Source organism: Dromaius novaehollandiae, chromosome 14 (assembly GCF_036370855.1).
Source record: "Dromaius novaehollandiae isolate bDroNov1 chromosome 14, bDroNov1.hap1, whole genome shotgun sequence".
Classification (NCBI taxonomy): domain Eukaryota; kingdom Metazoa; phylum Chordata; class Aves; order Casuariiformes; family Dromaiidae; genus Dromaius; species Dromaius novaehollandiae.
In genome coordinates, this window is record NC_088111.1 from 8,384,133 (window position 1) to 8,437,432 (window position 53,300).

The 53,300-nt window shown below is 39.4% G+C and overlaps 2 protein-coding genes across 3 annotated transcripts; both read right to left on the minus strand.

Moving 5' to 3' along the window:
• Positions 1-575: 575 nt before the first annotated feature.
• On the minus strand, positions 576-5,398 carry BHLHA15 (basic helix-loop-helix family member a15). 2 transcript variants are annotated; one of them, XM_026116169.2, is made up of 3 exons: positions 5,165-5,398; positions 4,280-4,468; positions 576-2,280 (listed from the first exon to the last, which is right to left on the minus strand). In XM_026116169.2, the coding sequence occupies exon 3, from the start codon at positions 2,063-2,065 to the stop codon at positions 1,532-1,534; it is 534 nt and encodes a 177-aa protein (XP_025971954.1). In that variant the 5' UTR covers positions 2,066-2,280; positions 4,280-4,468; positions 5,165-5,398; the 3' UTR covers positions 576-1,531. The 2 variants fall into 2 exon arrangements, with proteins under 2 accessions (XP_025971954.1, XP_064376311.1); XM_064520241.1 differs by lacking the exons at positions 4,280-4,468; positions 5,165-5,398 and adding an exon at positions 3,992-4,273.
• A 2,255-nt stretch (positions 5,399-7,653) lies between these two features.
• Positions 7,654-52,966, minus strand: LMTK2 (lemur tyrosine kinase 2). Its single transcript, XM_026116115.2, has 14 exons — positions 52,594-52,966; positions 38,309-38,433; positions 37,153-37,297; positions 35,282-35,355; positions 34,647-34,765; positions 33,134-33,221; positions 25,649-25,782; positions 22,001-22,085; positions 21,221-21,342; positions 19,562-19,711; positions 16,386-19,299; positions 14,911-15,046; positions 12,938-13,186; positions 7,654-11,805 (listed from the first exon to the last, which is right to left on the minus strand). The coding sequence occupies exons 1-14, from the start codon at positions 52,733-52,735 to the stop codon at positions 11,777-11,779; spliced, it is 4,512 nt and encodes a 1,503-aa protein (XP_025971900.2). The 5' UTR covers positions 52,736-52,966; the 3' UTR covers positions 7,654-11,776.
• Between the last annotated feature and the right edge of the window lie 334 nt (positions 52,967-53,300).

Consider the following 53,300-nt stretch of genomic DNA (forward strand, 5'->3'; position numbering starts at 1 on the left):
AAGTCAAGGAGGCAGGATCCAAATCCTTTCTCTCCGGTAAGAGAGCCACACATCTGAAACACACTACACTGTTGTACATCATACCTGCAGGTAGCTACGGTGGAGAAGAATTCTCGTCCCTTGTGGGCCTGCCTGTGAAACCTTACACTGTGGTCCAAATGAAATCGCCACACTATCAGCCCTGCCGGAGCAAAATAAATAGCATGTTACAAACTATTAAGGGCAGCAGTTCTCTTCAGTCCCCTTCACTGACAGATCTGCTAAACCCTTCCTCAGCCACCTTCTCTCCTTGAATAGCTCTAGTTAACAGGGGGAAGGACTACTTAAGATGCTGTATCAATCCCACAGGTGCATGAGATCCCAAATTCTACCTTCACTATCCACACCACAGAGCAGCAGTTGTCCTGCCACCGTAGGATATGAAGAGCTGTAACACAAGGGCTTCACATGCAACACAGTTCCAAAAAAGGGCAGGTATAAATATTCTTCAGGTATAAAAACAAGATAGGAAATGAGAGTTTCTCAGTCACATAAAATTTTTTAGAAAGAGATGGGAAATGGGAAAAAAAAGCTCCTTGTCCTGTTTGAAGAGCTCCTCCTTCATTTATTGTATTTCATAATATCAGAATCTAGCACTAGCCCAGAAAAAATCCAGAGTATGCTGCAAGCTTTATTAGCACATAATTTGTAATTGATAGATCATTGTCTAACTTGTGACTGTACTAAAGTCTTTTTATCACCATTTTTGTGAAGATCATAAGTAACTTGCCCATTATTTAATATGTGTATTACCACAGCACCCAACGACCCACTAAAGACGAACTCCATGAGGCTGGATGCTTTAGATACAGACAGAAAAATGTCCTTACTCTAGAGAGCTTACAGTCTAAGACAGTTTTGTAAATGCTTACATTAACAAGTACTTTCAAGTGTTTATCATGCTCTGCAACATTCAAAATTATACTGCACGTTTTAAGTTCAGTAATACACCCCTGTGTTTGGGACCCCGTGAAAGTAAAAGGGAGTCTTCCACTGATTTCAGTGAGCTTTGGAATAGATCCAAAAACTCAAGATAAACATTCAGATTTAGTGGCTGGTTCACACGTATACCACTTCACTCAACAGGTTCGTCATGATTTTTAATCCTCCTCAGTAGCAAGATAGTTAAGGAAGAATCAATTCATTAAATGGCTGGCAAACAACATTACAGCCAAGTACAAGTGAACTCCGGTGACACAGGGCTTAAACACAACTCACAATGCTTCTAGGGAGGGTAATTTACAGAAGTTACTAAATCTTTACTTTCTGCAATTCAACTATAGTATCACAGGATAAATTCCCAAACCCTGAGGCGCCACAGAAAAATATCCCTACATAATTTTTATGTGCAATATGAGCTATAACCACAAGTACCACCCGTTTGTCTTTTTAAGGAAAAAAGAACAATATGGAGAGGCAAAAACAATCTCTTAAAAACTCTAGGTACTGACATGTGCCATCAGGCAGGAAGGAAAGAGACTGAAGGCAGCAGCTAACTATAGCTGCTTTGCCTGAAGCTATGAATCTGCGTGGAATGTTTTTTCAGATGTTCCTCATGTTCACCATCCCCATGCTCCTGTTGGTAATGCTGCTGCAGTTTGGATCCACTGGTCCCCCCCATCCCTTCTGCAGCTGGAAAATGTCCATTGGACATATTGAGTATAATGGAGGTCAAAGATTTAATGTAATTTTTGGCCAATGTTAGAGTCTCTATTTTGGAAAGCTTATTCTCAGCTCTCACATGGGGGATCACCTCCCGCAAGGCCTGGAAAGCGTTGTTGAGCTTGTGCATTCTCTGCCTCTCACGTTCATTGCTTTCCAGTCTCCTCAACTGCCTGTCTTTATTGCTCCAAGCATGCCTGGCTCTGGCTGCAGTACTCTTGCTGCTCTCCTTGCTCCCCCCGCTCCGCCTTTCTTTGTGTCGCAAGCGTTTCACCAGTTCTTTTTTTCTCACTGTTGACTCCTCAGAAAACGCTTCTTTATCAACAGTAAGCCTTTGCTTCTTTCCTTTGGTTTTATTCTTCATGTTTCCACTGACATTCCAGCTTGATCACCCTTAAATGAATCTTCTGGTACTAAGACACCAGAATCTTTAAAGGTTGCACAGTTCCATGCTAAACAAATGCTTGGATACAAGTTTGAGATGTTTGTTTACTTGCTCAGTACTGGAAAAGCATCATCAGCTGTTTTAATTCAGCAGTGTTCATTTCAGGAGCTGCGAATGCTGTTAGTCAAGGTGACCTGTGCAGATGAACAGAGGAGAAAATCCATTTTTTAGAGAACAACAAATACTCCTTCCATTGGAAGGAAGGAAGGGGTTACAGATGGTGCAGAGGCCAAACTAATCGAACCACTGAAACAAAGGTGCAGTGAACATCACCTACTGCTGTCCTTGGGTATGGAAAGCCAAATGAAAAACAGACATCTCCCTTTACTTTCTCATAAGTATGCCACAAACTGGAAAGGTCTCTCTTCTCTAAGAAAACAGTCTCCAAGCTCATCCAGCAATGACCATCTGTTTGTATGTCTACTAGTATGTTTTAAACTGAAGCCAAATTGTTTTTTGCAGTGTGCAATTGGATTTAAAACCAGTATCTCCATTTCATGTATCAAATTGATGGCATATGCAAATAGTGCTGAAGTCACTGGGTAATCGCTGTGCTGGAATCATCGCTGGAATCATCCTCAGATGGTAGATGGTAGAAATACTGGCCAAATTCTCCTCTCAGCTACATTGCTCTCATTAGTCTACATGCAAAGAGGATTTAGGCAGCCGTGACACATGAAAAAAACCACTGATAACAACTACATAAGTATGCGATACTAAAGCAAGATCTGCCCTCAGAGAAAATGGGACAGATATTTAAAAAACACAATGAGATGCTGCTTGTCCAATTTAAAGACCTCAATGAGCAGGGAAAAAAAAGAGAAAAAAAAAGACTGTGGGAAGAGTGAACCACAAACCACCATGAGCAAAACAGTCAATTAGGTTGGATAACACACTGCCTCTGTTTTTTTGATCTCAGCTGTTTCTCTTTTCTCCCAGCTCTAATTACCACAAATTATAATAAAACCACACACTGCATCATCATACACACACAGATATACATAGAAGTATTAGACAAAAGCCTCAAACTCTGACTAAAAAAGTAACTTCTCCTTGAGCTCCTGGTAATCCGCTTTTTGTGGGAATAGCTTCCCACCATGTATATGTATGAGCAGTCCACTAGAGGGAAACATGACACACACACACTCACATAGCAGCTCAGGCGCTTCTCTTAAACATATTCTCCCCCACATTACCTTGGAAATCTGGTCTAGCCGCCACCACACACATGAGCAGAGATCCGCACACTTCACTGTGTGTGTTTCTGCACACACAAGCTAAGCGAAGGAGAAAGGAAAACAAGGAGGCCAGCTACTGTCACGAGATTAGCAGCCCTCAGCTAACGACTTTTTTCTTCTCCACCCAAGCCCCTTCATTCCACAGGTCAGTGTCTTTGCTTTATCATTTACTTTCACGTCTCGTCCCTGAGGCGCCAGCTGCACCTGTTACGGATAGCTCCAGCAGCTCTTCCTTGTTGATGGTCTTCCCAGCTCTCTTAGTTCTGCCCTTTAAGGCTGATATACAGCTGGGAGAAAGTCTAAGTATCAATTACACCCAGAAGAAAGCAGTCAATTTTAAAGGTGTCACCTTAGGTACAGCAAGAGATAGAGCGGAAGCAGACCAAGCATTTGGATGCAGCATTAATGGGGGTTTCATTATACACTCAAAAGTAGAATCTCGCCTTTCTGATACGATGGAAAGCTGCTGGGAGAAAGTACTTCCCTCTTTCACCAACAGTCAAATAATGGTGGGGTATAACTGCAGTTTCTGCCCCCGTACGATAACAGCAGTGCAGTATTTACTCTCCAGTTTAATCAGAAAGACACAGCAACGCCCCTTCCTCACATGTTAGCATGGCAGATGATGGGCAGTGAAGTTTTACCATCCCACCAAGCCCAGATGCTCTGCCAGCACCAGGTTTGAAGACAGCAGCCTCACAGCAATCTTTCCTCTAGCATCAGTGGTCAGTATTGCCACGACTCCACGTATTTCCAAAACGCTTCTGCTTTCTTCCAGTCCACCTACACGTAGAAGCTTAAGACCGAAGTCATAAGAAAACATGTATATTTATTCTGATGCTTCTAGGTAAGAGCGGTTAGGGAGTTGGTGAGCCAACAGAAAATACAAACCAACCCCGGCCACAGGTGCTCAGCAGTCCCAGCACCGGACGTCATCCGTCAGCTGCAGGCGGTGAGCAGGTCTCGGGGAATCACCGCTTCTGCTCTCGTTTCTTCAGGGCATCTTCAGCCACTCTGCTCTCACGACGACTCAGCTCACTGCCCGTGCAGGCCGTCCTCGCCGTTCCTAACTACCCGGATTCAGCTTTGCCAGGAAAGGGTGGGAATTCACAGAGAAGTTTGGTTAGGGAACGAGCCAGGCCAAGAGAAAGAGAGAGAGACAGCTCCAAATAGTCCGTTGTGGGCACCAAGAAACCCTAGGGACACACGGGTATCTTGAGCAAGAAAACAGGACCAAAGCCAAGCGTTAGGATTTACCCTGGACTTCCCGTCCGTCCAGCTTGCCGGGCAGAAAAGGCACAACCAAAGGACAGAGAGGCAAAGGCAGGCACAAAGACCGGCCGATTTCTGTTCTCCTGTGCGAAAAGTGCTGTTTGGAGATAAGCAGACGCGCAGCTGCTCTTTGACAGGGAAACGGCCGGCGGGACTTGGTGAGGAGGGTCGCAGAGCGGCCGGCGAACAGGCCGAGAGAGGGGAAGCCTCGGCGAACCGAAGGAGCTAGAAACGGCAGGTCGAGAGGAGCAGGCGGGGTGGACAGGTGTAAGAGGATACTTAGGAGGCTGAGGTTTGCTGTCAGATCACCATAACCCCCGAGAAACCGCCTCAGGGACGCAGAACCAGGCTCCCCGCGACGCCGCGGGGACAGCACGGCTATGCAGGGAGGAAATACAGGAGCGAGAGACCAGCGCGGCCGAGAGAAACCGCAGGGAGAAGCCAGGAGCCGCGAAGCGCTTCCAGCCCGGCGCCCAGGGGCCGGGGCCGCGCGCCTCCCGCGACTTACCGCTGAGGAGAAGGTGCCCGGAGCCCGGGCAGGGGCTGCGGGGGCGGCCCGTGGGGCGGCCTGGAGCCGCAGGGGGAAGCCGCCAGGGCGCCCCCACCCCGCCCTGAGGGGAGAGACCGGGCACGAGACCGGCCGGCGCGGGCAGGTCGCCGCCGCGCGTCCCGCGCTGCCTGAGGCGGCGGCGGCCCCGAGGCGGGAAGGCGGCGGCGGCCCTGAGGCGGCGCCGCCGGCAGGTGGCTGCGCGGCCGCCGCGACACGTCGCTTTAGCGGCGGCGGGGGCGGGCCCGGGCCGGGCCGGCGAGGTGAAGGTCCTCAGCGGCCTTCCTCGCCTCCACGGAAGCCGTAGGCACTTTTTTTTTTTTTTTCTCTCCTCCTTTAAAGGCCCCTGGTGGAGACGGGGCTGCAAGAGCTGACAGATCTTCGCTGCAGCTGCCGTACAGATCAGCAACGGCCAGGTGATGGCTAGAACCACAGCACCTCATCCCAAACCCGCCTTTCTAAAACGCAATAGGGGAGAAAACTTACGCTCCGCTCTGCACGGTTAACGCCTCTCCGAAAACATGATCCACGTTTTAAAGTGCTTCCACATCAAACAGCCTGTGCGAAGCTGGGAGCCCCCCAAGGCTCACGCACCCTCTCCATGCCGCCCTGCTCCAGCAGCAGCAGGTCTGCCAGTCCTGCGGTTCCCAGCCCCACGCGTGTGGGGAAGGAGCAGGCCCACACCGCCGGCGTGCTCCCATAGCCACACGCTGAAGAGCACAGCATCGCAAGCGGCTTCATACAGGCAATAGATTTTCCACATGCCACCCAGAAATAAAAGCAAAAAAACAAAGCACCACCTGACTTCAGTCATTTTACAATAATGAAAGAGCCTAAAAGCTCTGCAGAAGTATTCCAGCCTTCCTCTCCTGCCCCAAATTATTTATATATATAAACTGGGGCGGGGGGGGGAGCATATGGTAAAGACCTCCCTATTCCCTTTTCAGTGAAAAATTGCAGTCTTAAATCCTAATAGTATCTTAACACAAGCACCGAAGGCACTTGGGAGCTGTGCTGCAGCCTGCCCTTCGGGAGGGGCTGCTCTACAAAACTGCAAAGCAGCCGCATCTGAAGCAGCACACAGTCATGTTTGTGGGAGCCAGCCACGGGCTCCAGGGTTTCCTCAAACAGCTCATCCATGCCCAGATAAATCATCACAGCTCCCCTTTGCAAATCTGAGGTGCTGGTTTCACCTGAGGCAGTGTTTGCTTGCCTTCAACGTTGAAAGGGTGAGGTGTAACTAAAATCCAGCCTGGCTTCGCAGCACTGATCTGCCAGGTTTTGGGGTCTTCAATTAAGACAAAGGTGCAGTCAGGGAGAGCACCCCAGCAGCAGACTGAGGGGTGGTGCTGGCACCAGGCTGGTGGAGGCTAAGCCACACAAAGTATAAATGAGTATTTTCACTGTAGGAGGGGTAAGTTTAGTACTAACTTCAGTAGGTGAAGTGTCCAGGGGTGGAGGAGGAAAAATCTGGCTCAGTTCTCCGTTCTGCCCTGGACTATGCAAGTTATCATATTGCCTGTGTGACAAAGACCCAGAGACAAAGCACTTCCATCCTGTACAAGATGGTTGGTGATGATGGAGATTGTGAATATTCATATTCTTTGGTAGTAGGTTCTGTATGAGATGACCAGTAAGTGCCATGGGATCTTTGACATCTGTTCTTGGTAGTGATCAGTGTCAGTCCTGTAGTTATATTTTACCTCATTAGGTCACCTTGATATCAGTTTCTTGTTCCAAGGTTTCACCAGTTGCCAGGACTCAGAACAGCTGTGATAGGACAGAGGGCTTGTACAACAGTCTCCATTAACTACTTACAGTATGTTTCATCATAATCTTAGCAGTTTAACAGGTTAAGAAGAAAACACCAGTCTCTCCCTCCTGCCTCAGGTAGTGCCAGGAGTTAAGTAATCTGAATCTCATGTGAAAGAAGTTACCAATATGCAGAAGTACTTAATTTACCTGGAGATCTTCAGTTAGTTCAGCACATGATTTAGATTTAAAAGAAAAAGGAAAAAAATCTTACTCCTCTTCTAGAAATAAACTCAATAAATTGTGAGAACATACACCATTAATCTGTTCTCTGAAGGGTACTTACAAACTGTGAAATCTTCACACCCCTCCTAGAAAGGCTGAGTTATAGCAATAAAAGCAATAATCAATTTTAAAAGTTATGTTCCGTTTGTATTTTGAGTATTGCTTCTCTACTGACAGCATATACATGTCACCTGCTGGTCAATCAAGGGTGACACCAGAAGAAATTAGAGGGTGACTACACTATTTAATGAAGACTCATTTGCAGAGACTGGGGCTTTGAGCATTTAAGGTACAAAAGTACTTTCTAAACCTCCGGACACTAACTAATATATGTTATGATAGCCAACTATACTATAGTGTAGACCTAATCCATTGTTGGTATCTGTGTAAGAATGAACAAACAGACAAAGAGATTATAAATATATAACTGTATTTTATTTTAATATTAAATATTTTTAAATTACAAGCAATTTATTGAATCACACTATGCATGATAATCAATATACAGTAGAAATTACAATTTAAAAATGTACACAATTTAAAGACATTTTGACCTGAAATTTCATTAACTATGATATATTGCCATAAACCTCATACCTGTATTAAATTACAATAGGAAAACCTCATACCTATGATTTTGTTACATAGTTTCTCATTTACAAATAGAATTAAACATTATATATACACACATCAGTACCATTTAAGTTACACCTACAACTGTGCAAGTTCAAACAATTTCATAAACAAAACTAACTGTAAGTCATATTCAAGTTTCTGAAAAACAGGCTGCTGGTATTACAAATACTTATTTTCAATAAGTTTATATGATGTTTGACTCTCCTCTAGATTTCTTCCAGTCTTGTACCAAAACCCATTAACATACACGGATATTTCTGTATGACTTAAAGCTGAAGTAATTTTGTACACTCCATTCTTATTTTAAGGCTATTTCTTATAAGGCTAATATACTTTGATTCCACCTTTTACCAACTTCAACAAAATAGCCATGTCACTAACACCTGACAATGCTGACATTTTAGCATAGTGCTTAATCATGAAAAAAAAAGTCCTCCTACCAACCAGCCTCCTCATGAAAAAAAGATTTAGTACTACATAAAAATCTGCTAAAAATACTGATAAAAAGAATGAGGCTTAAATGGCTTTCATTAGTGCATCGACGAGGATATGGAAAAAAATGTTTAATCAGTTTGTTTCCATGGAAATGGCAGTTTCCATAAATGCAGTTATACACGCAACTTATCTGCAGCTTTGGGATGTGGGAGCGTACAGGTGCTTCCATTAAAATCGAACACTTCTCACTTCATTAGCTTCTCACTACAGATCCTCATTTTTAACAAACCTCCTTAGGTAGGAAATCAGATCATTTAAGTAACTTCACTAGCCAAATTGAGACAATGCCTTCAGTATTTGAATAATCTAGGTTTTCTACTAGAGAAGGAATTGAAATGGAACCAGTCCTCATAATAAACCATTGAAAATAGATACATGTACTTCTAAAACAGAAACCATGCTTAGGTAGCTAGTGCAAGAAATTACATATAGTTTAATGTACGACTCATGACAAACTCCCTTATTAAAATGTAAAGTGTTGGAATTACTAATTTATCTTCATTGTGCAACTGACTGCTCAGTGGATTTATTTAAATATTGCTAGTAGTTGATCTAATTTTAACCATGTATTTTTTCCAAAAAAGGCCTTTTAGATTATTGTAATCCAGCCTACTGGATTACTGACATTAAAATCCATAGTTTAAGTGTGGTGAGTCAACTTTAAATATTTCTTTTTCTTCCTTGTATAGCTAAAAAGGATGTTAGCTTGCTTAGTACCATATGCATCCCAACCCACTCTGGAAAATATGCTCCTTTGGCAATTCATTACGAATGAGTCCATTTGGACAAAGGAGTAAACTTCCACTTCTATATCAGATTTTCTTTAAACCTTGGTAACTGGAGAACAAAAATCATAGATTTTCATTAAGCTAAGGAAATTCCTGATGTGCAGGATGAAATACTGCACATTTGTATGAGATTAATTCAAATATTTGACTTTCCAGAATTACAAGAAAGAAAAAGCACAGCCAAATTTGTAACATTCAGCAGAATAAGCTTTTATTTAACCTTGAACTGTGTTCTAAATCAAGCCATTCAAAATTAAGGTTGAACTCCAGGTCTGATACTTTAGATTTTTCGCTACATGTAAGGCAGATAAGCCCACACATTCTTTGCAGACCATTTAGAGTTTAGTTCTTAGGTTTGAATTTTCCTGCTTAATTTCTGATAACATGAGAATTATAGAACACAGATGAGATATCTTAATCTAGCTGTATCAAGGAATTTAGTGTTGGTATTATGGAATTAGTAAGCTATAATACTTTGTACACCAAGTCTATTACCTATATTTCAGCAGATATTAAGAGTAGCACACAGCTTCTTTAAGCCCTCTAAAGTACATACTGTAAGCATGTATTAAGAACTACTTGGCTTTCCCTCGTAAATCATGTGTTGGGAAGAGTCCATGAAAAATTCTGTTCCTCACTTTATACTGAAGTACAATTCTGACCAAGTTCTGAACCCGAGTGTCTCATCACAACAAGTCATCTCAACAATATATTGGCAACTTTAAATAACTTTCTATATCTAAATAATTCCCTTTTGATTGGTATGGAAAACCATTCTAGTCTTAAGGGCTAAACAATGCTGGGAAAAAAAATTAACTTTGTAGTCCTGTCATTTAAAACATACTTAAAAAAAAAAAATCAAAACATATATAGAGGTATACAACACAGAAGCTTAACACATCTGAAAATACCTAGTCCTTCCACGCTTTGTGTGATCAAAATTCTCTGCTGACTGGATATGAACACAGAAGCACTTGGACTAGCATTACACTGAAGGCCTGACAAAAAAAAGTTGCTAAAATACAAACTGCTTTAAAACCAAATAGACTGTTCCTGTCAGTGTTTCCCACAGATCCGTGGCCGCATAAGGCATTCCCGGAGGCTGGAGATTTGTTCCTCAATTGAGCTCACTTTGGGGTAGTAATTAAAGATTTTTTTCAAGCAATTTAGAGGATTAAATTAGCTAAATACATGGTAAAGTATGAAGGTTAAAAACAAAAGAAAAGAAAAAACACATGAGAAAACCCACATTGTATTCCCTTCCCTACAGACAACTTCAGAACAAACTCTATCTTGCCTCTTTGGGTCAGTGCGTATTTCAAGATGCACCATGGAGGCCTGCAGACATCTTAAAATAGGTCTGGCTTATAAAGGGTATGAAATATGAGCGCCAGTTGACTACCACTTTGGATCAAGACTTTATTCAAATGCTTGAATTATTAACCATTAATCTAATTCTCAATTGTAATAAAATCACTGAGAGGTAGATCAACCACAGGCCTCTGAATGGCAGCTCCAATCCGCAGTCAGGAGGAGAAAACAGAGGGCTTCGGAATTCATAGCATGAACAAGCGAAGGGCCAAGTATGCCTAAATCCAGTCTACAGAAATTAATCTTTTTAGAAAATTCATAATTTCCATACAGTTTTGTACTTTTCTTTGTACATTTATTTCGCCCTTTTCTCTCCAAAGCAGAAATTGTAATGAAAACTGGAAGGCCTTTAAGTATGATAGAGTCAAATGCTATTACTGTTTAAGCAGTCAGTAAGATCATATTCAGGAATGAAGAGACATCATCTCTCATCTAAAAATTAATTCCAGAGTATATCAGATATTCTTTTCCAGTTTCCTATAAAACATGAACACTAACAACTGATAATCATCATTTAGAAATGGTACTGAATATAAGATTTCAGCAAGTCTAACATAACACTCAGAAGTTATGTATGTTTTACAAGTACCGTGCATAGCAAAGGCTACAAAAAGGACAAATTAAACTGGATAACTGGGCCAATTCAACTTGTCTTATTTTCCTTGAAAAATTTAAGATTTTAATTCTGTACATCATCAGGAAATAGAGGAAGAATAATCCATAGTGCAATTGTAATAAGCAAAGTAATATGTAGTGATATCTTTTTGAATAAATATGGCTCACTACTGATCAACTATCATTCATACAGTTTCAGCAACACAGCCACCTGTTGCACAGAACAGTTATACACAAGTCTACAACAGGTGTATGTTCAAATAGGTAATGAACTACATGGAAAAATATAAAAAGAATATTATACAATCTCATACATAAACCAGACTGTAGTGTAATTGCTTTACTTATTTCTTAAATTATCTGAAAAATACTTCAAGTACTTGAAAACAGCGGCAGAATCATCTTTCAATGAAAAGCAAAATTGCACTGATTTAAAAATACATTACAAAGTTAAATACACATTCAAATTAATGTCCTGATTTAACATTGCTTTCAGTGTTCACTTTCATTTCTTAGTACTTCTTGATTACCTGCGCTACTCCAGGAGATCCAGAGTTTAGATAAAGAAGGTTCAGACACAGAGCATGTGTGTTCTATGTATGTAATATCCCAGGAAGAAGTTTTAATTCATCTAATCTTTTTCTCCATCTTCACTGCTTCCTATTAGGAGAGGAAAGGTCGTAAGGTACAGGGAAATTTTTCTGCATAAACTCTCACTTCTTCGCAAGACTTTTCCTAGAACTTGGCATTATGCTGTTTCGCACTTCCAAGTATTGGTTAATATTTCCCTAGAGCTTTCAACTACTGTAAACATTTGGTACACTTATACATAGACATCTGCTTAAATCACACAGCTCAATGTCACTTCTTAGGACACATACGGCAATGTAGTATCTCCAAAATAATCTCTTACCTGCAAGTTATTAAGCAGCAAACATTATCTAATCAGTAAGCACAATACAAGAACAATACAACTCTATATAACACTGATTACATTTAAGACATTGACCATCAGCAAGGCTCAACAATCAGTAATATTTACTTTTATAATACATTTTAATCAAGATTAATAATATGCTAAACTGATGTAAGTCTGCTCATTTTTTATTCTCATAACCAAAGATAAAAAGCTTAAGTCATTGTTAGAGGCAAGAAGCTTCTGTTAATAAATACTGCCACTACCCAACACTGCTATGAACAGATTTTGTCTCCCCTAACAGAGAGGCTATCCTACTCACAGATCTAGAAAACATGGTGCAATTCTTGATAGAATCTCAAGAATGCACTTCCTAAAAAGCAGTTATAAAGAGAAACTGCACTGTAGAATAAGTTTAGACAGCAATGGCAGCCAACATATTCCTAGCATCCTCACCCTCTGCAATAGAAATGAGTTGTGACCTATGACAAGGAAATAACAAGAATTATTAGCTCTCTCTTATTAAATTGCCACAGGGTGACAGCTATACAGAAATGCTTGAGAAAGGACTGCATAGATTTTATTTATATAAATATAGTACTAGTTTTGGGAAAAGAAAAATTGTGAGTTTGTCCTGTAAATATTCTAGAGCATATTCAACCACTAATTACTAGTGATTTGGATGCAAATAATCTCAGTCTAATGGGAAAGGTATGACCTACTGAAATGCAATATCAGATGCAACCTTTACAGAATTAAAAATATGCTTATAAATTAAGTATAAAATAGAACAATGTGTCATCTACATTGCTCACAGCGGTGCATAAAGCTTTTAATTTGTGGTTTTAAAGTAGTTATTTGAACTAAATCGCTTACCTCCTTGCTCTATATCTGAATCTGTAAGATGTGTAAGGGAAAAGCTTGCTATGTTTGCAGGAGATATAGAGAATCTGGAATAAGGTGATGAATGTGACCAGTTCTGTTCGAGAGTCCGGGTAGGTGGAGGTGGAGAGAAGTACTTTGATGACTGAAGAGGTGGTTTAGAGCTAATAAGGCTATTAGCTGCCTTTGATATAAAGGAGGGCTCTGGAGAAGAGAAGTCATCATCCCATTCAAAACCCCCACCTTAAAAAAAAAGAGGGGGGGGCCAACAATTTATAGTCACATAACATTACATATAGTTTTAAAAGCAAGTCCCCAAAGACTGCATTAACCCAAAACAAACCTTGTTATAACATTCCAGACAAAATCCCCTAAGCAGTAGGAACAACATTCATTATCACAGGATTACTGAAGATACCAGTGAATTTTGGAAGCAAAATCTAAACTTAGGAGGCTTTTGATATACCATACAGAAATCATAATAGAGCCTTAAAAACATTAACCCTGTCTTCTCCCCTCTCCCCCATGAAAAAATGTTACTCTTGTAGACACTGTTACTGACAACCATCAGAACTGGAAACTATAGCCTTCTATCTGAAAGTGGTTGGAGAACACTAGCTTTCAAAGCATAGAACATAAATTGTTAAGATAGATATTTTTTGACGCAGATTGGCCTATCTTTAAAGCACTTTCAGGTGCTCAGTTTTAGATGCTGTGTTTATCAGTATCAGTTTAAGACCTTATTACACTACATGCACACAAAAGTATTTACGTGCATGTTCTGAGGAGCTCTCACCGAAAAACTACAGATTCCCAGGCTAAGAGAATTAAAAGTTTGCTTCAAAAGCCAAAAAGGCCAAAGATGATCCAACGCAGTGAGAAAATATTACTTACCATATTCTAATATAGAAGTGTTCAGATAACTCAACTTCATTGAGAGACTGACTGTGGAGAGTTTATTATTTTATTTCCACTGGAACAATTACAAGCTTTTAGAAATCAAGAAGGTTGATGATTGCCATTATTTTAATAAACTGGAAGAGAGTTATGGTCTTAGGCTTTTGACTAAGGACATAAGGTACACAAGCATTCTGAAAAATCACACAAGAGATGAAAGAATGCTCCATCAAGTGGTTTTATGCTACTGCACATGCCTCAGTCTCTGCAGTTCATTGTACTACTAAATAGAAGAAAGGCTTAAGGGTACCACCTTAATGCAAACAGGAAGGCTAAAGAAGCACTTGCATTTTCCTGCAAGTGGGGGCAGGGGGAATAAAGAGGGAACTTTTGCAGCAACTCCTAATTTCTGGTCTTTAAGCATGGGGTACGTTTAAACATAAACAGAGAGGGGAGAGATGGGGGAAAAAAGAGGTCTGGAAGCTGTGAGAGAACAAACTGACAGGGAGAGTCAGCAGGAGACTGCACTTGCAACTGAGGTGCACAGCAACTCCGCAGCTGCATGACTGAGCTCACAGAACGCCAAGGCTAGCATCATGCACTTGTACTTGCAATTCTGAACAAAACCCAGCTGCTAAAGAAACTGAATCGCTTTGTTTTACTGAATCCAGATTTTGGCAGTACAGAAAGAGTCCTCAAAGTCTCATGAGTGCTCTAGGGAGATCACCTAGTAGCACTGGGATGCTGTGATATCCAGACCCACTCTCCAAGTCCAACAAGATCAAGCCAATCCTGTTCTAGTCATGGGGCTCACAAAGATTTGTTGTCCACAGTTGGGTTGCTTCTCAGGCTAAGACACACTGATCCATAAACAACCAGTATCATCTTCCAAACATTGGTAATCAGTAAGGCTAGTATCTGAGCCTAGCTGAAGTATTCCTTAAAAAGCAAACCTGAAGCCAAGATGGTGCATTGAACTTATGAATTACATATATTTTAATAGTAACATTTCATTAAAGCCACACATAAAACATTCTCAACTCCTGCTCTGTATAAATATATTCAAGTACCTTCTTCATCTGTTGAGCTTTCCGAATTCGTAAATCTGTTTAAGTAATTAAAACCCAAAGATGGAACAGGGGTGCTGCGAGAGCCTTGGCTGTTCAAGTCTGTTGCACGGTTTCCCAGCTCTTTAGTTGGTGTTTCCTAAGGCAACCAAAATAATTTATTTAACTCTTCTGTACACACAATGTACCCATACAGTTGGATCCTAGGGTTCCAAAACCACCTTATTTTCCATCAAATCTACTATGGAATTAAGTAGCCTGCTAGGATCTAGTTATTACCATACAAAAAAATTCAGAGTTGTAGACTAAGCATATACAAATACTACTGTCTACAAAAGTTGCACCAAATCTACATTAAAATGCATGCAAGAAATGATTATTTATATTACTTAGAATATAAAAAGTTTTAAAGGAACAAAGCTAAAATATCTTCCAATTAAACAGAAAATAGTTCTCTAATCAGCCTGTCACAGGTAGCTGTTTCCTATTAAAAAAAGAACTTGTTTAGTTCCATCTCCCAACTCCCCTCTCCCCCCTTAATCATGCTTAAAGATAAAGAAAAGACAGAACTTGTATGACTGGTATTTGAAGAAGTCAACATTTTATCAGTTACTGCAACAATAAGCAAGAGCTAAACAAAGAACACCTTAACACAACAGCTAATTTTTGCCTTCCCCTCTGACAAAGGCATTATTGTTCTACAGAGGCAAAAAAAACCCCAGAACACACTTGTTTTCTCTTCCAAAACACAATGATCCCTAGTATTTATATGCATCATCATAAGCAACATTTCCAAAGCCTGACAACGTGACTGTTCTTTTAAACTCACTTTACTAGTCTAGCTGCCATAATGTTAAAACACAGTGCTCTCTGTATCAAGTTACAGAAGTTTAAAATTGATAAAGCAAATAAGGGAAACATTATCTTAATGCTAAGTAATGCAAGATTTTTTTTCTTTTTATAGAGACATTTGAACTAAAATACCCAAAGTCCTCAAGCTCTTTAAACAGATAAACTAATTCTATAGTTACATCAGCAATTGGTAAGTAAAATTGTATCTGGTGCATAATGATGCTGGCTCCTGTATTGAAATTAAGTGCAGCTCTGTGAGCAGCATCAGAATGACATTCTTCAAGGGCAGCTTTCATTCAGCACATGCCATCAAGGCTCTAGAAGCAGTGGAGATTCAGGACTTGACAGCAAACACCCACCCCCACGCAAAACCATATTTCACTTTAAGTTCTACCATCAGCACACAATTGCATCTAGGTTAGAAAAAAAGATTTTTTTTCTTAGAAAAAGTTTTTTTTTTCTTAAAGTTTATTCTTTTTTCTTAAAAAAGAACCCACCTCACACATAAGACAACCTTATCAAGACAAAAAAAGTCATCTTCATAACAATGTATCTAGAAATATTACACTATTTCACCATGACTTGTTTAAAAAAATTATAGCTTAGTAATTAAAAAGAAAGGATACCTGATCAAACAGATAGACCGTGACATCATCGAAGAATGTTACAGCCTTTCTCTCATTTTTCCAGTGCTCAAGTTGACTTTCATTTTTAGGAGATTTTGGAAGTTTCAGCAAGCTTCTCAGATGCTTCCCATCATCCTTGTCAGTAAGTATCTCAGGTACTTGATGAACAGTTTCATCTTCACTGTCAGAACTCAGACTATGCATATGAAAAGTCCTCATGTCATCCTCAGAATCACTGTTTTCATCTTCTTCATCTGCATCATCACCATCTTCTAAATCAAGCATTCCAGAAACATCAAGTTTGCCGAGGTATTTTCCTTCAATATCTGGCTCTTTCAGTTTTGGACCTTCAGTGTGATAGAAGGACTTCTCGCTGTTACTTGAATCCAAAGGACCATGCATGTCATGTACTGACTTTAAGTCTCTGTGTGAAAGAAGTTCTGAGGTATTAGTGCCAACACAAGAGACACTTTTGTGAGAAGCCTCAGACAGTTTTATTTCATTCCTTACGTTATTTTCCACTGATTTTTTTAGTGAATTCATCGTTGCCTCAGCCCACTTATCAGGACACTCCTGTATCATTACATCTGTCTCTTGCATCTCTAGCTTGTGATTTAGTTCTAATTTTGTATTTTGATTATTGGTATCCTGGTATTTTCTTAGATCACGCTTTTGCTCTGTCTCTTCAAAACAGTAATCCTCAGTATTCTCTTCTCTGTTTGAGGAAACAACATTTGTAGTCTCTCTTGATAGATTTACAGTCTCTTCTGGTTTTTTATCCGGCTCAGAATCATTATCAGAGAAATAGGCAGAGTCTCTATATGAGTTTTGATTTCCACTTACAAAAATCTTTGGGGTCATTTCAAAATTGCTGTTTACTGCATCTACACAAGCTACTTCTGAAACGATTATGACTGGATTAGGAGGTAAAGCACTGACATTGCTGTCACTGACAGTACATAGTGCAGTATCTGTATTAGAAGCATCCTCAACAGTGATATGGGAAGTCCATTCTGGAGACTCCAGGTTCTCTGTTTCATAGCCACTGTCAGCAGGTTTATCTGGTGGCAAAAGTTTCTGAGGACTTTGGGCTTGTAAAGATTCTAAAACCTCATTTACATCTAAAGAATCCAAAGAGTCAGGTGTCTCTAAGGCTTGTTCTACAGTTTGTGTAGGAGATGAGCTGTCTTCTAAAAGACTATCCTGACTTGTACAATCTGAAGTAGCAACAGAAGTTAAGGTCATCTCTTCGGTAGCATCTTTACAGTTCTGAAAATGATTTGATGTTTCTTGTTTTTCCTCCAATAAACCTTCATCTTTTTTTGAAGTGGGTGACTTATTTTGCAAGTCTTTTTTCATATCTTCCTGATCATTACATTTTTCTCTACCAAAATTACCTAATGTTATTTCATCAGAATTAATAAGCATTCCAGGTTTTATTTGTCCCTCACATTCCATCTCAAGTGCAACACCATAATACGGATTGTTTCCAATATTATGATTTTTGGCATTATTGAACAGCTCTTCTTGACAGAGACTATCAATATTACAGGGCAAGACTTCACTGACTTCCACATTTAACAGTTTTCCTTCATCCTTCAAATGGGAAGGATTTACATCCTCATCATGTGACTTATGTGCTACAGATGGACTAGAGGGTGCCTGCATCTCTACAGTAATCTGAGAGTGAGAATTTAAATCTTTATTTATTGTCAGTGGGTTAAAATTTTCATCTTTCACAGTATTAAGATTTTCCTGTATTAAAGAAAAGACTGGTGCATTTTCAGCCAACATAGCTGCAGGCTCTACAGAGTTCCTATTTGAGGTTTCTAATACACTTTTTAGAACAGCTTCTGGTTTTTGCCTGAAATCACTGCTGGTTTTGTTAGCCAATATCCCCGTTAATAACTTTTTCTCTTGAAGAAAAAAGAAATTATCAGTAAGTTCTTCTAAAGCTACCAAGCCAGACTGCTTAGAGATATTTTCACAGAAGGAAATGGTTTCATTTTCACAGCTAGAACGCTCCTTCTCAGAAGGACCTACTGCATTTATAACGCCCATGTTTGAGTTTAAAGCAGCTGGTTTAAAATCTTTAGGAATATCATTCATTTCAGCTAAGCCAAATATATTTCTATTCATCAGTTCTTCTGATCTGTCAACATCATTAAAGATATTCTGGAAAGGACTTTCTGGACTATCAGCGGCAGGCAAAATTTCCTCTTTAGGATCTGTACTATAGTGGAAGAAGTCTCCATCAGTACTGGATTCTTCAACATCAAGATCCCTGAGAACCATGAAATGAGAATTTCTGTCTTGTAGAGCTTCTTGATGATCAACTTCTGTAGTTAGTACAACTGATTGGTTATCAAAATTCATGCTGCAGCCGCTACCTTTCTCTTCTAATTGGATATAGTAGTCATTTCCAACAGAAAGTTTGTGGGCATCAAACACAGGTAGCACCCCAGGGACAGCAAGTGATGTTTCCTGACCACTTTCATCTTGTGCTCCCGGCCCGTGCTCTGAAAGTGACCTCTCAAAAACCTCCACTGGAAAGAAAATATTTGTGTATGTCATTGCTTCATCAGGATTCACATGACCACATTCATCAAAATGATCATGCTTAGCTGCCTCCCAGATGTATTCAAAGCTGAGACCCTGGCTTGTTTCAGTTACAGTAAGAACTTCTTCCATTTCATGACCAAGTCTATCTCCTGTGAAGTGATCTAAGATTGGAAAAGCAGAATTATTTGTCTCTCTATTTGAGGCATTTGGTTTAAGAGCATTCCACTGCTGCTCAAAATCAATCTCCGAGTCCCTTTGGCTTTGCATGCGAAGGTAAGTTAAAAGTCTATGGACTTCTTCTGCTGTTGGTCTCTTTTCTGGAGGTAGCCAGCAGAACTGCAGAACCTCATACCTATACAAAGAAGAAACATGTTTCAATAGGTTCCACACAAAAGAGGAATTTATAAGAATCAGATATGTAATGAACTGAAGGGCAACAATTAGTATTACTAGCATGAATTTCCACCCATAGCAACTCTTTCTACTTTTATCTAGGGTTTCTTTGCCAGCAACATGATTTCATGCAGCAATTTTAATGTATTTCTAAAAGAACTGAGTAACCTGAGAAACTTGTTCAGCAGCTCTAGGAATGAATACAAATTAAAAAGAGTTACCATCTATCAGAGTATGGCTGTTCCAGATGTGGCTTGAAGAGTTTAACCTGCTTCTCCTTTATGACATGGAGAAGGACTTCCTTGTCAGAGAAGTCTGAATAAGGCTGAGCAGCATTCTCAAAAAGCTCCCATAACGTTACACCCAGTGACCTGAAAAAGAGCAGTGAATGACAGTACGTTTACATTCTGAGGACTGTTTTCAAGTTGCTTTGCTAAGAAAGTAAGAATTATAGAAAGCATAACTGGCAAAAATGGAACAAATACCACTTTCCCACTAGCTCCACAAAAACTTCAGAACTTGTAAACCCGTTTCAGCTGCATCTGACAGAATGGTAGAAGCCTCAAGAACAAAGTTCATTGAAGGCAACGCCAAGGCAGGCATCAAAGACTACAGGCCTCAAATAATTCAACTATGGAAGAGGCTTCTACATACTAAAAAGTCAGCATATGCATGTTTAGAAAACAGAAACGAGGAAAAAGCCTTACAGTTAGCCCACCAGTAGGAAAAACTTTGATCAGAAATCACAGGCATGAGTCAAACCACTAGGAAAAACAATCTTTGTTTCAGTACTTAAATAAGTACTTATTACATTGCATATTTAATAATAAAATTACTTATTTTTAAGCTGTAATAATCAGAAGCTTTTTTGCTCAGTGCTGTATACATACTGTATGCAATGCTAATCACATTTTCAGTGGTTAATGTTGATGCTGATTTTGGGGCAACAACTTCTTGTTCAAAATGCAAAAAAATTGATTCTGCATGCATAGCACAGTTTAGACTGTAAGGGGTCTCTGAAGGCCAGCTAGTCCAAAGCCCTGCTCAAAGCAGGTCTGTATTCGTGAGGCTAAAATCCCAGTTTGGAATGCTTAAAACCTTAGTTCCTTGCCATTTAGATGAACTGCATGATCTGATGATCTGTGCTTGAAGGATGCAAAGAGATCAGTATTTAGACCATTTCTGTCTATCCTGTCCTCTAACTTAACAAATAAAACCTAGCCTACTATTCAATAACCTTAGAATAAAAAAGCAGGAATTTAACTACAATATTTTCAGAAATGTAAGTCTAAAAGCCAGCTTCCCTTTGAGAACTGAAGTGGAACTTGGTGACTTCAAAAAAATTTCCTCTTCATTATTTTTTCCAGCCTTTTTCTCTATTAACTCTTTGATAATAGAGACAAATAGTTAACTGCAGCCCTCAAAAATACTACAACATGAAATTAAGATGCTACTGTTCTACCACTGTAACTTAATGGGGTCCTAGTGGGATCAACTTCAACTTTTTTTTTTGCACATCATCCACAGCTAGTATATTAATTCAAAAATCATTTACCATTTCTTTCCTTTATAAACACTTGAAAGCATTTGGCAAATACACAGCAATTTTTTTTTAATTAGTATAATCACCTATTCTTCTGCTAAACATTTTTCCTCAATGTAATTATCTCTCAAGATTCCTAAGCATCTTTCCAAGGCAGATTGTTTCAGATTTCTTTAAGAGATTAACCTACTACACTACTGCTAAAATAAAAAGCAGTGTATTCAAGTTATAATTGAACATACTCAATTTATAATTAAATATTTACTGTTTTTAGTATAACATTTAAAAATGTATTCCCAGATCTTTTGCTCAAGTTATTTTAGAACCTACTACATACCATATGTTACTGTACTTGTTTTGCTCTGCTGATAACAGCCTATCTTGAAAACTTGTTACTAATTCAGGTGCAGTCCATCGGAGAGGGACAAGTTTCTTCTCATCTGTTTCAATATAATCTTCCTATATTATTGACAAAAGAAAACCAGAAAAAGACTGAACAAACATTGCATCAACTTCCAGAAGTTGGCAGCCTCTTTCCCTTCACTGTTTCTTCCCCAAAATTAATCATTATGTGATCCGTGTGCCCCTTAAAAAAATTAATCCTATTTTTCCCAAGGGGCAGACATTAATACTACATATGAAAGGCGTATCACTGTTCAGTACATACTAGAAAAACTGAACGCCAACTTCTTATTTAAGGTTTGGCACTTGAACTCATTTTTGTGTGTCTGAATTTTGCACTTTCTTGAGGTATTTACACAGGTTAAAAATTTTCATTAATTTTTTATTAAATTTTTCCTTTAAAAAATCATTGAAAGTAATTTCTGCATAATGCTTGCCATTATTATTTTAGGAATACTGAAAATATGATGTATAAACATAAATTTAACCAGAAGCTTCCTTCTATAAGGATAAAATCCACTCATTTCCAGAAAGATCATATATTCTATTACACAAGCTTGCTACAGTTATTTTTCAGTCATGCTTTAAAAATCCTGCATTCCGATAAAAGATGATCTAGTATCAGTTCATAACCTTATTGTATTTTTGTTGCAATTTTATGTCCAAAATCCTTAAAAAAAAAAAAAAAAAGCAGTACATGACTAAATTAACCTACCTTGTATCTACTAAATCCTATACCATAATCTCCTACTTTGACATTTAAATCAGATGTAAGAAAGCAATTCCGTAAGGCCAAGTCACTGAAAAAGAAAATAATATATAGTGAGACCAAACCAAGAAGAAATCTTCAATCCATACTAAGACAATTGGGTTAACATGTTAGTGAAGTTTTTTAGAACAAAGCTAGAGCACAGCTTAAAGTATCAGCTGAAAAGCCAACAAAATGCTAACAAAACAAGAAAAATTATGCATATTTATAGGTTATAGTAGCAAATAGCAGGCCATAACTGGAGCAGATCAGTAATGTGAAACTGGTGCTATGAATTCAACATCTATACTATATGCATTTCTGAGAGGTTTAGTCAGATGAGCTCTAGTCTGGTACCATAGACCGAATGCCTACTGGCTGCAGCAGCTGAGATGTGCTCCTGGAGCTACCTCATTCTTTTCAGATGAAACTAAACTAGCTCATGCAGACTAAAAGACCAGCTCATAATGCAAACCCAGGCACAGTAACTAGGTCAGTTGGGAGATTCATTTCAGAAGTACAATTTTGATCCAGACTAAATGTTAAGATAGTTCTTTTTACTGCTTATGTTTTCATTAAGTTTTAAAACCTACCTCAGCTTACATTAGATCCCGTCTCTCACCAGAATGCTGCACACAGAGCACTCTTTAAATACACTTATCACTACTAGAAAAAAGGAATGGTGATCTAAGGGTCTCTCTTTACAGTAGACTTATTTGAGAAGGTTTGCTTTGTGGTCACGGGGTTATGTTTGCCCATAGCCCTCCCCCATTTTCAAAACTGAATCAATTTAGAGCCACATAGTTGAGTGAAATCTGTATTCTGGAATCAAAATACAACTGAGTAATCCTAAATCTAGTGAAAAGACGACTTACAAAAGTTTTACACAAAAAACTCATATAATACTAGAAAGTGACTTCAAATCAGTCAATTACATTAGTGTGATTAAACAATTGTACACTAAGACAAAAGAATCATTTTCAAAGCCTGCTACACCTCCTTGCTGTCCATTGTAAAGGAGTTCAAAACACAGTCACTTCCCTTCTCTGCAATTGCCAAGTATGCTCACAAGCATGCTACCTACACAAAGACTTACATGCTATAGTGTCATTCTACTCAAAATCCTGTAATATCAATCTCCTTCGTTCACACACTACAGCGATGTAGGCCCCTCTTATCTAAAAGGTGTCATTGTCATAAGCAAGAACTATCAATAATTCATATCAGGTTCAAATACTTATCAATTTACAATATGATACCAAACAATTAACAGTGTCTGACACCTCCAGTTGAGTTCCTCTAAATATGAAACTGCATATTGCATTTGAACTAGAAGGACACCTTTAGTCTTTGAAAAAGGCCATCAGAAAAGTAATACAGTTCATAAAAATTCCTCTAACAAAAAGCTCTGACTAGTTTGTTTCCAGTTCCTACCATAAACCAGACCACGATACTCATAGCCAGCAGTGCAGCTGTAGCAGCAAGAAGCCAAGGGGCAAACTCAGAAAGCTACACAAGTTTAACAAAGCTACAGGCTTCACGAGAACTGTAGCTGCGGCTGCACAGAGCTCTGCAGACTGTCTGCTCGAGTATGTAGTTTCTCAGCCAGACAGGAAGGTACCAGACAGTTGAGAGCCCTGCAAGCCCTCTACCACTACCTCTGTGTGGCTGAAAACAAGTCACTGAAGTAGAAAATCTAAAAACTATGTAATTTCTCTGCTTCAAAGAAAGAGGGAAACATTTTCCCTTCCAAAGAGAACTTCAGTTCTTCACTGAACTTCATAGATCAGAAACGGATTTGCAACCTTTTCAAGTATGCCCCAGAATTTTCCATCTTGTTTTATACTATTTAAAGAAATATCCTGGGGGAGAATATAAATACAACTTTAGCTGCTTGAATTTACCGCTAACAACAAAATCACTAATGCTGGAGCTTTACCACTTGCTCTGATGGCATCAGGATAGTGTTGCTGGAAATAAACATTTACACTGATAATCTTAGGGATCTACAGATAATTATTTATCAAGTTTAGCTGTATTCCACTGAAAACGTACTGTTAAATATAATACCTACAAAGCCATGCTGCTGCAGTACAAGAAACGAGTGATCACTCAGCTTGACAGTTAAGGCTGGTACAAACTTCAAGTCATTCAAAATTGTTAAACAGGTTAAAAGAAAAGCTCTGCTCATCAGGCACCAGCTGAGTGGTGCCTCAGAGGTCTGGGATTTTCTCATTCTGTTTTACACTTGCACTTTTTCAGATTTAAGTTTAATAGGTCAGCTTCTCTCTAAAAACAAGATCTCTGCTTTCTTTGTCTGCAAGGTAAGATATGCATTGATGAGCTCTAAAACAAGTTCCTAAAATTGCTGGAAGAAATAATTCAAGTGCTGCTTCGACAGCAAAGAACAGACTGAGCCAACACAACAAAAAACCCTAAAGGAAACTATCTCGTGAGGCCAACAATTTGATCAAGCTAAGCCACATTTACGGGGTAAGTACTGTTTAGTCTTTTAGTCATGACATGTCTAAGGTTGATGGCTTCTAGTTCATTAACACCTTTTCATTTCATTTTCATTCACCCCCTCCCAAAGACCCCCACATTTGACATAATTTGAGCAATTAGTTTCATGCATACATTTTTTCTGACATTTTAATATTACTGCCATTCTCTTTCAGTATCTACTGCACTAACTCTAATTAAAGAAATCCAGCATTTTTTTCTGATTAAAAGGAATTTTTCCCCCATTACAATTTCTTCTAAATTGAAGATTAAGAGAAGGTTAAATATAAACAATATTTAGTGAGAGAGCATCTGCTTCAGTCAGCAGATGTTTACTCTAAAGTCAGCTTCTTCCTTAGTGCATTAAAAAAGCAGCAATTTTGTGGTTTTTTCAATTTTTAGTTATAAAGGAGACAGATCACTAAGAGTTCTAAACTGGTAAGAATTATAAAACACACAGCAGGTAAGATTTTAACATTTTTTAAATGAAATAACTATATTAATATAGCTGTTTACCTTTATTTCTGTTTTCCTATTATATTCAAATGGCAAAGAAATTTTAAACAGCAGTTGAGGACCTGAGGCTTGAGGGTGAGGTTTCTAAGTATGAAGACGAGCACCTTTAAGATACCTGTAACTATTACTCATGAGCCTTTTGCAAAAGGTTTATGACAATGTTCTGAAATTTCTTGCTCAGTATATCAGCCTGAGCAGTCACTGGTCCTTAAAATCAACGAGCTGAAATCTTGCAAGATACAACATTGGTATTTTTTGAAAGACTGTCATTACAAGAACACACAAAAATCTCCCCACAAATTTAAATGATCCAAAAATGTGTTGTACAACCACGTCATCTGGACTGGCTAAGCTGCAGGTCATGCTTTATGGGCTGAAAACCTAAGAAGTGATCAACTTTTAAACAGGGGAGAGCTGTAGGGCCATACCACCCCAGTTAAGTTAGCATCTCAATAAGCATCATGACTTAGGTTATGTAAAATTAGACAAAAGCTTGTGTTAAAACATTGTCTTTAATACACACTGATTTTAGTGAAAAGAATCTAAATGAATTTTAGAGTGCACCATAACAAAAAAAAAGTTATCTGGAAAGCATACCTATGCACAAAGTTATGTTTATGCATTACAGCAAGTCCAGCAGCAATCTCGCACGCCATTCTCTGTAGCAGCATTATTTGTGAATCTCCTTTAATATGTTCCTGCTCATTGCAGATATAGGTTTTTAGGTCACCCTGTAAAAGAAGTGGAAAATATGAGTCTTGTATGTTGGTTGAATTAAGAAAAAAAATGTATATTTAATGAAGAACCAACCAACCACATTATTTGCTTATCAGTCAACAAGGTTAGTAATAGTTATAAATAGACTGAAGCTTAATAAAGAATCTCATCAAGTTTCCAGTCTCCATAAGCATTCTTATGAAAGGCACCTAAGGCACATAGTAATGTCCTTTTAAGGGTATTTAATCAAATCACTTAGTAATTAACATTCCAGATCACACTTCCGCTTGTAAACACAGTTAGCAAACAATAATACTTTTCATTAAAAAACAGAGTTTGAGGAGCTTCTCTTTCTAAAGAGATCAGTTTAAAATGCTCCAAATCAGCAAAGCTGACTGTCTGGAATTTGCAAAGAGATGGAAGGGAGGGAGCACAGAAAACTGTTTCCAACATCCCCAGCTCAACAAACCTTTGATATAAAAAGCGTGTTAATACCCACCACTCTGGTCTAGGAATTCAGGCACCAGAGGACAGCAGCAAATCTACGGACCTAGGTAATGCTGAGTACCATCCACACAATTAATGAGCCCACAAGATTATGCCATAAATTACTAAAAAGAGAACAGCTTTGCAATAGATGGAAAAAAAATAGTATTGTCAAATGTATTCAGGAAAAGCGAGACTACAAAAAATAGATTAACAAAGGTAAGAGACCAAATTTCTCATACAACTGTTGTTCCTGCTTTCATAGCTGAACTTCTAACCTACCACTAATATCTTTGCATTATTTAAAATACCGTATTTCTGTAAGCCTCAGTTTAGCAAGTTACTTCAAAGATTTTTTGTTTTGTTTTGTTTTTAAAAGAGAATGAATTGTATTGAGACTGCACAACACTTCCCATTGCTGGTCACATAAACCACGGCCTGGGAAGGACACTGAAGGGAGGCCATGAGACTGACTAGACAAGAATGTAGTAAAATCAAGAGGCCAGAACTAACTGGGGGAAGACAGGAGCGTTTGCACTGGCTAAAGTATTCTCACCTTCATGACAGAACTCAAGATTACTAAGTTTTCTATTCCTCTGGTGCTCATGTGTATTATAGAGCTGTAACCGAAGCATCTCTTGCCTACTTAACGTGGTAAACTGAAGATGACAATTTACAATTCTCTTAATTCAAGTAGTAGATGTCTGTGTGGGGCATTTAAATGTTACAGTGCAACGGTAGCTCAGGTGACTACCTAGATATTCACAAACTTGAGTTATTGTGTTTAATAAAATAAGCCATATAACAGTTGCTTAACAAAAGCAGACACTACTCCTATATAGAACAATGGAATTAAAGTTGTTTTTTTTTAAAAAAAAACATGAATAGAGTCTATAGCACACACAAGTAACTATCCTATCGACATTTGCTTTATATATACCATTTATACTCTAGGTAGCTATACCACTTTGAGTATGCATTCATAACTTCTAACATCATTCAATATTTTAAAAGCCTTTCATTACATTCTCTTTGTCCTGCTTTAAGCTACTAATTAGGTAATATTTAAGTATTTGCATCCTACAGAATTACTTTTTTGAAGCATTTCCCTGAAGGTTCCTTGTGACTTATGATTACAGCTTTAATATGACATTGGCTTACAGGGTATATGCATATACACTATACACACACACACCCCCATCCCCTTCTGCCTTGCCAGAGCAGGTTTACTAGAGCAGGCAGCTCCAGAGACGTATATGAATTAAGCAGTGAGCAGAAGATGCACAGACTCCCAATTGTGTAGCCTAATGAATACAAGCAAGTACAGAGCATATTGCTCAACTGACTGTAGATGGCAGCAAGTTGCTGAAAAAGGTCAAACCATCCCCTGTGAAATTGCTGTCATTCATTAAAACAGCAACTGGTTATTTATGGTTCGGCCCAGCAGATTAAGCTCCTAGAATGCCCGAAATGCATCAAGGAATTACTTCTTAATTTTTAAATGCATTAGTAACAACAGTGCTATGCATCATCCCTTATTTAGTAAATAATTCACGTAAGCACATTTCTTACATGAAATACAATTTGTATTAAATCCCGCATCTTAAAACATATTAGTTCTACTCTGCCATTTTATTCTAATTAAGCCAACAATCGAGGTCAAAATTATTTTAAAAATGACAAAAAATCAAAAGGGGCATTAAAAAGGCTTTCTTTTTGGTATCGGTTTAAGAGCATTGCTTATGCCAAATTGGAGTGACAATTTGATATACTCGAGGGTTGGGCTGCCATCAGGAGGGACCTAGAAAGGCTAGAGAAATGGGCCAAAAGGAACCTTATGAAATTCAGCAAGGACAAAGCCTTGTACCTGGGAAGGAAAACCCCCTTGCAATAGTACAGGCTGGGCCCCGACTGGCTGTATCAACAGGAGCATAGCCAGTCGATCAAAGAACCTTCTGTTGGCACTTGTTGGACCACTTCTAGACACCACATCCAGGTTTTGTCTTCCTTGCACTGGGGAGCCAACAACTGCAGCGAGTCAGTGGAAGGCCACTGAGATGGTCAGGTTTGGAGCACCTCCCTGCGAGATGAGGCTGAGGGACCTGGGCTCGTTCCACCTGGCGCAAGAAAGGTTCAGGGGCACCAGAGAGCAGCCACCCAGGACCTACAAGGAGGTTTTCAAGACTGGCCTGGGCTCTTCACTGTGGTGCATGGTGGGAGGGGGAGGGAAGAGGCACAGGCTGGAACAAGAGAGGCTCAGACTGAGCATAGGGAAACCCCTTTTCCTCCCCATGAGGACACACAAGCAGCAGAGCAGGTTGTCCAGAGAGGCTGTGCTGTCTCCATCCTTGGAGGTTTTCAAGACCCAACTGGAGAAAGCCCTGAGCAGCCCGGCCTGACGTCAAGGTGACCCTGCTTGGAGCAGCAGGTTGGACTAGAGACCTCCAGAGCTGCCCTCCAGCCCGAGTTATCCTGTGACCCCTCCCCTGTCTATAAGCAGACAGTGGCAATACATCAATACTATTCCTAAATTATGAGCCAGAAAATGACCCTGTGTTGTACTAGGTTTAGCACAGTCAGTATCAAAGGGTGTATATATACATAGCTGAATAAAACAGTTCTGCAAAATTCTTTGCTTAGACACAAACATATATCATGCTTAATAAGCATGCTTGAGGGAGGTTCCACTTTCTCTCCAACTTCCTCTACTGCAGCCACTTCCTTCTCTCCTGGGATTCTGTGAACGATGACTAGCTCTTGCCTCCCCACCCTCCCATCCCTCTCGGTTCTCAGCAAGATCAGTTCAGCCCTCTTTGTAACCAAGGCTTTTAAACCAGATACACTTTTTCTCTGCAAGTCAAAGGCCTGAGGCATATTTATGTGCCATATTTTTCTTGATTGTGTAAAATGACTTTTAGTCCACTGAACACTTGCTACCAAGTTGGAAAGCTACCTGCCAGCTCACACAGTACCTTGTCCTTGCCTCTTTGGAAATTTTCAGGCAAATAAAAAACACTTTTCTTTCCCTCCATCCAATACTGCTTCACAGTGTAACTAACTGTGATCATTCCATATGCTTTCAGACATTTCAATGGCAGTATGACCCTCATACTATCAAAAAGTTGGCTAAGCATATGTTAGAGTTCAAGAAATATTAAACATTTGAGAACAAAAAGTCTTTGAATCCAAGAGACACAATTTCTGAAGCTGTCATAATGAATTGCCAAGTTTAACTTTTTTTTTAAACACACCATTGACATATCTAGTATTTACCTCTTGTATTGATACAGTTTAAGATTTTTAAACAGATTTTTTTTAATCTCTGGTTAAGAAGTTTTCATCACAGACTTTTTGATTTAAAAATAATGATTTCAAGTGGCAGTAATTGGAAAGAGCCTAAGCAAATCATAAACTAGCCACAGCTGGCAAGCACCTCCTAGCAAGAGCCACATCCCTAATATGAGCCACAGAGCACTTTAATCAAATACTGCCTTCTGCTGACCTCACCTGCTCAGGGAACTGCAAGACTTGAAGAATTTTCCTAAGAACAATTTGATAGGCAAATCAGCCTCACAACATACATGCTATTTCCACATTTGAATAGCTCTTACTCATAAATTGTCATTCCATTAAAAGATTTGCTGTGCTGACAAAGGGTTGGCTACACATGGCTGGGTAATATATTAAAGTTAACAAGCTAGCCACTACTATTTTTAACCTGGCACCATTCTACAGTGTTTAGCAGTGGACAGTTAACTATTCATAGCAGGCTACACCAACAGACTAAGCAAATTAATACAGCATTCTTTTAAGAACTTACTGAGCATTTCTTTTATAGTCACTACTTAAAGAATTGTAAGCAATTTTGAAAAACTGGTAAATGAAAATTAGGATTTGAATATTATAATCACTCATGTGCAACTGACCATCTTTGTAAAGCAAGGGACACAGAGAAACCTGGATTACATTATAAAATAGGCTAAAGGGTAGCAAATATTGTTAATGCACATACAACCAAGTAAGCCTGAATACCAGAAACAGCCAAGAAAACAAGTCAGCCCCCATGACATTCAATGTTGCTGCCGCAACAGTGGGCTCTGGTGTATCTGCAGTACAGTTTGCAGTGTCCCCGTTAAGACCTTTCAGGCCCAAGGAGCCCAAGAACTGATAATCCAACAGCACTGCTCAGCAGCTGAGAGAAGGTCAAGTGTCCCTGTAAAGGCTAACGGAAGAAATTGCAAAGGGGATGCTGTGATACGCCATGAATCTGGAGGAGTCTGACAAGAATGGCCACGACAACCTCTAGACTCTTTGCAGGAGAATAATCATGTTTTTCATTATTTAATACACCAAACTTGTGAAGTCTACACTGTGAAAGAGCCTGAAAAGAGCTCCAAAGACATGAGAACAACTTCTCAAACACAGCTGGGACCTTAGCCACCTTTTCACTAACCATCACATTCTTAATCACATAAGTACCAGAGATTACAATAAGTTTATTCTTTGTTGTACACAGGTATAAAATGCCAGACACGCTAGGTAAAGATTATCATAGCATTATGCTACTACTAACAAAACATCCTCCCATTTGAACAATACACAGTCACCCAGACACTAGAGCCTGTGGTCAGCCTCTTCAGCTGGGTGTGCGCCTACAGCTTCTGGTAAAGGACCGGACTGAAGCCATGTTTTGGAAGTGCCTCCATATTCCCAGCATTAGCCAATTCAGAGAACGGTACAGCAGAGCCTACCAGAACCTACCACCTTTCACCATTACCTACTCAAGTCCTGAAAAATCCACGCAGTAACTGCCACCCCAGCTGCAATGGTAAAAGCGGTTCCCGGGGTATCAATGTGCCTTTTAAAAAAAGGCATCTAGCCATACCTTCTATTCCAGATGCCACTGTCCAGCTTCATGCACATTTCTCCCTTCCTTCTTCACGTCTCTCCTCTCCCCTCACTCCAGTATTGCTACCTCCCACACTAGTTCCCAGGACTACAACAAAATTAGTGACAAACAGTGATACTGAGCTAACTTTTTCACTCACTTGTCTCTTAGTCTCCACATAAAACCACTGAAGTGAACACTGTTTTGTCTGCCTAGCCCCTGTACATTTGTGTGCACAGCAAACCAAAATACCACGATCTCTAGGAGATGCCCAGGTCTACCAAATAAGAACTCTTCAAGTAATCCAGACTTTCAGAATGAAATATTAGACAAGTCATGTTTAACTGTATCTTAGTATACTCTTATATAATATATAATTTTTCAAAAACGAGTTTTAGTTTATTTGCAGCAGAAATCAGCACAGTCATTTATTTCCCATGCGAATGAGACTGTCCAGCTACATTCAAATTTGTAAGAACTACCACTTTGGCTGTCAAGCTTACTGCCCCCAGTTACAGTGAAAATCTATTTTATCCCCTTAAGTAAAATCCTTTCCAGATTGCTTTGCAGGATCATGACAATTTTTGGCATTAATCATCAGGCATCCAACAAGGATATTAATTTTTTGTATGCTTAAAGTAGGGCAATCTTTAAAAGTTGCTCCATCTTCAAATTCTAAGTCAGATTAAATAACATGACTATTTAAAAATATGCCAGCAGTTGAATCTGATTAAACATTTAGATGTATATCTATTAGCATAAACTATATAAAATGCAGTTTTTTTCTACAGTCCTTCTGAAGAACCTCGAACTTGATAGCAGGTTTAAAATCAATATGAACTATTCCATTTATGCAAACTGAAAAATATCAAGAATGTTATCTGCTTAACCTTAGGCATGTATTTTCTAATTCTTACTCAAAACTGAACATTTCACTTTGATGAGTCACTTGAAAAGTTCAAGCCTTTCTTCCATACTGGGAGTGGGGAGGGAAGAATGATTCTATCAGCACTTCTTCTGCCTCATTAATTTACTGCAGCTAATAAATTTGAGCAAGAGCAGTAACGAAGAATACAGTTATTTAAGGACACACATTAACTGATATTTCTCAATAAAACTCAAAGTTCATGTTCATTCTTATTTAAATTGCTTGAGGCAATTAATGTAGCTAGAATGATATTCGTGCACTTGAGTTTAAGGGAAAATTCTGTAGTAATAAAGCTGATTAAAAAAGGATCATGTTGAATATTATAAATGCAAACTACTTCTGAAAGTCTTAAGCTCTAATAACATATATATGCACTTGAGTTAATTTCTCTCAAACTTTATCAATAAACTCTGCTTTAAATGCTGTCTAAACAAAAAAATTTTAAAGTGGCTATTCAGCTCATGTTTAGCCACCTGAAGTTGGGCTTTGTTTTTCTTTTAATACCATGTTATGCTGCAGTAAAGCAATTCTTTAAGACTTTCCAGACCATGGATCCATTGCCAGATCCAAACTTCAGTTCTTTAAAATCTGCTTGCATACATTCAGTAGAGACTTGATAGCTTCCAAGAGCTAAAGTCTCTGAAGACTCTGTGTATACTGGGCACAGTTCAGAGTTTCTGCATGTGCATATCCCCTCCCGCACAGACTAGGTGAATTTCAGCACATGCCCAGGAATGCAGGGGCTGAGCAAGGTTTTTGTGCAACTACCCTTCCCATCTTCAGTGGTTTTTGCAGCACTAACAGTAGAAAAGCAAGCATGAGAAAACCCTTCCCCGTGCCCTTAGCATTCCTCTTGGTGTTCACGAAGGCAGTTGCTTTATCCAAACAGGAGCACGGGGGGAAAGGAGGATAAGAAGGTAGCGGGGGTGGCAGCCGGGAGTTAGAAGAGGATGATGCTGAAAATCATCGTAAGAATGATTTCAGGAGCGAAGGGCAGCAAATACACTACCTACAATTCACACCAGGCAAAAACCAACTGCAGCCTTTTCTTAAGTGTACTTACCAAGTCACAGAACTCAAAAACTAGAAGATAAGGAATGGCTTCCACACACTGCCCAATACACTGGAGAATATTTGGATGCTGAAGAATGCTGCAAGGAAAAAATAAAGTTGGTTTAAGTCAGCAAGACTACAGTATACATTATTTGCAATATAATGCAACACATCTGAGATCTCTACTGGAAGTTTCAATACATATGGGGCAGGGCAGGCGGAAGGTGAAAGTGTCCAAAGCTACAAATTCCCTTTGCACCTTTACATCTCCTTTGTATTGCTCCAATCAGTAAGAGAGCAGCTGAAAAAAACTTCTCAGAACCATATAAGCCAGCACCACCACAGGAAGAGTCACACCCATCCTCCCACCTCCACTGTCCCTTATACTAAACACAAGTCTCCATGCACGCAGCTGGTTTGTGAACTACACTAAAGAACCAATCCAGATAAAAGTGAAACTTTTTAACCAGGTTAGTTTCCAGACAGAACAGTTGTTTTTTCTAAATCACTTCAAAAACCCTTATGCCAACACAGCAGGAAGCTTGAGACTGCTTCTCCTGACAACTGCCAATAATTCAAACCTAAATGTAAATGTAACTCGGACAATAGAAAGCACAGAGTGTAGGAAGCTCTGTTACCACGCACTCGTGCCATATTCAGGCAAGGTAAGCCACGCTTTGAGGTACACCTAGTGAATCAGTGTGCCTCTCTATACTCTACACCAGCCATCTACAGAAACCATGAATGTGTAGCAGCCAGCACTTCAGAGAACTCTCGCTATCGCCAAAACATGGGAAGAGGAATTACACTCCCCTTAATACACCAAATTCCTTTCTAGTATACAAAGAATAAAGTCCTAGAAGCTTGTACTACCAAGTGTCCTCCAACCATAATACAAGAGGAAGACGAGAACACCACACAATCCAACTTCATTGGTATTTCTGGTCAGACCAACACTTTATGGATTGTAGAGTACTACTGGACCCAAATTAATTCTAAATTCCACCTTTTTTTTTTTGCACAAGCCCCATTGCAAGTAACCTGAACACAATTAAGTTTTTAGCATCATGACGCATTTCATTTTTTTGAAAATGGAAACTTTAAAGAAATTAACAGGCATCAGGTGACAGAGTCTTGTCAGTTCTCGCACTTGTAATAGAACATACAAACATCAGGAATTAAGCCTCAGTTCTTGGAAACAAGTAATTAGACAAAAGGTCGATTTGCAATATCAAGAGCTTTTGTTCTGAAAAGCTGTGGGAAAAAAACTAATAAATCAAACCAAGTGTATTTTAGTCACAAATAAAGACTCCCAAATACATTTAAGTGAAGAGCTTGTTTTCCTTTTTAAGCAAACTCAACTTCTGCTCACTTTAAGTAGTGAAATACAGTTAATCCAAATACAATCATTTAAAATACAAGCGAGTGGAAGCAGAAACAAGCCCTGAACAAAACAGATTTTCATAACTCATACACAGTAGTATGAAGCTTTCAAGTTAGGCAAACCATGGAATATTACTTACTAATATGGTTCTCCGTTTCTTAAAAACTGTTCTTGCTCCTTGAGACCTGCGCTTGCCTTCAACTCCTTCACTATTACCCTTGCTACACTAGTACCTGTGTAGATCTCTCCAAGCAGAACCTGAAAAATGAGAACCATTTTGTCTTTAATCAGAGAGGAAAATATGTGTTACTTTACAAAGAAAAACAAGAGTTCCTATATACATGCTGTAAGAAAGATTTTCTGTCTCTTTTGCCAATGCATGTAAAGCTTTGATAATTAAGCACCCATACTTTAGCAAGTCTTGACAACTCTGATCTCCTTATCAATTTTCAAAAAACATGTTTTTTAGTGAAGGCCATTTATTTACTTTTAATATTTTTCCTGAGAAAGAACTGGTAATAACAGCAATGTATTAATTCAGTCCACAGAACTGAAATGTCAAGCTATTAAGTAACTCTGCTAAGAAACTTCAAGTAAATTTAAAAAGCACTAATCACAGCTAAAAAGTGCACGCAACACAACATTTAATTTCAACTACAGTTGTTCTGATGCTATTACTTTTTTGAAATAGTATCATTTAAAGAAAATACAGTAGTCTACTTAGACAGACTAAGTAGTACTGCAGTACTACAGCATTAAAGGAGAACATCTCACCTTTCCAAACCAGCCATTTCCAATCTCTTGGATATAGTTTAGACTCTGCCGTGAAACTTGAGACTTTGATCCCTCTGTCAAACACAACAACAACAAAAAAGAAAAAACACAAACCACTCAGATGGACAAAGTTGTCTATACAACTGTTGAACAAATAAAGCAAGCTCCTACAACACTTGTCCCAAATCACATGCACACATTCAGGCTAAACAACACAAGACAGTCAGACATGCATACAGTATTAAGGTAACGCTGACAAAAATGCTCAGGAAAGTAAAACATTTCTCAGCTTCTAAACAATCTGCTTAGAATATCCCCCTACAAAAAGGATACGCAGTGGTTCTGCATATGACATGTAAACATTTGAGGTTTTTTAATATGTTCAGTAAGAGAGCAAAAAGGATGCGTTCTAATTCCAATATAAAAGTATACTGTATACCATAGTTGGGTATAGTAAATAACCTGCTTACAAAAGTTTCCTACATAAATGAGAGAACAAACCCAACCCAGCACCCACTGCTTTTGCATTTTAACATTTATAATTACACAGAAGATTATCATTTTCAGAGAAAGGTTTCTACAGCTTTACTCTTCAGCCCAACTGCCCTACTTATAGCAACCCTCTAAAAGGAGGACATTTTCTGACTAAAAATATTTCACATAAAGAGTCCAGAGAGGCAAAGAACAGAAAACACTGCACAAGATCCTGGCAGAGGATAGGTAGTAGCAATGGTAGACTCTATACCATAGAGGAGGTTGAGCAGCATTTATCTCCCTACTGTCTAGTTCATTAAACAGACATGCACAAAGATTTTCCATCACCTTTTTAGTTAGCCCAGACTGAGAATCCTAGGCCACACTTTTATTACCACAAACTAGGTTTACATCAGGATTATTTTACCCAAACAACTGTACTAGAGTAATACACTGTCAACATGCTCCTAAGCATGGAGAAGGGTGTATCAGTAAAACTACGTTTTTACCAGTGTATCTTACTCAATTGCTTCCAAAGTAATTTATAGTGACAAAAGCATAGTTTTACCAATTATATCAACATAGAAGAGCTGACATGTGATACAGTTTTTCCACAAACAGGTATTTTTCTCACTCATTAAAACACTGGTGAGTTACTTTCTTTTTGTATTACAAGACACACCAACACATAAAACTTCTGAAATTTAACTAAAGCTTCTCTGAACATCTAATGACTATGTAATGCAAGTAATACATGTAAAGACTGTATGTGAAGTGATGTAATATACAAACAGCTACTTTATGCTAAACTATTGCTGTAATATTTAAGATGCTTCAGCTTCCTTTTACAGGAACTTTGCCTTTTCAAGAATACATTCCAAAAAACTTATCTTGCACAGGCAAAAGAAATCTAATGCCCTCTCATACCGGTATCACATTTACAACATGGAAAGTTTACAGTGACATTAAGAAAGTGATGCAGCCAAAACAGTAGCACAGCTGTCATAAGAGATTCACTCTTGCTTCCATTTAAGGCCAATGGCTAAAATCCAGTGACAACTTGGCCATGAAGACAAGTATTAAACAGCGTAAGTCACAAACATCCTAGAGTACTTCAAACCCTTTATGTATACACATGCATAAAGAAAGCAGTCTAGAGAAGCTTATACAAGCAAGTTTCATTCTCTGAAGCTACCTGATGTGGCACCTTGCCATCAGCTGGCAGATTTTTGAAGGACTACATTTTACCTTAAATCCTACAAAATGTATTTATCAGTTTAAGTAAATTGTAATTGGACTCACACATCAAAGAGTCAAGCATAATCAATTCTACTCCATTTCAGACAGTAAATTGCCTACTTTTAGTTTCTCATTAAAAAGAAAAAAGTCTATTTTACCTGAGAGAGATGGAAACTGGGAGGGCGTTGGTAAAGCAATATTGGGAACTGAAAGAGTAAACACTTCTGCTGGAGACTGAACAGAGGGAGTATCTTCTGCTGGAGGTGTAAAATCTATTTCATCATCAAAGTTATCTTCAAATTCCTGCAATAAAATTTTAGTAAACAAACTAATTTTTTCTTAACACCAATACATTTCTTTCTTAGCTTCATATCTGAATATATGAACTTGACTATATTAAAATAACCTGCTAGAGGTAAAACAGTACACCATAATCCATTATAAAATGAGAGCTCGATTTTTAAGGCAGATTTAAACCCAATAATTATTTTAAAAAAACTAATAAGATCAACAATTTTACTTTCTTTAATGAAATTTTTAAAGCACTTCATTTAAGTGAGCAATATGTTAAGGAGGTTCAATTTTTTCCATGGACAATGACAGGGTTTTTTTAAATATAGTTTTTTATTCATTATTTTTGATTTGCTATTGATTTAAACAGATTAAACAGATTATAGTACCAAGTATTATCTTTACCAAAAATACTTAGGGTCTTTTGGTGGGTTGTTTCATTTATTTTTTTGGCTCTAATGGCAATCTATGGCTTTGAATGAATAATCCTAATCTATTCATTCAATATATTCTCCAAGTAGAAGTGAGAGCAAAACTCGAAATTAGGGCTGCTGATAACTGAAGTTCCAAAAGCAACCATTCTCTGATGATAACAATTTGTCCTCAAGAGTTTTGCTACAGTGGATATGTACCTTCAGTATCCTTATTTAACAGGAATGCATTAAATCCTGTCAGCAATTTAAACAAAAAATTAAAAGAAAACATGGGAAAACATAGGAAGAAGGATCTTTAACTACAGTAAAATTGCATTAAGTGTATACTTCTACTACTGATCCCACTACATAGTACTGATTTTGAAAAGACAGATCCTTACTGCAGCCTGGACCAAGTACTGCAAATTACTGGCTGCAGCAACACTTCACAGTGTGCAGATACACAGTTATTGGCTATTTCAGAAGAGAAAGTGTACAGTGACATAGAAGTGTCAATAACCACAGACTATTAGTGCAAATAATCAGGTATTAAGGATGCCAGCACGCCAAGAATAGCATTTGTATGTACTTTGTAGCTTCAAATGCTTACCTTGAAATCTATCTCAGGATCTTTACAGCAGGAGACACAGTTCGCAAGCAGTATTACCAGTACTACTAGAGTACATATAGACAGAACCACAAAAGATGAGGAAACTTCAACTGTAGCTCCTTCTTCTACAAATTAAGACATACATAGCATTAAATATATTGGAGCATTTTTTAAAAAATTTCTTCAAAATATGTATTTTACCAATCTGTATTTATTTCAAAACTGGAGTTTGAAAGTTTAACTTTACAGATACAATCAAAAATAAAAGAGAACTGAACAGAAAGCACATATTGGCAAAACATTTCTATGCTCTTCCACCTGCCTGCATAGTTCTGGACTTATTTGATTCAAATGAAGTGGTCACAGCCACCACAATTAAGCAATGAGCAAAGACAGTCCCAAGACTCACAATTCTGGTTTTAGTTGACAAATTTTTATAGGTATCTAAACAATGCATATTAAAAGTTTGGGTTTTTGAAGACATTTCCCATGAGCTAAAACACCTGTCCAAAGAAAAAGGCAACTAGAAGAAATCCTCCCTTATACTGTGTATAAATTTACTATAATCTGCTATGAGGTTGTCCTGTCTCTGAATAAATGCATTAATGAAAGACTGCCAAACACACAAGTTGCTTATGACAAGTGAAACGCATCTAATCAACCCCTCCACACACACGCACACCAGTCTCCATCTCTTGTGACTCCTTAGGTGATTTGTCTCCATTTCAAGAGTTCGAAATGATCCCTGACCATTTTGTAAACATAATTCCAAACCAGCTTCGCAAATTTGTATATATAAAAAAGTCTTTTGTACATTGTCTATAAATGAGTCAGGTTATCATTACTCGCACAGGACCAAAAACTCATACAGCATTTTATCAAAACCTTAAGTCACTGCCAGGAAAACGAAACTTGTTTTTAATCCTTGTTTTGATCTTAAGTTGAGAACAAACGTATATTTGTATAGTCCCCTAGGAGACCACAGGGCACATCTCGAGGGGTGGAGGGGAATTGGTTTGTTTGCTTGTTTGTTTATAACAGCTACAGCCACAGGGCTGGAAGAGTAGTCGGACTGTATCTGATTATGGAGCATTTAGGTACTGCAGCAGTGTTAAAGAAGCAATTCAATGACAGGCGGCTTGGACTGCCTGGAGTTTTAGGTAGGCAAGTGTCTAAGTACCAACGGGTACGTCCAAGTATCAGTGCCAGATATAAGGAGATAAAACACAATATAAATAGAGCCTCATTAGAAACAGTTTTTTAATCAGTTGATCACTAGTTAGAGGAAGGACATAAGTTGCCTAGCTAGCTCTCCAAACCTGCAGAACACACCAGGAACAGGCACGAAGGGATCCGTATGAATAGCCACCGCTTCTCCCTGTGTTCTACAGAATATTTACATAACCTAATAACACGTGAAGAGTAAATCGACACAATCAAAATACTGCAAAGAAGTGTGAGCTTTTACTTTGAGAAGATTAAATGTTTTCTGTACAACAAATTACAGATTACCCATACAACAGTAAAGCAGCTAATCCAAAAATGCAAGGTTTTCAAACAAGCAATCCTGTTTTTAGTTTCTATAATAGCACTGGCATCATAACCTCACTAAAGAGCATGCATACTGCATTTAGAAATATTATGTGTTGTTTGAACACAGTCCAAACACGACGTGAGGCTACACAGCACCTTTTAGTCACAATTCTGCAGAAAGAATCTCTTAAGAGGTCCTAATCTCTTAAGAATCTCTTAAGAACGATTTATATCCATTTAAATCAAGTCTTCTACATAATGCCAGTATATTTTTCATTTGTAAGCATCAGAACAAAAAAGGAAAGGTAACAGCTGACAAGAGTCCAAATTACCTATTCCATTAAATACTTATATTTGTGGTTTAAGTCATTAGATAGCTAGATTACTGTAATAAAAAGACGCACTGGTAATACAGCTTTAAGAAAAAGTTAAAGAGATTTCCTCTGAACTTCTAATTGAAACCACATAGTAAAAGGCAGCTTTACTAGGGAAAAAAATGGATTTATATTATCAGGTATTACTAAGTAAAATTACTGTTTTAAAGATTTTTTTCCAAAACCATTCCACCTAATTTCCAAACAGCTTCACTTGAAATCAGAAGCCAACTCACCACTCGCCAAGTAGCAAAAGCATGCAGATTTTCCCTGACTAATAAACACCACCTGCAAACATCACCCCAATTGCAATATATATTATATATAATTTGCAGTAGCAGACCAAAATTCCTGAACCCTACTCTTGCACCAGAGGCATTCATGAAAATTAGCCGAGCGAAATTAAGCCACTAGGCAGAATGAGCTCAGACACCAATAAAGTACCAGCACATCTTAAAAGACTGCTATTCAAAGACAAACTTCAGACCAGACCCTTAAGAGGGAGGTGTAACACACCTCAGCTATCAACTCTACAGAACACTAAAAAGAAATAATAATAAGACATATTTGGGGTTTATGGCACAGTATCACATCTCCCTTTCGCTGCCTACATAGCTGACGCGTAAGAAGCAAGCCTTGCACCCCTTCCCATGGTAGGTGAGCACTATCAACCACGACGAGCATCCTCCCTCTGCTCCAGACACCAGCTAACTCTTCCTCTAGATGGTCTTTTTGGTTAGCCTCTCGCACTCAGCCTGGAATAATTCTTCCCAGCTTGCCTTACAGCTGTCAAGTTTGCCACTTCTTTTCAAACCTGACAAAAGGCTTGTGCATTCAAAAACTATGTATAACTCTATTACCTGTTCCAGTTAAAGAAATTATTGCTACCTACAAAGTTATCCTCCTCCATGTCCTTTGACCATCACAGCTATAAAATCATGATTTTATGTATTTCCATACAGAAACACTACCATGCTCATATCAGCTTGGGATCCCAATTTTGATCCCCCTGAAGTGATCCACTAACAAGTTATCACAGCCCACCCAACTATGAGAATTCAAACCCTTGGTTTTCTTTTAATATTTTTGTTGTTTCCTCAGCTCACAGTGAGACATAACAAGCACCCATGATCATAAGCTACATTTATTGTGGAAGTTAGATACAGTGCATATGCAATCAGCTATTTCACCATGAAAAAATAATGCCAATATATTTTGGTTGTAATTCCTTCTGTAAACAAATCTGTACCTTATCAAGCCTAAAAGCTATGTGTTTTGTGCAAGCTGTATTCCTCTCCGTAATGTAACTGTCTCCTCTAAATGGTCTGAAATGAATACAGAAGAAAATTGCTGCTGTTCATTACCTAACCTTACAGATCTTCTGTAAATCCCAAGAAAAGAAAGAGCATGAAGTAACAGCAATTAATTGGAGAAGGTAATGAAATAAATAAAAAAAGGCAAGGACCACCTCTGAAGAGGCAGCTAAGCACTAACGGTTCATTAAGAGGAGGGAAGATATTTAAACTTCCAAAAGCACAAGGAAAATTTCACATACCAAGTTATAAAAAGATGTTTTAATGCAAGAAAAATGCCAATTATCACGGGAAGTTTCTGCAATACTTATGGAATAGCATTTTAGATAAAGTAGAACTTATTTGCATGAGTTAAGAATTATAGAATCTACTTCTATTCAGATAAACTTTGAAGTCTCTCATACAGTCATAAATAAGTGGTTTTTTAAATCTGTGCTTCTTTTGAAAATATGAGTACAGCATTAAACTTGAAATTATAAGAACTTCTAATTGGGCTTACATCTATAAGTGAAATTATTTTAATAGCTTGCATAAGCACATATTCAGTAATGCAAGTCACTGATGAAGCACTGGAACTGGTGTTTGACAAAGCGCTGAACAATCTGTTGCAGTACTAACCTCCTTTGCAATTTTCAACTATTTTCATCCAATGATTAATTCACAGGAACTTAGTAAAATGACTGAGAATTGAAAAGGTAGGAGATGTTTAATTCCTTCTTTTGTTTGTGAATTGTGGAAGCATGAAAGAACGACAGCTATTTATTTTAAGATCCCGAGAGATAAAGCAACCATAAAGAAATTAGTTCAATTAAACACAGGAGACCACTGTATATAGTTATGGCAGCAAATGACTGTTTTCTCTATTAAAAAACTGTTAAAATGTATTTTAAATTGAATTCATTTTTAACTTAAACCTAAATAAAAATTTAGGCAATAAATATCATTCTCGATTTCATAATGAACGTAGAAGTTAAGCATCTTAACATATTATATTCCAAAGGTACAGAATTCATTAAGTCCACTCAGCATTATCACCTCAGTTAAAAAAGCTCAGCACATTTAACATAACCATACTCAGCAACAAGCTACTACACCTTAAGATATATCCAGAAATCAGGCTCAGGTCCTCAGGAACCACAAAACAGACGCAGAAAAGTACTATATAAAGTGCTAACAATACAAGCACTAATACAAGGCTTCCTGCCTGTTAATATACACTATCTGGACTACTTTAGTCATTCAGCAGGAGGCAGAGGTATGGATTTTATCATTCCTATATTAAAATAAGAAGATTTGGTATGTTTGTGTTACTGTATGTGTTACTGCATGGTTAACACAACATAATGTTTTGCACAAAGTCTTACACTAGCAAGTGTCACATCTCAAAATGACATCTAGATGATCCTACATAATGGATAATGCAAGATAGGGACTTTTCTGAAAGCTTCACAGTGTTACATACTGATTCCATGCTGTTATTTACCTGCTTTTTAAAAGCACCCGGTATCATAAATAATTCAAAGCCTAGGTAGAAAATTAACAGCTATTGAGACAAATTCTTCAGCACCTCTGAAGATCATTACGTAAGTAAATTTCACACTTTAAATGTGAACACAGCAGACATCTGAAGTCAAATTCTGTACACAGGCAAGTGCATGAGCAGGCTCACGGAGAAAACAACGATGCTAAACCATGCTGGCATTCTCAGGACGAAGCGCAAACATGAGAACATGTGCTTCAACATGCATTAGCATATTTCAAGGGGTAGAAAAATGCTACTTTCATACAAAGTATTTTTCAAAGCAGTTTATATAGGTCAGGGTTCTGTTTATCTCCCAAAGTTTCTCTCAAGTCTATTTTCTTCATAAGACAGGTCACTTACTATCTACCACATTTAGCAACTATGCAAAAAAAGTTGGCTTTTCATCACAACAGTCTAGAGCTGGTTCCTTCCTCTAGCCAACCAGTTTCCAAGTGGCCCCACAATCCTCCCAAATTCCCGCTTATATCCCCCACCTGCGGCATCCTACGCTGCCAGGAGCTGCGCACACCAACCAGCCAAGCAGCACGCTCCCGCTCGCCAGCCCGCTGAGAGCGCCAGGAGAAACTGCCCGTCCCCTATCAGGCACAGTACGCTGCCCCTCTTTCCCCAGGGGTATCAAAACTCATGATACTTGCAGGAGCTTGAGCTCTGCCTCTCTCAAATTTGGTTCAATGTGATTAATCATGTTATTAAGAGTGGAAAAATGCAATTGTGCAGACCTCATTCTTCAGAGAATCAGGCTAAAAAAAGCATGACATTGCACCCAATTCTCAAGCTTGGGAAAAAAGAGCAGCTGTACACAGCAGACTCACCGCTAGGATAAAGGCAGTGCAAGGCCCGGATAAAGTAAGCACTCTTAGGGCACAGTGATCTTCAAGGGAGCATCTGATTTTAAGCTTTCAGCACAGTAGTTGCTATGCGACAACAGTCTCACTGCATAAGCAAGAGCCTCTTTTCTTTCAAGAGCAGCTATATAAATGGCAGTTCTGTACTAACAGCTATAGCTGTTTCCAGCACGAATGTAGCACGACAGCAGTCACTTAAAACTGAACACCCTCAAATTGTATGGTCACGGATGTTACTTCACATCACCAAGCCAGAACAGCCAAGCCTTTAAAATACTAACAAGTGACTAAATCTAACTTTGCTCACTATTTACTGCCATATTATCTGACCTTGTCACAAATTTGAACAGTTTACTTAACTGTGGTAGTAATAGTTACTAATGTAACTATATTCAAAATGTAGTACCACCCTAATTTATTGCATTTTTTGTAAATATGACTTTAAAAGCTACCCCTAATTTCCTGAATAATGTTGTCATTTTCTTCTACACTAGCAATTAAGTGGGAAAGCAGTCTTGAACCCTACCCAGTCCTTCACAAGTGAGTTTTAGATTATCTTTTCTTACAAAGGACTTTTCCTGCATTCATTTGCTCTACGAAATCTTCAAAGGTTTGCTAGCAAATACGCACAAAACTAATACAGATATACCTAAGCCTGTGAATTTGGAAGGCCTGCAGGTAACACGCAGAACCCTAAAACAAAAGCCCCTTTGAAACACTTTTAGACATATCTATTGCATAATGCCCGATTTGCACGATGAGTTAAAGCACAGCATGCAGTGGAAGCCCTGCATTTTCCCCCCAAAAGAACCCCAGAGCACACTCCAGCGGTTACTTCATTCCCTCCATCTCATGTTTTCCCTCCCATATTCCATTTATCAACTAAGCCAAAACCAGCATCATTTTTGAGATTAAGATTCAATAGAAATTTCCACAGTACCATTGTTCAGTTGTGCAGTGCTATATTATAACATGCTTAAAAATCAACTTTACATATTAGAACTGCATTCAAAACACCATCAACCTTCAACTGAGATGCAAAGTTGAAAATTCAAACTGTTGAAAATTAACTGAAGACAGTGATATTTAAAAACTTTCCCTCTTATGATTGTATCATCACTACCCTTACATTGGATAAGGCAAAGTCTGCATAATCAAGTAACCTTTGGTATGGTATTAGAAATATATCTTTATGCAAAAGCACTTTGTCACCTTCTTCTTCTTCATTCTTCCTCACTACCATGGAAAACCCTAATTACTAGATATAATCTCAAGTAAAAAAAAAAAAAACAACTTAAACTTGAAGCTACAGCTGTCCAAATTACTTGTGTGCACTCATATTAAATCTTTCAGAAAACTAAAGGCAGCAAGCAATAGTTTGTCAGCAAGACAAGCTATTTCCTGCTTAAATCTGAATTGCCTTACATGGCCTAAATCAAAGTCCCAAAGCTTAGAAAGATGTGAATAAGATGACAAGACCTTCAGCAGTAGTGGGGAGAGAAAAAAAGTCACATGCAAGTTATATTATATTATAGTTATATATAGTTTTTTATATATATATTCTTCTAGGCAGAAATTGAAATATTTCACCCCTCTCCACAGAACTTGGCCATCACAATCCCTGTTTTATCCTAGACCTCTACTATTTAAGGCCCTCATGAGGAGACAGGGCAGAGGCAAAATGAAAGGCCAATGCATGTGCACAGATAATTATTTTGAAAAACCACCAGCTTTTCTTCTTTACAACAATTAATCATCAGAAATAAGGGTAAGACAGAAAACAGCAATTTTCTACTGAGGTTTTCCCATGAAGCAATAAGACTCTGCTTCCCCCCCAAACACACACACACACCCCTGTGCTCTGGATGCAGCTCTACAGTGACAAAAGCCAGTTTCTTAACTAAATGTGTTTTGTAGCAATGTGACCCTGAAATCACTACTCTCCTACGCAAGAAGTTTCAATGCATTCAAGAACAAATAATAGCTACTTCACATCATGATTGGATATATAATTATGTCAACAATTCTTGGAAATCGTTTCAGTCCTCCCATTTTTCCTTAGAAAGAATGCAAGAAGTCTATCCAACCATCTAAGCCAATACTTTTCCAAAGTATTTTATCCCATGCTCTCCTTAAATCTTTTTAGTAGCATGCCATTACTGTTAGGAACTACAACTGCTTAAGTCCACTTCACAGCTAAGGCTGGCACTGGCTGCCCATCCTAAGGCAAGAGTATCTAGGGCAATGCCGTATTCTCATCCAATTCAGCATCCTCAATACCACACAGCTCCAATCTTCTTTCCTCTGCCCACCCCCCCCCCCTAAAAAGAACAGCCCACCTGAGTGTTGGCTGAACAGCTAGCAACTCAAAATTGTGAACTGGGTTTATAGCTTTACATTTATGTCCTTAGTCTATTACTCTACGAGTCTTCCCAGTAATGTCAAAGAATTACTCACACAACAGCATACTCCTCTATTTTAATCAGGATTAAAATACAGGCTAGTGCTTTAAGCATTTACAAAGCACGATCTGCTTGAAGGCTCACACAGCCTTAGAATCTCGTGTTTGCACACAGCAACACAGCTTAAGACATGGTAAAAAATTATATATGTTCAAAAATTACATATCCTATGTTTTCATGGCAATGTATGTGGAAAATCCAGGTAGCATTAATGCCTTGCAAAAAGCACCATCTGACTCTTAACTGTGGGGAGCGGGTTGTTTTTAAAGAATTCTGCAAAGCTTGCTTTAGTCTGCGCCACTAGATACTGCTTTTAACAACCAATTCCTGGTCAAGTACAGCATGGTCTCATGTGTCATACCATTTCTCCAATAGTAGACCACTGGAGCCGAAAGGTTTCCGAACAGAGTGGACAATCACTTAAAGCAGCATGAGAAGATTACACACCTTGGTATCTCGAAACATCAGAAGCACCTGCAGCATGCAGATCAAATCAGCATCTCTCCCACTCCCCACCACTTGACAGGTATACAACCTATTAATATATATCATTTTTGAAGAGAGGTTTTTTTTGTTCTGCAAAGAGTCCATACATGCAACCCTTCATGTGATGAGATTATCTGGAGTTTTGATCATGCAATAGATGCAATTCCAACTCTGACATCAGAGACTGGGATAAGAAATGTGGAAAAGGCAGCAAGAAACTGCAGTTTTCCAAAAGAGCTTATTCAGCTCCATTTCTCATCCCTGCTCATATCTGAAGGATCCCTAGGAGAAAGATTAGCAGAGAACAGGCCATAGCATAGATCACTTATTCTGGAGAAGTGGATCTTGTCTACAAGATGAAAGCTTAAAGCCAGAACTCAAAAGTCTACTGTTAAACTTTTCTACACCTCTTTCATGCCAAATAAATTTCAGGATGCAAAGGCAGACCTAAAAATTCCCATCACTGTTAAGTCACTGCAGTGATATTTTCTTACCACTGAGGAAACTCTTCTAAGGGTAACGTTGGACAAGGTGTTACTTTGGACCAGCACTTCACACTGACAAAAGCCATTAGAAGACAAGTGACTGACACAGCCTCCTTCACTCAATCACCTGGCCTAAGCTCTATCTGGCACAAAACCTTTTTGCTGGAGATTGTGCTTACACCAAACATACAGGTTGAAACAGCCATCCTGACACAGTTTGCATGTTTCCTATTATAAAAGTGTAGCTACAGAACATTCCTGGTACCACTGATGTTGCTCAAGTCCTTTCACAACAGCAGTACAATGGAAACAAAGGGTTTATAGAGAGCAATAAAAGTGACAAAGCTATTGCAAATTGTATCCAGAGCCTTATCAGACTCCAGATCCTAGATGCACACGTTAAGTAGGAAGGTAGACAAATAAGTAAGATCTAAAGAAAACCCTAGCACTACGTACACTGTCCTGCAGCTGCAGAAATAGAGCATTAGGACTAAGATACAGAAACAGAAAACTTGATTTTCAGAGCCTCACAATCATGACACTGATTGAGGATCCCTGTACAAGTAAATCATGCATGCACAGTGGCTGAACCCAAACTATGGGTTTTCAAATAGGCTGCTGGATCTGACTACATAAGATAAACTCCTTTTTTATAGAGGACCTGTGGCAAAATTAGCACTAACCAATGGGGCCTTTCAAACTGATGGCCCAGGCCTGATGCACACACCTTTAGGCTGTTTCTGACCAGTTTAATCTTAATATGCTACAATGATACTTGAGGAATTATTAAACATACCCAGGCATCAAAGATGTGAGAAATGAATTCAGAAAGTGGCCTCCTCCTATAAAACTGTCAGAGTGCCTTAGCTGGTCGCAAACTCCAGACACTTTACAGCCAGAGGCAGAGAAAGGAGACCAAGCCTGTGAACAAAGCCTCGTACTTGGGAGGGACACTCCTGCAGGCCAAAGAGGCAGGGTTGGCTTCTTACCTCACAGTCAAAATCACAGACAGAAACAAAAGATAAAATACGACTTAACAGCTCTAGCTCTACAATTATTACGCATCTGGGACAGAAGTTAGGAAAAAAAATATAGGGAAAAGTAAACAAGTCTAATGCTTGAAAGGGAGGAGAAAGGTTAGATGAGCAGACTGCTCCCAAGAAAACTAAACCACTAATTAAAGTCCCCACTTTACAATCAAGATTTTTCTTAACTTCAAGTGGTCGGAGTATAACTTGCAAATATTTAGAAAACTGTTTCTTATTAGGTGCAAATGTCACATAACTCTTGCCTGGGACCAAACTACACACCACAGCCACAAGTAGGAGACAGAGAATTCCTAGTGAAACGGCACGTCACAGAAGCAACAGTTTTCCCAAGAGTATATCCATGCTAAAGAACTCATCTTAGCAAGTTAAAAAAAATCATCTCATAATTATAACCTGTCATCTATGGCCAACTGAAGATACTACATATAGTTGCGCAAACAGCTAGATACTCTATTTAGACGCTTCTGAATACTATACACCAATTTCTAAGTGCCTTTTCCTGGATTGTTACGTGACCAAGCTTTTCATCAAGAAGTCACTGCTGCTACGTTCAATAGGTCCAGGAAGAAAGTCCCAAGACTGAGGTTCTCAGTATGAGTCAAGAGAGCATGAAGGCACCAGCCCAGCTGTCTCAATTCAATTTAATAGGCTATGTAATTTATCATAAATGTAAAACTGAACAGGTCCTTTAAAAATGTTACCACCTATTCAAGTTTTACAGGAAAATAGAATATTTTGAGTCCCTATTCCTTTTTATTCGGAAGGACTTCAGCTATTACAGAGATGCTAGAAATATTTTGCCTGACATTATATATATAACTGATTCAGATTCCATGCTTTTTGGAAAGGCAGTTGAATTAAGGTCAAGTATGAAAATTCAAGCCAGAAGAACACAAAGAAAACCTGAATTTGAATGTAAAACTTTATCACAGTAAAGCAGAAATGTCAGATTAAAGTGCACCACGTTTGCTTGCAAAATACCATTACTAAAGAGCATTTCCTAAATGCCTTTCCTTCAGCCACACAACATAAAAGCCTTACTAAAAATGGAAGTCATCTTAGCTTGATGCACTCAGGTAAAAATCACTAATGCTCCACAGGCTCAACACAACTACACTGCTTCATTCTATGAACTTCTCTATTTTGACAGGCTAGACAGGGAAGTTGTTCAAAGGCTGACATCCAGCGGGCCTGCCCCCAGCCCTCACCTCCACTATCAGGTGAAATCTTTAAATCAGAACTCTCACAACGCATATTAGTATCCTCTTTTTCCGTTTACAGAATAAATCAAACCTACATTGGTTGAGTATTTTTAGCTGGTAGCATCTTCAACATCTTGTTTTTCCTTTTTCCACAATAATTGCTAAGAACCATACCAAGGGAATGATTCTAAAGACTAGTTTCTTTTCTAAATCCTCTTCCTTTTTTCAAAGAGGTTAGAAATATAACCTAAAAAAAGCAAGAGGAATATACAGCACATCACCAATGCTTTCCTCAATCTGCAAACACTTTGAAGCCATATTTACAAAGAACTGCCTCAATCATCTCGAATGAGGCCCCGAGAGCTTAATTCTGTGGCCGCAGAATCTGGCGTACTTCCACAATACCACAAAACGGAGCATTTTTAAACAAGGAGCCCAATCTAGTCTTGCTAAAACCTGCCCACAGCCACTTCCTGCTTTTCAGTTTCCTCCCCAAAAGAGAAATTAATTTGTAATGGGTATAGTCCATCAACTAATCCACGAAGTTCACCAGGACAACTTCAGGCACATATCCTTTCCTCCTCTTTCTGTGGATTCCCATCATCCTTGTAAAGTGCTCTGGGCAACTAACATCAAAATGCATCTCCACTGTCACACACACAACCCTTCTTGCAAGGCAAAGAACTGTGAAACCTTGAAATAACTCTGAAACAAGTTTTTTTTTTTTTTTTAATGAAAAGCCCATTAAAATCGTTGCAAGTTTACAACTTGTAAGTATTAGACTGAGGGTTATGGTGAACTGCAAAAATTGCCAAGCCCCAGAATGGAAAGTACCATTTAGGTCCTGCGTTTCAAAAATCATCAGCAATCGCGGGTCCTAATACAGGATGTCGAAGCAGTCTGTCATGGAATAGATGAGACAGAAATTCACCATAGGGCTGAAGCTGTTCCCAAACAAGTCAAATGCTTCCTAACCCCCAAAAATAAATCCAAGGGTTTGTCTTCAAGGCAACTTTTAAAATTTGTCTACAGTGACTGAGAAAGTTCAAGATAAGAACCATTTTGTTGTCCACTGAGAAGCTATTCAATTGGCGGGGGGGGGGGGGGGGGGGGTCCTGAACATCTACAGCTGGTTGCTGTTGCATTGGTACGTGCATTGATGATACTAAAGTTACAGAAGGGCATGTCACAGACTAACAATCTGCTGCACACAAAACCACTTGTACACATCATCTAATTCAGTAGAAAGCCTTGCCAGCAAAAGCAATGCCAGTGATATTGGAAAAGGTCCCTCTTGAGGCTTTAAAGGCTTAAGTAATAAATATCTTTCAATAAAATACAATTCAAATGCATAACTTCTTACTATATGGGCAAAGACACAGTACCAATCAGCAGTTCCATTTCTCAAATTTCACAGAGTTTTCCATGACAGGTTACGACCATTTGCTGAACTTCAAATAACATCCTATACATGTATATTTTGGCCTAAGACTATAACTGAAGACAACATATAAAATCACAATATCCCATTCATTGCATATTAGTCTACAATTACAACATCACAAGTATTCTCCTAAACAACCCTGCACTTAACAAACTTGATTTGCTTTTTGGTGGGTTGTTTGCTTTTGTTTTTTAAATAACTTTAATGCTATCTCTTCCACTGTGTTCAATCAACCTTTCATTCTGAGAATGACACTTATTACCAGTGTCATAGAAGTTAATGATTTGCGCTCCCAGCTCTGTAAAATACATAGCATTGCCCTGATAGCAAAGACGAATTTAAATTTAAAATAAGGTAGGCCACCCTGAGAATACATGATGCATATAGTCTGATGTCTTCTACCTTTAAATAGAAAGGTTACCTGCATTTCAGGGAGAAATAAGATAAAGAAAGGGCAAAAAACTCCACATACAAAACTAACTTTGCCATCTTAACTTATGGCTTGATGACAAGTTCATATTATTTGGACAATCTTCAAACAACTCATTAAGTGAGAAAACTCTCAGTCTCAAAGGAAATACATATTTGACTGGTAATTTTCTCTTTTTAAAAAGTTTACATTTATAGAAAACAAGAAAGACCTCAAGGAAGGCTAATGGGGGGAAGCAGTGCGCAATTCTAAAAGAGAATGGAGAAAAAAAAGGGGGGGTAGAAAAAGGCATAGTACCAAAAATAAGTTATGGATTCCACTCCCAGCTTTGTTACTTTCCGTGGAACAGCAGACACATTACCTAATCCCTGTGCTTTAGCTCTCCCTCCTTCCCCCTCCGCCTCCCTCTGAACATATTGTCTATTCCAGCCGCAAACTCTCCGTGCCTGGAACTGAATCTCAGCCCGCGTTTGAACGGCGCTTTACAGAACTCTGCCCCAGCACAATCTGCGGTTTCCAGGCCCCAGTGAGACACCAGTGGAGATGACTGTTACCTGTCAATACCGATAAGCATTTAAGCAGCCATTCATAAGACGGAGAGAGCACATTTTTCAGCTCGCGTTTTTAAGACAAACAGGAAAATAATAAGATAATCGAAGGAAGGAAGTGTTACCTAACATAAGAGACAAATAAACGTAAAGTGCATGACTACTTAAGGGCGCGGGGGGGGGGATTCGCCTAATCTGACCGGAAACGAGGGAAGCGATGTCTGCCCTGAGGAGCCTCCACCCAAAATCGGATCCCAGTGATTCACAGCCAAAACAAGAAAAAGCACCACGGCGCAGAGGCACGCGCGGGCTCGGCAGGCAGCCGCCGCAGCAAGGACGTACGTGCGCGCAAACGCCCGCACCAAGCGGGCGGCTCAGCCTAACGCAGGTGCCCAAGGCGGAAGACCGCCGCAGGCGCCGGGAGCGCCCGAGGACCGGCAGCGCGGCACCGGCTGCGGGGCGACCCGACCCCGCCGAGCGCAGAGCGCGGCCGCGGCGCGCAGCCCTGCCCGCAGCCCCCCACCCCGCGCCGCGGAGGCCCCGCTCCCCCCCGCCGCCCCCCGCGCCTCACCTGCACCTGCTGGCGGAAGCGGAGCCGCCCCGCCGCTCCCCAGCAGCAGCGACACCAGGAAGGCGACCGCGAGCCCGAGCCGGGGCGCCAAGGGCAGCGGGCCGGGCCCGACGCCCCCACCGGGCCCCCCGCGCCGCCGCATCCCCTCCGCTCCGGGCCCAGGCTCGGCGCCGAACGAGGGGCTCGAGGCTCTCAGTACCCGCGGCGCGCCGCCGCGGCAGCCGCTGCCCCCCGCCGCCGCGGCACGGCCGCCTGCGGCATCGGAGCCCGCAGCCCCGCGCCCCTCACAGAACCCCGCCGGCCCCGGCAGACGCCTCCGCCGCCATCTTCCGGGCTACCTGACCGGGCGGGGAGGGGCTCCCTGCTGACCGAGAGCCCAACAAGCCAATCGGCCTGCGCCGCCCGCTCAGGAGGTGGGATCATTGGCTGGGACGGGGCTAATCCCTGACTGACAGCCAGCTCCGCCAGTCGCTCCGCACGGGGCGAGCGATCCCGCGCGAAGGCTGCGGCGCGACAACTGCAGGGCGCGCTTGCCAATCAACCCGCCCTCCGGGCGACGGCAGAAGGGCGGGGCTTCTCTCGATTGAAGGCGCCCTCCGCCAATCGGGTCCCGAGGGCGGGAGCAGGGGGCGGGGCTCGGCTGAACCCGAGCGGAGGCCATGCGGGGGGAACAGCGCCGCCTGGAGGCGCCCCGCGAGTCGCAGCGC

Bases quoted from the DNA above. Each gene is read 5' to 3' on its own strand.
- BHLHA15 (XM_026116169.2), bottom strand. From the start codon at position 2,065: ATGAAGAATAAAACCAAAGGAAAGAAGCAAAGGCTTACTGTTGATAAA.
- LMTK2 (XM_026116115.2), bottom strand. From the start codon at position 52,735: ATGCGGCGGCGCGGGGGGCCCGGTGGGGGCGTCGGGCCCGGCCCGCTG. The intron at 15,047-16,385 runs GTATCCTTTCTT...TGGTTGCCTTAG, and splicing joins CGGTCTATCTGTTTGATCAG to GAAACACCAACTAAAGAGCT. The intron at 11,806-12,937 runs GTAAGCGATTTA...CTCTCCTAATAG, and splicing joins TTCAGATATAGAGCAAGGAG to GAAGCAGTGAAGATGGAGAA.